Consider the following 72,089-nt stretch of genomic DNA (forward strand, 5'->3'; position numbering starts at 1 on the left):
TCGGAAAAGGGGAGGGGCACGGACCCCGTTCTTGGGTCCGTATGGAGGTCCGTGTACACTTGGGTCCTAGAAATTGCTGAGGGGACAAAGGCACGGACCCCGTGCGGGGGTCCGGGTAAGGGTCCGTGAGGCTACGGATTTTTGAACCTGCGAGGAAAAACTTACACAATACCTAGTCTCCTAATTAACGCATAATGGCACAAGATTCCACAATTCGAGACTATCCTAGGACACCATAGCAGTGAACTAAACTCATATAATTGCCCCAACGTGACGACGTTCACCCTACAACTCATACGAACCAAAATACGGACTTTGACATCAACTTGATTCCTACGACTTTTGATTCAACTAGATGACAATTGACCCGAAACGAACCTTTAGTGACCGACCCAACAACATAAGCAAGTACCTACACTCAGCAACAATCACCGGTCGAGCCCCCAACGAAGCCTGCAACATAAAACTTCAAGAAACGTATCAATACAAATTTTCTGAAAATCGCAGTTTGAGCAGTCACACGAAAAATATCATAACTCTCTCATTTTTCGTCCAAAAATCTTGTACTATATATCAAATCGAAGGTAACGAAAAGTTCTACGTTTTTGCCGTTGAAAGTTTTCCCAAAATATGAACAGAAAATTCGCAGTATTTGAAAAGACAGCAAAAACGAGTTTTAGATCTAAAAATTTGCCCTCGAAATTGATCCGATCTATAACCCGCCCAAACTACTAACATGATACATAACTTTTACGCATAAAAATCAACGCAACGCATAATATGACTTGATCGACACAGCAAGAACAGAATATACGTGCCTTATGATATCAAACGTTACCGAAACGGCGTCACCGAAGCGGAGATAGAGAGAGGCTTGATCCGGGACGAACGTGGCACCGTTTTCTTGCAATAAAATCAACGAATCTATGCTGGGAATTACAAGGAAGGGAGCGGCTGCTATGCTTATTGAAGAACCCTAGTTTTGCTTTCAAATAAAATAAAAAATAAAAAGAGTGGTGTAGTGTGTGTTTTACGTTTTCTAGTGTGTGCAGAATGTGTGTGTGCGTGTGTTAGATAATTAGGGGGAGTAAAATTTGCTAATTAATAATTAACAATGCTAATCAAGATGCTAATTAAAAATGTTGACTCAAATAACAATTTAATTAAAATACTATCCTTACTCATCTTTAATAAAACTCTTTAATTAAAATAAAGCACACACCATACTAGACTTTAAAAGTTCTAAAATCATAAACTCACAAAATAATTAAATTTAGGATTCAAAATACTAACATCTCATAAAATACTAAATTTTAAAAGTTTTAAACTCTTAAAATTACTAAATAATGATTTAGGCTCAAAAGTGCTAAAACTCACTAAATTATTTAAAATACCCCCAAACTCAACTTAAAATAAAATACCGTCTCTAAAATTGCCAAAAATCGTCACCGGGTCTTTTCCTCAATCCCGCCTCGAATGATCGCCTGAAATATGAAACTCGAAAGACGTTTTAACGTGCATTACATAAACGTAATTAAATTAAAAAAATAATGCATTTAAATAATTATGCATGACTAAACTCCTTTTAAAATAAGTTAAATGCTTTAATAATTTAAATAGATGCATGGGTTATACGTGTACTGAAATCGGGTTCTACAGTTCCTCCCCCACTTATATAAATTTCGTCCTCGAAATTGAGTCTTACCGAACAACTCCGGGTAGCGAAGCCTCATATCTGTCTCTGACTCCCAAGTGGCCTCTTCAACTGATTGGTTTAACCACCGAACTTTGACTAGCTTAGTCACTTTGTTCCGGAGTCGGCGCTCCTCTCTGTCGAGGATTTGAGTCGGTCTCTCCTCATAAGACAAATCTGGAGCAAGCTGCAAAGGCTCATAACTCAGAATGTGCGAAGGATTAGCCAGATATTTCCTTAGCATCGAGACGTGGAACACATTGTGTACCCCGGCCAGATTCGGCGGAAGGGCTACACGATAGGCTAATGTCCCAACTCTGTCAAGAATCTCGAATGGTCCAATAAACCTCGGACTCAACTTGCCTCTTTTCCCAAATCTCATAACACCCTTCATGGGTGCTATCTTGACGAAAACGTGATCCCCAACGGCAAACTCGAGATCTCTCCTCCTCTTATCGGCGTAGCTCTTCTGACGGCTTTGGGCGGTCTTCATTCTTTCACGAATCTTGACCACCACCTCTGCAGTCTGCTGAACTATCTCTGGCCCTAGATCCGTTCTCTCACCCACTTCATCCCAATGAACTGGCGATCTGCACTTCCGACCATACAACGCTTCATAGGGAGCCATACCAATAGATGCTTGGAAGCTATTGTTGTATGTGAACTCCACTAGGGGTAGTCTAGACTCCCAAGTTCCTTGAAAATCAATCATACAGGCTCTCAGTAAATCCTCCAGAATCTGGATCACTCGCTCAGACTGGCCATCTGTCTGCGGGTGAAAGGCCGTACTAAACAGTAACTTCGTCCCCATAGCTGCATGTAAGCTCTTCCAGAAGGACGATGTAAACCTTGGGTCTCTGTCGGACACAATCGAAACTGGGAAACCATGCAAACGGACTATCTCCTTAATATAAAGCTCTGCATACTGCGTTATGGAGAAAGTCGTCTTCACTGGCAGAAAATGCGCTGACTTAGTGAGTCGGTCCACGATAACCCAAATAGAATTAGACCCTCTGACTGATTTAGGTAACCCAACGACGAAATCCATAGTGATGTTCTCCCATTTCCACTCTGGGATAGGGAGTGGCTTAAGCAAACCTGCTGGCCTCTGATGCTCTGCCTTCACCTGCTGACAAGTGAGGCACTCTGATACAAATCTGCGGATGTCTCTCTTCATCCCTGGCCACCAATACAAAATCTGCAGGTCTTTGTACATCTTGGTACCTCCTGGGTGAATAGAATACGGAGATGCATGTGCCTCTGTCAGAATATCCTGTCTGATCAAATCAACACTAGGCACCCACATTCTGTCTCTGTATCTCACGATACCATCTGACACTGTGTACAAAACACTGCCCTTAGCTTCGTCCTTCAGTCTCCATTTCTGTAGTTGCTCATCTGTAGACTGTCCTGCTCGGATGCGGTTTAGTAAGTCAGATTTGACTGTCAGACTAGACAGTCTAGGAGCTCTGCCCTTATGATAAATCTCTAGACCAAACCTCTGAATCTCAGACTGAAGCGGTCTCTGAACTGACAGTTTTGCTATGACTGCCACTTTTCTGCTCAAAGCGTCTGCCACGACGTTAGCTTTTCCCGGATGGTAGCTAATCTCGCAATCATAGTCTTTCACAAGTTCTAACCACCGTCTCTGTCTCATATTCAGCTCTTTCTGCGTGAAGAAATATTTGAGACTTTTGTGATCGGTGAAAATCTGACACTTCTCGCCGTATAAGTAATGTCTCCAAATCTTCAATGCAAAGACAACGGCGGCTAATTCCAAATCGTGAGTCGGGTAGTTCTTCTCATGCACCTTTAACTGTCTGGAAGCATAAGCTATAACTCGACCCTGCTGCATCAACACTGCTCCTAAACCGAGTTTAGATACATCGGTGTATAACACATAGTCCCCTTGTCCTGATGGCATGGCTAACACCGGTGCTGAAATGAGAGCTTGCTTCAAGGTGTCGAAGCTCTTCTGACATTCATCACTCCACACAAATTTAGCATTTTTCTTGGTTAGTGAAGTGAGTGGCACTGCTATAGACGAAAATCCCCGAATAAACTTACGGTAATAACCTGCTAAACCCAAAAAGCTGCGGATCTCTGATGCATTCTTTGGCTCTACCCAATCCTTGACAGCTGCCACTTTGGCTGGATCCACTTCAATCCCTCTACTAGACACTATATGCCCCAAAAACGCGACTTTCTGCAACCAGAACTCGCACTTGCTGAATTTTTCATACAGCTTACGGCTCTGCAAAGTTCGCAAAACTGTCCTCAAATGCTGGTCGTGCTCCTCATGGTTCTTCGAGTATATGAGAATATCGTCAATGAACACTATGACGAACTGATCGAGGAACGGCTGAAATACTCGGTTCATGAGGTCCATGAAAATAGCTGGAGCATTGGTCAATCCAAACGGCATCACTAAGAACTCGTAATGCCCGTATCTGGTCCTGAAAGCTGTCTTATGCACATCTGCATCCTTTACTCTCAGTTAGTGATACCCTGATCGAAGATCGATTTTGGAGAACACGATAGCTCCCTGCAACTGATCGAACAAATCTTCGATTCTAGGCAACGGGTACTTATTCTTGATCGTTACCTTGTTCAACTCACGGTAATCGATGCACAGTCTCATTCTCCCATCCTTCTTTTTCACAAAGAGTACTGGTGCGCCCCACGGTGAGAAGCTCGGGCGGATAAACTCCTTGTCTAAGAGTTCTTGAATCTGCTGTTTGAGTTCTAGCATCTCTGCTGGAGCTAATCTGTACGGTGCCTTAGAGATGGGCACTGTACCTGACATGAGATCAATGGCAAACTCCACCTCTCTATCTGGTGGAAGGCCTGTGACGTCGTCTGGGAAGACGTCTGGAAATTCATTGACTACTGGCACTTCTGAAATAGAAGGAGTGGGCACGTCAGGCGCTGCTATAACACTGGCCAAGAAAGCCTGACATCCCTTTAAAATTAATTTCCTCGCCTGCATGCACGAAATCATACGAGGAAAACTTTTCCATCTAGCTGGCTCGAATAAAAACTGCTCCATACCGAGCGGTCTGACCAATACCGACCTCTTCTGAAAATCGATTAGAACTCAGTTCTTAGTCAGCCAGTCCATGCCCAAAATGATATCGAACTCTGGCATCGGCAATACGATCAAATCTGCATACACTAGGTGGCCCTGCAGTTCTAGATCGATATCCCTGATCACGCTAGTAGCTAACAACTCTTCCCCTGATGGGACTGTCACTGAGAAGTTCAAGTCTAGACCGATGGACTTGATGTCCAGGTGATTAGCAAAGGTCTCTGATATAAAGGAGTGAGTGGCTCCTGAATCTATCAGTGCAGTTGTAGCTAATCTCTTTATGAAAATGTTCCCAGTCAGTAGAGTAGTGTCCGGATCCGCTTCTTGAGCGTGCATGGCGAATACTCGGCCTTGGGTTGGCTGCTTCCACTGCGGGCATTCCTTAAGCATGTGGTCGGTGGCACCACACTTGAAGCACTTGCCTGATCCATACAAGCATGGTCCGGGATGCTGGCGGTTACACTTCTGACAAACAGGGAAATTGCCGAGCTTCTGCGGCGCCCCCTGCTGATGGATAGGACCCTTGCCCTTAGGTGGTCTTTGGTATGGTTTCTTCCCAGGCTGCCCCTGGTAAGATTTCTTAAATGGTGGCCGCTGCTGATACTGTTGCTGCTGTTGCGGTGCCTGAAAGGGCCTCTTGCCCAGCCGATCCTTCTCAATCTCCCTCATGTCCTGTTCTGCCTCTAATGCCCTCGCAACTGCGACCTCATAGGTCATAGGCCCTACCACCTTCACGTCACGGCGCAAGATCGGCCGCATCCCAAGGAGAAAGTGTCTCACCTTGGCCTGAGCATCATTGGCGATCAAGGGCATAAATTGGCAACCCTTCTCAAACTTCTGCACATAATCAGCTACGCTGCTATCTCCCTGTCGTAGCGTCATGAACTCTCCAATCAGCTTCGTACGCACTTCCTCAGTGAAGTACTTGGAGTAAAACACCTCCTTGAACCCATTCCACGTGAGAGTCTGTAGGTTAACTATCACTGATGCGCTCTCCCACCAAACTCTTGCACTCCCATGAAGTAGAAAGATGGCGCACCTCACTCGATCAGTATCCTGCAACTCCATAAAATCGAAAATTACCTCGATGGATTTAACCCACCCCTCCGCTATCAATGGGTCCGTCGTCCCTGAGAATTTATCTGGGTGCATTCTGCTGAACCTCTCGTAGACAACCTCAGCTCTGGGTCTCACCCCGGTATCAGCCACTGTTTGGTTACCCATAAACTGGGCAAAGAACTGTGTCATTCCAGCCATCATCTGGGCCTGCATGTCGGGTGGTGGAGGTGGTGGAGGATTGGCCCTCTCCTCGACTCGAGGCTCTCTGTCCTCCTCCCTATCTTCCCGATTAATCTCACGTCTAGGGGGCATGCTGTTCCAATAATTACCCAACACGTAAACCCAACATGCATGATTATGATACCAATATCAAAATATGCACATAATTTGAACTTGAAACATATACATGTTGAAATCATGACTTAATGCATAGTACATAGCATAACTCAAAACTTTAAAACTTACAGACTTGAGGTGTGACTTCGAGAGCTTCTTGCGACTGGCAGTAGGCGTAACCCTTTACAAGAACCTGGCTCTGATACCAACTGTAACGTACCGTACTTAACTACTTGGAATTTGCGGAAAAATTAAAAATTTTATTCAAATAAAACATCCGTACGGTCGTCACCCAACATACATAAAATATCTTTCAAATAATCCATCACCAAATAAAAGTTTGCTAAATGAACGCTGTCTCAAAACGTCTCACATTCAAATCAAAACATCAGAGTATTTTAAAAGTTTGCATAAACATAAACTTGCGGTCCTCGGGTTTAGCCTGCCGCTCAGCCCAAGCCTGCCCCTTGGTCGCCACCTCCTGTCTCCTGCTCATCGTACTCACCTGCATCGATCAAGTCTAGTGAGTCTAAAGACTCAATACGTATAAACTGGAAGTAACGAGTACTACATAATAAAAATCGCATGCTTCTTTAAAATAGGACATACATAACTTTAAATTGACTTGCATAAACTTCAACTTGAAATAAACTTGAACTTGAACATACATACTACGACGTGCCCTGAACATAAACTTTTCTTAAACATGCTTTCATACTTCAACATACTTAACTGCATAATTTTACGTGGAGGATGTTTCAAAGCAAGTGACCCTTAACATGATAACCGCCTGATCAGACTCACCACAGTACTGGGCTGACAGGGACGTATCCACTGCCGCATACATAAGATCCCTGTTCATAATTTAACAGGCCAGTTGATCCACATTCATAATTTAACGCTTCACAACCACGATCTAACCCGTTCATAATTTAACGGGCGGATTGGTCCCCGTTCATAATTTAACGCTTTCCAATCCTAACATAATTTGGTCACAAGACATTTAGCATACCTCAAAACTTAAAATACTTTCTTGCACGTCAACATACTTACTTGGCGTTGAGGGATTCGTTGGACTTCGACTGGGCCGTTGCTGCGACGTACTAACATGAAACTGCATACTTAACTTGCATAACTTAGACGTAAAAAAAATCATACTTACCCCTATGTTCAATCAACACTTGGGACGTTCTAAAATTTCCCATGACTCGATCATGAAAACATCATAATAAACCTTAGCCTAAAACCTCAACCCAATTCCTAAGTGAATGAAAGAATGTATCCCAAAAATAGGAGGACACGGACCCCGTGCCTGGGTCCTGGCTTGGGTCCGTGTAGATACTGTATGGGGTGTGTGTAGAAAAGCAAGGGCACGGACCCCGTCTAAAGGTCTGGGTCAGGGTCCGTGTAGATACTGTGAAAGGAGTACTCGGAAAAGGGGAGGGGCACGGACCCCGTTCTTGGGTCCGTATGGAGGTCCGTGTACACTCGGGTCCTAGACATTGCTGAGGGGACAAAGGCACGGACCCCGTGCGGGGGTCCGGGTAAGGGTCCGTGTGGCTACGGATTTTTGAACCTGCGAGGAAAAACTTACACAATACCTAGTCTCCTAATTAACGCATAATGGCACAAGATTCCACAATTCGAGACTATCCTAGGACACCATAGCAGTGAACTAAACTCATATAATTGCCCCAACGTGACGACGTTCACCCTACAACTCATACGAACCAAAATACGGACTTTGACATCAACTTGATTCCTACGACTTTTGATTCAACTAGATGACCATTGACCCGAAACGAACCTTTAGTGACCGACCCAACAACATAAGCAAGTACCTACACTCAGCAACAATCACCGGTCGAGCCCCCAACGAAGCCTGCAACATAAAACTTCAAGAAACGTATCAATACAAATTTTCTGAAAATCGCAGTTTGAGCAGTCACACGAAAAATATCATAACTCTCTCATTTTTCGTCCAAAAATCTTGTACTATATATCAAATCGAAGGTAACGAAAAGTTCTACGTTTTTGCCGTGGAAAGTTTTCCCAAAATATGAACAGAAAATTCGCAGTATTTGAAAAGACAGCAAAAACGAGTTTTAGATCTAAAAATTTGCCCTCGAAATTGATCCGATCTATAACCCGCCCAAACTACTAACATGATACATAACTTTTACGCATAAAAATCAACGCAACGCATAATATGACTTGATCGACACAGCAAGAACAGAATATACGTGCCTTATGATATCAAACGTTACCGAAACGGCGTCACCGAAGCGGAGATAGAGAGAGGCTTGATCCGGGACGAACGTGGCACCGTTTTCTTGAAATAAAATCAACGAATCTATGCTGGGAATTACAAGGAAGGGGGCGGCTGCTATGCTTATTGAAGAACCCTAGTTTTGCTTTCAAATAAAATAAAAAATGAAAAGAGTGGTGTAGTGTGTGTTTTACGTTTTCTAGTGTGTGCAGAATCTGTGTGTGCGTGTGTTAGATAATTAGGGGGAGTAAAATTTGCTAATTAATAATTAACAATGCTAATCAAGATGCTAATTAAAAATGTTGACTCAAATAACAATTTAATTAAAATACTATCCTTACTCATCTTTAATAAAACTCTTTAATTAAAATAAAGCACACACCATACTAGACTTTAAAAGTTCTAAAATCATAAACTCACAAAATAATTAAATTTTGGATTCAAAATACTAACATCTCATAAAATACTAAATTTTAAAAGTTTTAAACTCTTAAAATTACTAAATAATGATTTAGGCTCAAAAGTGCTAAAACTCACTAAATTATTTAAAATACCCCCAAACTCAACTTAAAATAAAATACCGTCTCTAAAATTGCCAAAAATCGTCACCGGGTCTTTTCCTCAATCCCGCCTCGAATGATCGCCTGAAATATGAAACTCGAAAGACGTTTTAACGTGCATTACATAAACGTAATTAAATTAAAAAAATAATGCATTTAAATAATTATGCATGACTAAACTCCTTTTAAAATAAGTTAAATGCTTTAATAATTTAAATAGATGCATGAGTTATACGTGTACTGAAATCGGGTTCTACACGATTTTCACGTTACGCTCTATGATATGATATTTTTATGTTACGCCAGATTTTACGATATATTTACTTGTTAATAATGATATATGCATGCTGAGTCTTTAGACTCACCAGACTTGATTGTTGTAGGTACTGATGAAGTCGGGACCGAGAGCGGGGACTAGTGAGCTAGCTTGGGTCGGCAGTAGTAGGAACCTGAGAACCTCATTTTTCAATTTATTTATCATTTTTATGCAAACTCATTTTTATCACGACGAATTATTTTAAATTGTTGTTTTGAAACATATATTTACTTCCGCCGCTATTTTAACATTTGCACTTTTATTCCGCTGTTACTTTAAACATGGACCCTTTTTATCAGTATACTTTATAAATGAGGCATTTTATTTATTTAAAGAGAAAATTTTAAATTATTCCGCAAAATTTCAAGTACGAAATACAGGCCTCTACACATATCCTTCATGATTCTGAACAAGAATCGACTACAGTCTACCTTAAAGTCAGAGGTGATAGCTACCATCACTTGTACCCTTTCCTTGGTTAGCTTAACAAACGTACCGGCTTTGACCAAAAGTGCCTTTGCCACAATATCGGCAAGCACTTGATATTCCATCTTGAGAAGCTTCTTGAAGCAAGAAAGAGAGAGTTCCTCTCCAGAAGCTTAGAATGACGAGGGCAGTAGACATATCTTCCTTAGAAATACTAGAAAAGTCAGAGATACCTGAGCATGGGAGAAAGAAAGTCGATCCCAATAGTGCAACATCAATGAAGATGGATGCACCTCGCTGGGAATAAATGATTTTCCCTTCCTCGATGGTTGCTTTGGCGTAGAAACCCAAGAGAGTAGTCTTTTATACGATAGCATGTGCTTCCAAAAACCTTCGGAGACCAGATTTTTCAATTTCTTTGAACATCTTAACAATATTCTCGTCTTTGATGGTCAGAACCGATGCAAAGTTGACTTGATCAGCATTTAGAGTGTAAGCTCTATCCATTTCTGCAAACAAAAATAATTCAGAGTAGATTTTGTAGTAGATGATTGCGAGAGAAAGCAGTAGCTAGTAAGAAAAAGTATGAAATCGTAAAAGGTGAAATGAGATCGAAAAGGTGGTTAATATTCAAAATGTACAGCCGTCATAGAAACATAAGACACATGTCAGTATGTCTGCGATTGAGTTTTTGAAAAGTTAAACAGAGAGTGTCAGGTACATAAATTTTTTTAAAAAAATACTAAAATAGGTGGCCTGTCCAAGCGGTTACTAAAGAAATTCAGAAGAGGATTTGTCGTCTTATGATAATATTTACTGGAAGTCATAAAGTACTGAAATATATTCAGCACCTTGATAAAAACCAGTAGACAGGTTGTTTTATCGAAAAGACAAACCTCCTTCTGCTTCAGATAAAGCACGGAAATATTAGTCAGAATAAAATATTGTTCCCCCTAAATTAATGCAACTAATAAATGCGAAGATAGATCTGAGGGAAAGACAGGGGACTCTTGATATTCGCGTAGGATGTGAACAGTTTAGGCGTCTCTTTAGCTTCCCCGAGGCTCTATATAAATACATGTAAGCTCACTAACTAAGTCATTTACAGAAATAAAAAATCAAAACAAATGGATGATGCGAATATTCTCTCGTAGTCTTCTCCAGAGTCTGATTCAGCAGGTGAGTTTCAGAGGCAACTTCCAGTTTCTCGTAAGATGATGTCTGAAGACATCCTTTATCAAGATATGAAGACTTGGAATAAATTCCTTGACCTGTAATCTGAAGAACCAGTTAGATTGTTCTTTTTTATATAAGAAGCTGTAGAATCATCCCTTTCAGCAACCACGATCATGTGAAAGAGGAGGGTGATTCCATAGCATAGAAGGACTAAGCTACGGAATCATCCTTTCACAAACCATGACCATGCAAAGCGAAGGGGGTGATTCCAGCAGATCTTAGTTAGATTCCTGCTGAAGTTCTCAGTACTGCTGAAATAAAAAATTGTAATAGTTTAGATAATGTAATGCATCTGATTTTATGAATAAAATATCTCATTTTGTCATATCTCTTGTTTGTCTACTGCTTTTACTTACTGCAAAAAAAAAATAGAAGATAGTAAACAGTAATTAAGATAAATCAATTAAATCGAGAACATTACAAAAATAAGAAAACTTATTCTCAAGCAAAGACTTAGTAAAGATATCTGCTGCTTGCTGATCAGTAGGGACATATTCCAGACGAATTTCTTTCTTCTGCACATGATCTCTAATAAAATGATGTCTGATGTCAATGTGCTCCGTTCTGGAATGAAGTACTGGATTATGCATGATTTCTATAGCACTGGTATTGTCACAGAATATAGGTGATTTAGAGGCTTGAACTCCATAGTCTTTAAGTTGTTGTTGCATCCACAATATTTGAGAGCAGCAGCTTCCAGCAGTAGGGTATTCTACTTCTGAAGTAGACGTAGCTATGGAAGTCTACTTTTTACTGAACCAGGAGATCAACCTACCACCAAGAAATTGACAAAAACCACTTGTGACTTTTCTATCCAGTTTGCAACCTGCATAGTCAGCATCTGAATATTCAATAAGATTGAAAGAAGAATCATTGGGATACCGTATGCCGACATTTTGAGTGCCCTTTAGGTATTTCAGAATACGTTTAACATCAATATAATGTGATTTCTTAGGGTTAGATTGAAATCTTGCACAAATACAAACATCAAACATAATATCAGGTCTACCGGCAGTAAGATATAACAATGAACCAATTAGACCACGATACTGAGTTACCTCTACTGAAATTCCATTTTCATCCTTATCAAGTTTAGTAGATGAGCTCATTGGAGTGGAAGCAGCAGAGAATGTGTCTATACCAAATTTTTTTAGTAGTTCCTTAGTGTACTTAGCTTGATTTATGAAGATTCCAGTATCAAGTTGCTTGATCTGCAGTCCTAAGAAGAATGTTAATTCTCCCATCATGCTAATTTCGAATTGTTCCTGCATCAATTTTAAAAAAATTGCACACAATTTGGGGTTACTTGACCCAAAAATAATGTTATCAACATAAATTTGTACCAACAGAATGTGCTTATTCTTTACTAAAGTGAACAAAGTCTTGTCTATTGTTCCGATTGTAAAGTAATGATTGACAAGAAATTGTGAGAGCGTGTCATACCAAGCTCAAGGTGCTTATTTTAAACCATATAGGGCTAGACATGATGCGGTAAGAAATGATCAATAAAACCTAGAGGTTATTCAACATAGACCTCTTCGTGCAGTAGACCATTTAGGAAGGCGCTTTTCACGTCCATCTGATAAACTTTGAAGTTCTTGAAATGTAATGCCCGAGATTTATTTGCTGTTAATCTGCGATTATTGATTTATGAATTGATATGATTATGAAGGACCATTTCGAGACACGAATTGAGATTCCATGTGATATCGTATGTGCGAGGACAGAACACCTCGCGCATATGCACGACACCGATGTGCGCATATGCGCAAGGCAGGCAGAGAACCTCGCGCATATGCACGAGGTGTGCGGGAACACAAGTGCCGAGACAGTAGGTCTCGCGCATATGCGTGGAGATGGTGCGCGCATATACACGAGCTGCTGTGATGGTTATGCACCGAGACAGAATGTCTCGCGCATATGCGCCGAGGAGGGTCGCGCATATGCACGAGACGTGCTGCACAAAGATGAAGCCACATGTACCTTACCATGCATACTTAATATGCAATTCCTTCATTCTTTCATAAGTCAGCAGAAAGAAGAACCAAGTAATGGAAATCCTTATGCCTTTGCACTTTTTAGAATTTGATTCACGCAAAATATAGCCGTCTGATTTTTGATCCGAGCATAATTCTGTGTTCCTCTCGTCAAGAACTTCAAGGGGAGGTAACTTTTATTGATTTCTAGCATGGTTCGAAATTCATGTGTTGAAGAAATCATGATTTGATCTATATATGGTGTTCTTGAGATATTAGACATCGTATAATTGCAACCGGATTGAAGAACATATACCGTATTGAATTGTTATGATTTTTCAGATTTGATTTGATTGAGATTATACAGATTTGGTATCAGATTGTGTTTGTTGATTGAGTATGAGTTATTGGGATGTGTATATACTGATTTTGTATTACCGGTATTTCAAGATTGCGATGTTATGCCGTCGAAACAGAATTAGATTGAGTTTAATTATATCTGGTATTGATTGGGATATATGTTGATATTGTATTCCTCGAATATGTTATGCAAGATTGGTATTGAAGATTTCCAAGATAGAACAGAGCCTAAACCCCGACGAAAGAAAGGTAAATATCAATGTTAACCAGGAGATACAACTCGAGTTAGATTCGATTTGAGTTTCCCTAAACCACATACTTGTTTGTTATTGTTTTAATACCTTTGTAATATTTGAATGAATATGCTTATTCTATTGATGTATAGAAAAGCAGATAATATAAGATAGATATCGAGAACGTGTCATAGGCGGATGTGCCTAGTCTATGGCGGAGGTGCCAAGACATTGGATGTTCGGTTTATATCGATGTTGCTTAGAAGTAGATCGACTTCTATTGCTGAGATTCGATATAGTATGCCAACGTCCAGGAACCGGGATCCCTAGACTAGAATAGATCATAGTCGAGTCAGAGATTATGAGTTATCAAGTTTGATTTACAGTTTGATATTGTTTCATGTTTTCAGATTTGCTACATGTCACTGATAACTGTTGTTTGCTTTTGTATATGTTTATATGATTGCATGTATACATTTTTTATACTGGGAATATTATTCTCACTGGAGTTATCCGGCTGTTGTTGGTTTGTATGTGTGCATGAAAACAGGTGGGATAGGATCAGGGTCAAGACGAGGATGAGAGACCAAAATTAGCATGGAGGTCCGGACCCAGAAGTAGAATAGGATTCAGCACTTGATGTATAGTGATTGAACCCTAGTTTGACATTAACGTATTTTGTATGAGACTTGTACTGTTACTTATGATGTTTATATCAGATTGATTCTATTATGTTCCGCACTTGTATTAAAAAAAATTAGACCCAGTTTATTTAATTGATCTAATTATTCCCAAAGATGATTAAGAAATGAATTAGCGTCCGGGTCCCCACATGAAAGCAGCAAAGACTAAGAATATTCTGATAGCTTCAAGCCTTGCTACTGGTGCATATGTTTTTCATCATAGTCTATTCCTTCTTTTTATTTGAACCCTTGAGCCACTAGTCTTGCTTTATTTCTAACAACAGTGCCTTCTTCATTTACCTTGTTTCTAAATACCCACCGGGTTCCAATAACAGCTTGATGAGATGGTCTAGGTACAAGAAACCAAACTTCATTTCTTTTAAATTGATTCAGCTCTTCTTGCATAGCTTCAATCCAACTGGGATCCAGAAGAGCTTCTTCAATCTTCTTTGGTTCATCTTGAGAGATAAAAGCTTGATCGCCCATGTGCGAGTGCTGCAAAAGAAATGAGTGCCAAGTAGAAGACCTCGCACTAGGGTGGTCAAACTTTACCGCCCCAGCGCGAGAGGCTGAAGGAAAAAGAATAGGAGACCTCGCACTAACTTGATCGTCCCAGCGCGAGAGGCTGCAGAAGACACTAGTAGTACAGTAGATCGCTCGCTGGGGCGGGGAAACTTGGCCGCCCTAGCGCGAACCAAAATAGGAAATTTTCCTATTTGGATTTTATTCAATTTGGAAGGTAGATGGCTAAAGGAAAAAAACATATGCACGAAAATCAGATATCATTCAGCAGCCACCACAAGCCTTGGAGAGGATTTTTTTCTCTTGGAGTTGAAGATTCGAAGATTTCCGAGCATCGTTCTTTGCGCTTTTCGTCAAATCTAGTATTTCTAATTTAGTTTTTATCTTTTAAACGTTGTTGTCTTTATTTCTACCATGAATTCTAGTAGCTAAACTTAACAATATTTGTTGGGATTTAAGGGGATCCTACCCCGAACTCTGATTTAGTTAATTCATATTTCAATTGTTGGTTTATTCATAATTGTGTTACTGTTTTCAATTTCATTATTAAAGAATAGCTAACTTTAATAATAATCTTATATTGCGAGTGAGTTCGAGAGAATATCTTGTGATAGGAACGAGTAGCATAGTTCGTGGATCTACTATTTACATAGATATGAAATTGGATACGCGCCGATAGTCATAGTTCATTCGGACGAAAACTAGGGGATTTCATATATTTATATGCGATTCACTCTTGATAAATAATTAAAGACATTTAATTACTTCACTGAGTAGAATTAGTTTGACATAGCTCGAGAGAGTTTGTTCAATTGAATAAGAAATCCCGTCGGAAGCGTAAATCACTATCGAACGAATTGATAAATTAATGAGGGGTAGGTGAACTGAAATTCCCAAAAAATTCATTTCTAAATCACTATCGAACGAATTGATAAATTAATGAGGGGTAGGTGAACTGAAATTCCCAACAAATTCATTTCTCATTGAATTTTAATCAACCATTCTAGATATTATATCTCATTATTTAATACCCGAACCTTTTATTTGCATGTTTATTTGAGCATAGTAGTATTAAACTACCATTCCAATTCCGTTGCTAAAGATTTGATAACTAGAAATAATAATTGTCAAATACAGTCTTCAGTTGAACGATACTCGTACTCGCGTACATTATACTATAACTTGACATCGTGGACTTGCGATTAATTTTTGAGCATACAAAACCCTATTCTTATTAAGGATTCGACAGTGCAAGTTTTGCTCGATCAAATTTTTGGCGCCGTTGCCAGGGACTGTTAATTCACAATTTTTTTTAGTTATTTTCTTTAGCATTGCTTTATTTTTCTTGAGCTAACACTCCAAATTCTATCCCAGATATCTTTTCCAGTGTATGCCAAAGTCACTTAACGTGGAGTATGAGCAATTTGACCAGGAAATTGAAAGAACTTTCCTTAGAAGACGACATCAGCAGAGACTGAAGGAACTAATGGAGAGGCACAAGCACGAGCATGAGAAGGAACACCATGAAGAAAGACATGTTGAGATCCCACGCCGCATCAGATGCTAGAGTATGCCCAGCCTTCTTTGGATGCTGCACGCCCCAGCATCGTGAGGCCTATTGTGCGGGTAAAACACTTGAAATCAAGCCAGCCATAATCCAAATGATTCAGAATACAGTCCAGTTTGGAGGATCTATAGTAGATGACCCAAACACGCACATCGCAGATTTCCTTGAAATCTGCGATAGTTTTAAGTTTAATGGAGTTTGTGATGATTCTGTTATGTTGCGTCTATTTCCTTTCTCTTTACGTGATAAAGCTAAAGCATGGTTAAATTTTTTGCTTATAGGTTCGATCATCACATGGGAGGACATGGCGAAAGTGTTTCTCATTAAATACTTTCCTCCATCTAAGACCATGAAGCTGCGGGCAGACATCATCACGTTTGCTCAATTCGAGTCGGAATCTTTATATGAGGCATGAGAGCATTTCAAATATCTATTACGAAGATGCCCTCATCACGATCTGCCACTTGGGTTAGTCGTTCAAACCTTTTACTATGCTTGCTTACTCCTAATCGTACTATGATAGAAGCTGCTGCGTGTGGAAATCTCTTGAGAAAAACTGCTGAGGAAGGATACGAGTTATTGGAGGAGATGGCTGCTAGCAACTATCATCCTCAATTTGAAAGGAAAAACCAGCGAAGAAGTGCAGGAGTTCATCAGGTAACTGACCTTTCCGCTATTACTGCACAACTTGATGTCTTGAACAGGAAATTGGACGGTTTGAATATGGGTGGCACGGCTATGCGTCTTCAAGAGATAATTTGTAAAAAATATGGAGGAGAACACTATGTTAAGGACTTTCAAGACAGTGGTCCTTTTTATGTTCCAGAAAGGGCAACAGTGAATCAAGTGGGAATCCAAAACCATCCAAGGAATGATCCGTATTTGAATACATACAATCCTGGATTGAGGCAACACCCCAAATTCTCATGGGGTGTCCAAAACAGCCAGAATCGACCACATGGAGGACAACCATATGGAAAACAACAAATGTACAGATCTGACCCTCCTAGAGAAGAAAAGTCCAATTTGGAGCAAATGATGTCTAAGTTATCTCATCTACCGAAACTAGATTCCAAAATCAAGATGCGTCGATAAAGAGGCTTGAGAATCAGATTGGACAGTTAGCTAAGATGATAGCAAGTAGAGAGCCGGGCACCTTGCCAAATAACACAGAGACCAACCCAAAAGAGCAAGTGAAGGCCATCGAGTTAAAGAGTGGAAAAATTTTATAGTCTAGAGGGACAGAAAAAAATCAAGCACTAGATGAACAGACTGAGTTATCAAAATTAATTCTTCTAACTCTACACCAGCACCCACTGCACAAGCTAAAATTTTTATCCCTCCACCTTTTCCTGCAACATTAAAAAGGGCGAAATTAGATGCGCAATTCGGTAAGTTTTTAGAAGTATTCAAGAAATTGCACATCAATATTCTCTTTGCTGATGCTCTGATGCAAATTCCAAGCTATGCTAAATTTTTGAAGGACATCTTAGCAAACAAGAGAAAATTGGAGGATCACATGACAGTGAATCTAACTGAAAATTGCTCTACTTTTGTACAAAACAAGATTCCACTGAAACTTAAGGATCCAGAGAGTTTTTCTGTTCCTTGCGTGATTGGTGATATTCTTTTTCATAAAGCTTTGTGTGATCTTGGTGCGAGTATAAATCTTATGCCTTTGTCTGTATTCAAGAATCTCGGATTAGGAGAACCAAATCAAACAAGGATGTCCTTGCAACTAGCAGACATATCTGTCAAATACATGCGAGGAGTCGTAGAGGACGTCCTGGTGAAGGTGTACTAATTCATATTTCTTGTAGATATGTAGTACTTGACATGGAAGAAGACATGAAGATGCCCTTAATTCTGGGGAGACCATTCCTTGCGACTGGCAAGGCCCTGATTGATGTTAAAGAAGGGAATTTGAGATTAAGAGTGGGTGAGGAAGAAATTAATTTTGACGTGTTTAATGCTCTTAAGCGCACACTGTACACGAATGACTGTTTTAGAATTGATGCGGTGGATTCTCTTGTGTGTGATTTTGTGCAGGACTCTATGAAAGACCCATGGGAAGCCACCCTCACAACGGAATTGAAGGAGGATGACTTGGATGAAGAGAAAGCTGCACACTTTAATGCCAACAACCCATGGAAAAAGCAAATGAGGATGAGACTGGAGGATTTGGGAGAGCGAAAAGATTTGACCCCTCCAAAGTCAAGCATCGAGAAACCACCGATGGTTGAGCTCAAGACACTGCCTGCGCACCTAAAGTAAGTATAACTGGATGGGATTAACACGTTGTCATTATTTTTGCAGCTTTGACAGATGCCATGGAGGGAAAGTTGTTGCAAGTTCTCAAAGCGCACAAAAAGGCATTTGCTTGGACGGTGGCAGACATCAAGGGAATAAGTCCATCAATCTGCATGCACAAAATCTTGATGGAAGAAAAGTACTCACCCCTCGTGCAACCTCAAAGACGACTAAATCCAAAGATGCAAGAGGTAGTGAAGAACGAAACTATTAAGCTTCTCGATGCAGGTATTATCTATCCTATTTCAAATAGTGCATGGGTAGGTCCTGTTTAATATGTGCCTAAGAAAGATGGGATTACGGTGATCACTAATGAAAAGAATGAACTTATTCCCATGAGGACTGTTACGGGGTGGAGAGTATGTATTGACTATAGGAAGTTGAATGATGCCACCCGTAAGGACCAGTTTCCCCTTCCCTGTATTGATCAGATTTTGGAGAGAGTAGCGGAGCGTGAGTTTTACTGTTTTCTAAATGGGTATTCGGGGTATAATCAAATCACTGTTGCTCCTGAGGAGCAAGAGAAAACCAATTTCACTTGTCCTTATGGAGCATTTTGTTTTCGTCGTATGCCTTTTTGTCTTTGTAATGCCCCTGCTACATTTCAGCGCTACATGATTGATATTTTTCATGATATGATTGAAACTTTTCTTGAAATATTTATGAATGAATTTTCTATCTTTGGTGCAACGTTTGATGAATGTTTGCAGAATCTGAGCTCCGTGTTGAGAAGGTGCGAAGAGACAAACCTGGTGCTTAACTGGGAGAAGTGCCACTTCATGGTACAAGAGGGAATTATCCTATGGCACAAGATTTCGGAACAACGGATTGAGGTAAACAAAGCCAAAGTAGAATTCATCAAGAACCTACCACCACCAGCTTCGATAAAGGGAGTTAGAAGTTTTCTAGGCCACGCCGGTTTTTATCGGCGTTTTATCAAAGATTTTTCTAGAATTGCCAAACCTCTATCTTTTATACTTATGAAAGATGTGCTTTTTGAGTTTAATTCTGACTGTCTGCAGGCATACAAGGAGTTGAAGGAGCGGTTGGTGACGGCTCTTATATTGGTGGCACCTGATTGGGATCTACCCTTCAAGGTCATGTGCGATGCCAGCAATACTGCGTTTGGATATGTCCTTGGACAAAGGCAGAACAAGGTATTTCACACTATCTACTATACAAGTAAGACTCTATATGAAGCGCAATTAAATTATGCAACCACTGAAAAGAGTTGCTCGCAGTAGTATTTGCACTTGACAAATTCCATTCATACCTTGTTCTGTCAAAGGTAATTGTGTTTACTGATCATTCCTCCCTTAAATATTTACTTGCCAAGAAAGATGCAAAGCCATGCCTACTTCGGTGGATTTTACTGTTACAAGAATTTGATTTAGAAATCAAAGATAAGAAGGGTTTTGAGAATGTGATGGCAGATAACTTATCTAGATTAGAATTTATTCTTAATGACTGTGTCGATCATGCTATTAACGATTTTTTTCCTGATGAGCATCTATTTGAGGTGAAACACTGTCCTTGGTATGTAAATTTCGCTAACTTTCTTGTCACAGGCACACCACCACCAAATCTATCGTTTCACAAAAGAAAAAAATTCTTCTCTGACGTGAAATATTATTTTTGGGAAGAACCTTTTTTGTTTAAGATTTGTACAGATTCCATGATAAGAAGGTGTGTTGCAGAGGAGGAGTTTGGTAAAATTCTCAACCATTGCCATGACCGTGAGGTAGGTGGTCATTTTGGACCAACAAGGACGACATCTAAGGTACTCGAATGTGGCTTCTATTGGCCAACTCTATTTAAAGATGATCATTCTTATGCTTACCTATGATAAATGCCAGCGGACAGGTAACATCTCTAACCGTCATGAAATGCCATTAAATAATATTCTTGAGTGTGAGGTTTTTGATGTGTGAGGAATAGACTTCATAGAAGCGTTCCTCAATTCGTTCACGAAAAAAATATATTTTGGTGGCAGTTGACTATGTGTTTAAGTGGGTAGAGGCAGAATCATATGCCACTAATGATGCTCAAGTGGTCCTGAAATTTTGAAAGAAAAATATTTTTAACAGGTTTGGGACACCACGAGCAATCATCAGTGATGGTGGCACCCATTTTTGCAACAAACTCTTTGAAAAACTTTTGAGCAAATACTGTGTCACACATAAGAGCTCTACCCCCTATCACCCCCAGACGAGTGGTCAAGTGGAAGTGTCAAACCGAGAGATCAAGCGGATTTCGGAAAAGGATTTCAGAACAAGTGGTAGGTGTCAGTTAGAAAGACTGGTCAGTGAGGTTAGATGATGCTCTTTGGACATATAGGACTGCTTTCAAAACACATATAGGCACTCCACCATATAGGTTATTGTTTGGTAAAGCATTTCATCTACCCGTAGAGTTAGAGCATCGGGCATATTGGGCAACAAAAGCACTAAACTTTAACTTTATTGATGCAGGTGAACGACGTCTGCTTCAATTGGATCAGTTGGAGGAATTCTAGAATCTAGCATATGATCTCGCACTGTCATACAAGGAAAAGACAAAGAGGGCTCATGACAGGCGAATCATCGAAAGGGAAATCAAGGAAAACGACAATGTCCTACTCTACATCCCCCGGTTGCGACTGTTTCCCAGAAAATTGAATTCACGATGTCTGGCCATTCGTGATTTCTAAAGTTTACCTATCAGGAGCCGTGGAATTTCAAGATGGAAAGGATGAGACATTTACGGTCAATGCCCAACGATGAAGCACTACAGGGGTGGCACAATTGAGCCACAGCTTGGAATCACCCGGTTCCAAGACAATCCAAATTAAAACTGGCTGACAGTCAAGCTCTCGACTATAAATGGAGAACTACATCTCTCCCCCTTATCTTGCACTTAATTTGATTTTTTTATTTTATTATTAAAAAATCACTGCAAAAACCCGAGGTGATTGCGCTAGGGCGGTATTACTCTACCGCCCCAGCGAGACTCCTTGGCGCGATGGGGACAGTGGGCATCGCGCTAGGGCGTAAAACTTGACCTCCCCAGCACGACCCCTTTGATTTTCACCAGAACGCAGCACGCTAGGGTGGCCAAAATTTACCGCCCCAGCGCGCCGCGTTATAAAACCGTCCCCTTCCCTTTCTCTTCTCACTCTGCGCGCCCCTAATTTTTTCCCCCCGTTGAAATCTCTGCAAATTTCGCCCCTCACGTTCAATCTTCCCCTCTCGATTTGCAAGAACTCGAGTTCCTACACTCCCACAACACTCAAGCCGCTGATGACTCCGTTCTTCCTTCAATTTCTGCAAGAGGTAGTGGATTAGCCTTGGTATCTCTCCACACCCACATGCATACATGTCTTCGAAGAAATCTAAGGTAACACAAGCCTCTTCTTCCTCTTTGTCTGGTACTAGAGGTAAATTTGTCAATGAGGAAGCCCGAAATAGATATGAGCATGCTAAAATTAATAGTATTCCTATTCCGGAGCGAGGATTTGATTTATCCTCTAGATCATTAGATTTGTTGCATGCTATCGAGGAATGGGGATGAGAATCTTTTTGTGTTCCGCCTAAGGCTGTGGTGATTCCACTTGTGCGTGAATTTTACGCCAATGCCGCCGAGCGAACTGATGGAGTGGCTATGGTACGGGGTAAGTTGGTCTCCTTTGAGTCAACCACACTAAATGCATTGTTGGTTACCCCTGTGGTTGATGAGTCTGATTTAGAGGCGTTAATCGCCAATCCGAATTTTGAGTTCATTATGCAAACCATATGTTACCCGTGGGCTAGGTGGAAGACTCCAAGTTGCTTTCTGGAAAAATATTTATTGTTTAGGCCTGCGGTGTGGTCGTTCCTCTCAAAAAGATTGATGCCGATGTCACATACCAGTGACATTCAGAAAGACCGCGCAATCCTGGTCTACACACTGATGGAGGGCATTCCCATTAATGTGGGCTGACTGATCTTTTCTCAGATATAGCAGTTCATACAAAGCTCGAGCATCGCCCTATTCTTTCCTACCATTATTACCGAGCTGTGTTTGAGCCGGGGTAGTTGTCAATGTGGAGGAAGAATGGTTACAACCAATGAAGCCCATTGACGACTCGTGGATGAAGACGAAGAGAGGCAAGCGTGCTATCGACTTCTCAAAATTACCCGAGGAGGAGGCAGCCTCCAACCACCCACCACTACCCCCACAGCCCCGCCGACGGTCCATTATTGATAAGTTTGACGAGTTGTGTGGATTTGCGGTCCATCAAGATCAGTATAACACTGTCAACAGTGCACACATGGAATCGATGGAGTCTCTAGTACGCGGGATGGCACCGCACATGGGCCTTGACACCACCACTTACCCACCACCACCGGCATTCCCGCCTCCATTCCCTTTCCAGTATGCTTATCCACAGGCCGAAGATTTGGAGCTTTGCGTGGTGCCACCCGAGGACGAGGACGATGAGCTGTGATCAGGGGAGTTCAAAGTTTCCCATTCTTTTATTTTATTTTATTTTCTACTGCATTCTATATTTGGTGCTTATTGTTGTTTCCTTCCGTCATCTATTTTGCATTTGTGCCCATGTTCTGCATTCATATGTTCGTTTATGTGTTTCAGCTTTTTTTTCTTTTGTGCCATGGGGACATGGCACACTCTTAGTATGAGGGGGTCATTTAGTTTGTGTCTTGCATGTGTATCAGTTGATGGTGAAACAAGTGAGTTTGTAGCCAATAATAATTTTAGGTTAGATGAACTGCATGTTGCTTAGTCTTATCACTCATTATGAATACCCCGGCGAATGGTGAATTTGTATATGCACACATCGTGGGTTTTGGTAGTAATGTAAATGACAGTTGAGTTTAAAAATCTTTGAGGAAACTAGAAAAACATGAGATGCGAGTCGAACTTGAATGAATTTCTGTTAACAGTCGTGACTAACCAGTGGCATACACTCGAGTAGAAAACTTTAATCCCCCTGGAATAATCTTCGCCCAATCATGCATCGAACCTCAAAAGTCCCCCCTGAGCCAGATAAATGAACATACCCTCTATTCAAAGCCCAGGGAGTATACATGAAAAATTATGCACTTGATAAAAAAGAATTAGAATGTGAAGAAAAAAAAAGGGGATGTAAGGTGTGGTGGAGCCAAAAAAGAATGAAATCCTATCCCGAGGCTAAAAAGATGGAGATGTGAGGCATTGAGGAATGTCAGCTAAAAATGCTGACAAATGCATAATGAAAATGATCAGTGTACTCCCCATCTTTTTGAACCGGTTGAAACATTTATGGATATTGACTCCCTAATTCTTGTTGGACAACTATGAAATTCTGCCACTTTGTGTTTACTGATTGGTCACGAATAGAAACAGAATTCAGGATAGAGAAACTTGTGTTGATTTGGTGACTTGCATGATTTGCGAATGAAACTATCTGAAGCACGAGCTGGTGAAACCCACATAGCACACACACACGAGCACATTTTCTAGTCAAATCAAAATACTATAAGATGCTTCAAAAAAAGGGTGTTAATAGATGTTGTGAGTTAACTAATTGAATGTAGTTCAAAATCCCGCTGAGGCAATGGGATGTCAGTTTGCTGTTCGCCATCAATTTAGTTGTTTTTAGTACTTTCTATAAAGGCCTAAAAATCCTTACTTTGAAAATTTGCGGGAAATTTAAAATTTTTCTTTTAAAATAAATGGAGTGCTTCATTCATACCAAAAACTGATAAAATGTTTAACGTTCAAAATAGCAGCGGAAGAAATTATTACTTGCCAAAATAACAAGTTAAAGTATTCAACAACTGATAAAATATTTGAGCATCAAAAATAAAATGGCAAGTGCTGAAACTGAGGTCCTCGAGGGCCACTACTGTCGACCCAAGCTAGCTCACTGGTCCCCGCCCTCGATCCCGACATCATCAGTACCTACAACAATCAAGTCTAGTGAGTCTAAAGACTCAACAGGCATATATCGTAAATAACAAGTAGATAATATAGTAAAATTTGCACGGGATAAAAATAGCATGTCATGAGGCATACGTGAAAATAACTTGTCATGAGCAATTACAATACGTGCATAACTGAACTGAAAAATCATAGTAAAAATGTTTGCTCCTTGGAGCCCTGTACTGAAATAGCTTGTAAAAATTTTCTGGTGAGATTATGGTCTTCGCAAGTAGTCCCTGAACTGAACTGAACTGAACTGAGCTGACCGATACTGGGGACCGGACCGGTAACTGGTGACCGGATTTACGTCTGATCAGACTACTGCCACAGTATACTGGGTGAAAAAACTGAACTGACCGGTAACTGGTGACCGGACCGGTAACTGGGGACCGGATTTAATCATGATAGTAAAGTGACCACAAGCAATATCGCATAAATCTCAAAATGAATATTTTTGCATGTAATATAATTAATTCTCACAATTAAATATCCTGTAATAATTTTACTGATGCATTGGATCGCTCCCAGGCTCGCTGCAACCTGCATATGTCATGAAAAATATTCAATAGCTTTTACTTGACCAAACTATGCAATTAAATCCAAAAACTGAGACAAATGCGCCTAATGACTTCGTATTTAATCATGACTCCGAACCAACCCGAACCAACAATGAAACATCATATAGTCATGATTAAAATACTCTTAAAATGATGAATTAATGCTCCAAAAATAGTTAGGGCCGAAATCTAGGTGGATGGAGGCCAAAACATGAAACGCTCTTTCGAGAGTCAATTTGGCACATCGCACCGTAAATTATCGTACGACCTCAAAAATGAACCGAATTACGAACGGTTGAAAAAATGACCTTCTTAACTCAATGAGGCACTTTCCAGTCTAAGGCCATAGGCTAAAAGCCAACCGAGAACCCAAACGAGCCACTGAACCGTCACAGCAAGTTGCTGTCCAAAAATACAGCAACTGTGCTTCGGTTTCTTTGCGTCGTTTGCGAGGCTAATGGCCATTGGAGCTTGAACCACCGACCAAAACCTCTTACCAACGTCCCAAGGAATGGTTTGAACCATGGCTAAGGGCCCTAGGCCAGCCACAATCTGAACCACACCAGAAACAAGACCACACTCCTAGCCAAGAACGTAATCTGCGCGCTTGGGGATTTTTGCTTCGTTTGCTGTCATGGACCTTTCCAGTGGCCATTTGGTTGACCATGGCACGATCTAGACATCTTGGGGTATGGTATGAACCGTGGCTAAGGGCCATAGGCCAAACAAGATCCACACCAATCCACCAAAGTTCGAAACCCATATGTTGTACCAAAGAAGGGCCGAAGTGGGGAAGAGGCTGTTCTTGTTGTTTTATTTGAAAACCGATCCACCATGGACCGAGCCACCAAAAGGGTGACTTAGTCACATCTTAGAAATGCTAGGGAAGTGATCTAACCATGGTTATATGCCTTGTGGCAGCTTAGATCAGATCCATCCCCTTGACAGCACACAACAGATTTTTCGAAAACTAAAAGGGCCAAGATTGAAGAGTTGCTGTCAAATTCAAATTCTATCTTGCATGGGGCTTGTTTGAATGGACCAACATGGTCTTGACACACCCTAGTATGTGTCTAGATGTAGCCTAGTGAGCTTGGAGTCGAGCCATCCACCTGAAACATCAAAACAAGAGAACCTGTGAAGAGCATCATGAAAATCGAAAATTCTGCATTCTTATTTTCTGAAAAATTCTTGATGTATTTCGATTTTTGCTAAATAAAACATGATCATGTAATGAAAATAAATGGTATTAAGAGTTGATTGAAGAGTCAAGGAAGAATATATGCATGTCTGGTTTCGTTTTGAAAGAAAACGAAAGAACGAGACGATCCGGCGCGCAGGAGGTGGAGCGCTTTCTATTCTACCTTGCTTGTTCTCGATTTTCTCCTCTATTCCTAGCTATGGTACTCACGTTTTTTTCTCTCAAATTCTCTCTTAATTTCGAAGTAATGGAGGGGGGAAATGGTGGTTAAGAGAGTGAGGAGAATGGGTGCAAAATATAGGGAAAAATCAAGACCAAGTCTCCACCTTTTTGAATTTTGAATTCTTGCTGCTATCAAATATTGGTGGGGGGAAATATTAGAGGTGCATAGCCGAAATTCTCATGATAACTAGACTAGGATATTGCTTACTAATAAATTAATTAAGCTTGATTAGTAATTAAAAAGGTTATCATGCTAAAAATGACAAAGAATGGGTCAAAGGTGAGTTGGCAAGGAATGTTCTAGCACCAAAGGGGTGGCCGAAAATCATCCTTAAAAATAAAGGGAAATGTTGATTATTAACTAAATTTATAACCCTTAAAATCCTCATCTATCCTTTAATTAATTTAGTGACTTAACCCCTTAATTAAGGAACTTAAATAAATTTATTTTCTACTCACCTCAATTAACTAGAATAATTTTTTAAACTTCCTTTTTAACTTAAATGAACTTACTTGCTAGCTAAAATAAATTCTGGATATATTTTCTGAATCTTAAATTTTATCTCTAAACTCCAACTCCAGTCCGGAATCACTGAAATAACTGAAATAATAAAATTTAAACTACTGAAATAAAATAATTAACTTAAGGAAAATCATTTAAATACTCATGAAATAAAATCATTTAAAATACTAGAACTATGCATGGCTTCTACGTAGTCTAAGTTACGGGTTCTACACTTTCACTTTGTGGTTTGGTTCACGTTTTGGTTGTGGTCTGTAACCTATTTTGCTTGAAGGCAAGCAAAAGATTAGTATGAGGGGGTTGATAGAGGTAATTTTTACGTGTTTTAATATATTGCGTGAGTCGTAGTTTGCAACGATCTGGGTTATTTGGGGTTTACATTATGTCTATTTCTTCTTATTTTATTGCATTTGATCATTGCTCACTTAAGTATGTAATGTGCGGAAAAATAGAGAAAAATCAATTGGAAGAGAAGCTGGGGACAGAAGATGTCGCCCAGCGCGAGTGCCGCAAAAGAAATGAGTGCCAAGCAGAAGACCTCGCACTAGGGCGGTCAAACTTTACCGCCCCAACTCGAGAGGCTGAAGGAAAATAACAGGATACCTAGCGCTAGGGCGGTCAAACTGTGCGAGAGGCTGCGAAAGACACCGGTAGTACAGTAGATCGTGCGCTGAGGCTGGGAAACTTGACCACCCTGGCGCGAACCAAAATGGGAAAGTTTCTTATTTGGATTTTATTCAATTTTGAAGGTGGATGGCTAAAGGAAAAAACCTATGCACGAAAATCAGACATCATTCAGCAGCCACCACAAGCCTTGGAGAGGATTTTTGCACTTGGAGTTGAAGATTCGAAGATTTCCGGGCATCGTTCTTCGCGCTTTTCGTCAAATCTAGTATTTATAATTTAGTTTTTATCTTTTAAACGTTGTTGTCTTTATTTCTACCATGAATTCTAGTAGCTAAACTGAACAATATTTGTTGAGATTTAAGGGGATCCTACCCCAAACTCTGATTTAGTTAATTAATATTTTAATTGTTGGTTTATTCTTGATTGTGTTAATGTTTTCATTATCATTATTAAAGAATAGCTAACTTTAATAATAATCTTATATTACGAGTGAATTCGAGAGAATAGCTTGTGATAGGAACGAGTAGCGTAGTTCGTGGATTTACAATTTACATAGACATATGAAATTGGATACGCACTGATAGTCATAGTTCATTGTGACGAAAACTAGGGGATTTCATAGATCAATATGCTATTCACTCTTGATAAATATTTAAAAACATTCAATTATTTCACTGAGTAGAATTAGTTTGACATAGCTCGAGAGAGTGTGTTCAATTGAATAGGAAATCTTGTCGTAAGAGTAAATCACTGTCGAACAAATTGATAAATTAACGAGGGGTTGGTGAACTGAAATTCCCAACAAATTCATTTCTCATTAAATTTTAATCAACCATTCTAGATACTATATCTCATTATTTAATACCCGAACCTTTTTATTTGAATGTTTATTTGAGTATAGTAGTAATAAACAATATATCAAATTCTGTTGCTAAAGATTTGATAAACAGAAATAATAATTGAAAAATACAGTTTTCAGTGGAACGATACTCGTACTCGCGTACATTATACTATAACTTGACATCGTGCATTTGCGATTAATTTTTGAGCATAAAATACCATATTCTTATTAAGTGTTGGAAACTAAATTTCAGTGATTTGACAAACTAAGCTTCGAAACATTTGAATAACTGATCAAAGGCAACGAAGAAACGAGCTAACTGATCAAAGAATTACAACTTTTAGTTGCCACTAGCTGAAGATTAATACATACCAGCTATAAATTATACACGTCATCAGCTGAAGCAAAAATATAACTGACTGATCAGTTGAGAACTGATCATTTGAAACAAATCAGTTATGAGTTTTCCAGCAAAGTATCTTTCAGCTGGTCCCTCAGCTGTACACGTCATCAGTTGAGAACGACAACCGACAAATAGTACAACAGACTGCAACTAGTAGTGGGACGCCATATTTCAGAGATTGCAGTGTACGAATGTCAGAGAATATCGACGTGGCAAACAATGGATATAAAGTTTCAAATGATATTTAATATTACCGTTGAGATGGAAGCCTATAAATAGGTGAAGAGATCAGCTGAGAAGAACAACACGCGAACTACTATTCTATTCAAGCTTGTTGTTACTCTGCTAAAATCACAGCTCGCATTTAGATATCAAAACTCACTCTTATCAGATTTATCAGTAGCATTCAAGGCTACCTTTACGAGCTTTCTAGCACCTTGAAATCTTTGTTAGATTTATTTAGTTGTGTTGTATTCAGTCACGCACTGTAAAAGCATTTGTGAACTAAGAGTTTCAATTTGGCAATGTTAAGACCAAACTGAAGTGGGTCAGTACAACGTTTGTATTTGATCAAAGTCTTTTAGTGAATATCCTATCTTTTTGATAGAAGGGGTGTCGTCTTAGGAGTTATTCTATTCTCCGAACATCCAGAAACAGATTGTGTGTTCTTCATTTCAATTATTCTATCTTTCAGTCAGTTTATTTCTGCAACTGTTTTTCAGTTAAACTAATTGTTATCGACCAACGAGATACCGAGTGTCAGTTTGTAACAAAACTGAACCCATTATTCGAAAAGAATTCATAATCAGTGAGTGTTTATTCAACTCCCCTTCTAAACACTTATCACCTTTGTAACCAATCCTTTCAAGTGGTATCAGAGCGGTTGTATCTTGTCTAAGAATATTTCTATTCAAACTATTGATCATGTCTTCCTTCAACAAGATCCCAATGTTTTCCAGAGAGGACTTCGATGATTGGAAAATCAAGATGCAGGCTCACTTAGATGCACAAGACGATGATATGTGGTACCTCATCACTGACGGACCAATGAAGATTCTGAAAGCCAACACAGCAGTTGCAATCACAGATGGGGCACCTCATAGAATTGAAAAACCCAGAGACGAGTGGACTGCTGAGGACAAACGCAAAGCAAATCTGGACAATGTAGCAAAAGACATACTGTACAAAACACTGGACAAAGTAACGTTCAATAAAATCAAAATGTGTAAGACAGCCAAAGAGATTTGGGAGAAGCTGATTCAGCTTTGCGAATGGAATGAACAAACCAAAGAAAATAAAATCTCTGTTGTCGTTCAGAATTTTGACAATATCAAAATGAGAGCTGGAGAAACAATGTATGAATATGATGAAAGAACCAGCTGCATCATCAATGAATTAAATGCACTTGGAAAAGTGTATACCAACAAAGAAGTTGCCTTAAAAGTGATCAGAGGTCTTCTCAAGGAGTGGGTCGTAAAGACCATGGAAAAGAGGGAATCCAAGGATCTGAACAAGGTTGAGCTTCATGATCTATTTGTTGATCTGAAGGCATATGAGTTTGAGCTGCAAAATCGAGAAAGAGAACCCTCTACTCCAGCAGTCACAACTGCCTTAGCTGCTGTTAGAACAGAACCAACTGGTTTTGTCGAGAAAGTTGCTGATCAACTAAGAAATGATGCCATGCCAGTGTTCATCAAAAAATTCGGAAGATTTATGAGGAAAAATCAAGGGGACTTCAAGAATCACTATTAGAGAAACAATTACAAAGAGGAATCAAATTCTTGCTACACCTGTGGCAAACCCGGTCACTTCATTGCTGATTGTACTAAACCCAAGAAGGACAGTCAAGGCTCAACTGAAAGAAAGAAGAAGTCATATGAGCACAAGAGGAGACCCAAGGATGATAAGAAGTCCTTCTGGAAGAAGCATGAGGTGCTCTTAGCTGAAGAGAGCAAATCAAAATGGGCAGAAACTGACAGCGAAGAGTCAGAGCCAGAAACCTCATGCAGTTCCAGTGATGGTGAAGAGGAAGTGAAGTGTCTGATGGCTGGTGACACAGAAATGGAGTCAAGCAGTCAACATGTATTTGACTTTAGCTCAACTGATTTCACTACAGAAGAACTCATTTCAACTATTCATGACATGGTTAGTGAGTATCATAAGCTTGCCTTAAAATTTGAAAAGGTTAGAGCAAAGCAAAATAATCCCATAGACAATAAAATTACAACTGATGCATCAGTTGATGTGTTGAGTCTAAAAGAGGAAATTGCTGAGCTCAATGCTGAAAGAAGCTGGAATCAATCAATGATTCAAAAGTTGATGCTTGAAAATTCAAAGCAAACTGAGCTTATTCAGGCTTTGAACAAATCATTTGTTGCATTAACTGATATACAGAACTGGTTTAGGGTTCAGTAACCAATATGAAATGTCTTCCAATGATACTCGACCGAAACTGAATTTGGATAAAGGGAAATACATTCACTTTGTCAAATCAGTTGCAGCACAAGAACAAACTGAGCCAAGTAAACTGATGGAACAGTCTACTGAAAGTACGAACAAGGCTAAAAGATATGGTATTGATTATAGCCCAAAAGTTTTAAGAGACTCACGGAGTCAGTCTTCAAAAAGAATCAGCAGGAATTATTCTAATGGCTACTCCAATTATTTTAACAACAAGCCGGTTCAGAAAAGATATCGGCCGAACAATGAGTTGAACAGAGCCAAATCACATGTTGTCTCACCTGCACAGCACACACCAAGACACACAGATCGAGAAAGATCATCTGGAATACGGCAACTGGACATTCAGTTAGACTGATCCAAGTCTGGATTCCTAAAAGACTAATCAATTTTGGACCCAAATAGAAAAGGGTACTGTTGGAAACCAAATTTTGGAGTTTGACAAACTGAAGAAACTAACTGAATTATGAGACAACTGAATATGCTAAAGACGCAACTGATTACTTAACAACTGAAACCAGCTGAACTAATAAAGAAAACTGATCAGTTGGAAACCGATCATTTAATACACTCAGCTTATGAACTGATCTCAACTGAATGTTTCTCGGGAAATAACAACCGACAAAAATACATAGTAGACAGCAACTGAATATGGAAAGCCGCACCTCAATCATTACAAGATAGAACAACGTATTTCGGCTGTTGCAATTAAGACTCCGTATTACAATCAATGAAGAGAACATTGCCCAAGGAATGATGAAGTGGCAATCAACGGATATTAGAATTCAAATGCATATCAAAGTTACCGTTGAAAGAAAAGTATATAAATATGACTGAAGAACAGCAGAAAAACAACAGACGATCACTCAATCTTAAACTTGTTGTTACTCTGTCAAAATCTTAACTCATTCTCATTTGAATTACTCGTAGCAATCAAGGCTACAATCTGAGCTTATTAGCACTCTCTAAAAGTTGTTAGATTCAATTGTGCTAATATCAGTTACGCACTGAGAATATTGTGTAGAACTAAGAGTTTCAGTTTTGGCAGTAGTAAGTCCAAACTGAAGTGGGTCTGTACAAGTGTTGTACTCGATCAAAGTCTTTTAGTGAATATCATATCCTTGTGATAGAAGGGGTGACGTAGGAGTAATTAAATTCTCCGAACATCCAGAAACAACTCTTGCATATTTCTTTCAGTTTCGTATTCTATCTTTCAGTCAGTTAATTTTCGCAACTACTCTAGTTTAACTGATTGTTATTGACCAACAAGATTCCGAGATTCAGTTTGTCACCAAACTGAACTCAAATATTATTAAAGAACAATTTTAATTGTAAGTGTTTATTCAACCCCCCTTCTAAACACTCTTGTTACGACGACCGATCCTATCAAGTGGTATCAGAGCGGTTGAATCTTGTTCTTGAATACTTCTGATCTATAAATCTGCTAGCATGACTTCATTCAATAAAATTCCTATGTTCTCAAGAGAAGATTTCGATGACTGGAAAATCATAATGCAGACTCACTTAGCTGCACAAGATGATGACATGTGGTATGTCATAACAGACGGACCCATGAAGATTCTAAAAGCAAACACAGCAATTGTCATAACTGAAGGGGCACCACAGAGAATTCAAAAGCCCAGAGAAGAGTGGACAACTGAGGACAAAAGAAAAGCCAATCTTGACAATGTGTCCAAAGATACTCTATACAAAACACTGGACAAAGCAACCTTCAACAAAATAAAGATGTACAAAACAGCAAAAAAAATTTGGGAAAAGTTGATTCAGTTATATGAAGGAAATGACCAAACAAAAGAAATAAACTCTCTGTTGCTAGTCAAAAGTTTGACAATATCAGAATGAAAGTTGGAGAATCAATGAATGAGTATGATGAAAGGGTGAGCAGTATTGTCAATGAATTAAATGCACTTGGAAAAGGGTACACTAACAAAGAGGTTGCACTAAAAGTGATGATAGGCCTTCCAAAGGAATGGGATGTCAAAACTATGGCTATGAGAGAGTCTAAAGACTTGAACCAGATCGAACTTCATGATCTATTTGGTGATTTAAAAGCTTATGAATTTGAAATGCAGAACAGAGAAGGAGAATCATCTACTCCTACAGCTACAACTGCTCTAGCAGCTGTCAGAACTGAACCAACTGGTTCAACGGAGAAATCTGTTGATCAGTTAAGCAATGATGCTATGTCATTATTCATCAAAAAGTTTGGGAGGTTCATGAGAAAGAACCAAGGAAACTTTCAGAAGCAATACCAGAGAAATAATTCCAAAGAAGAAACAAATGCTTGCTACAATTGTGGCAAAATAGGTCATTACATTGCTGACTGTCCTAAACCTAAAAAGGACAGTCAAGGATCAACTGACAGAAGAAAGAAATCACATGACCATAAGAGAAGACCCAGAGATGATAAGAAAACCTACAGAAAGAAACATGAGGTTCTATTAGCTGAAGAGAACAAATCCAAATGGGCAGAAACTGATAGTGACGAAGCAGAATCAGAAAGCCCATATAGCTCAAGTGATGAAGAAGAAGTCAAATGTCTAATGGCCAATGATACTGAATCAGAATCTACAAGTCAACAGGTATTTGATTTTAGTTTAACTTACATTACACGAGAAGAACTCATTTTAACATTGCATAAAATGGTAAATGAGTACCAGAATCTTGCATCATCATTTGAGGAAATGAAGTCAAAGCAAAATGATCCCATGGACAATAAAATCAAAACTGTTGAATCAGTTGATGAGTTGAGTCTAAAAAGGGAGATTGCTGAGCTAAGAGAAGAAAGAAACAAATATAAGTCATTAATTCAAAATTTAATGCTTAAAAACTCAGAACAATCTAAGCTCATTAAATCTTGGAATAAGTCATCAGCTGCATTGAATGAAATGCAAAATTCACAAAAATCAGTTTTTGATAAATCTGGATTAGGACTCAATACTAAAGGTGAAACATTTCCAAGAGAAACTCAACCCGAACAGAACATGGACAAAGAGAAATACATTAAATTTGTCAAATCAACAGTAGAACAAGAAAAATTTAAGCCTAGCAAACTGAATGAACAACCTATTGAGAATAGGTATAAGGCTAGAAGACATGGAGTTGGTTACAGTCCAAAAATTTCTACTGACTCAAAAAGTCATTTATCAAAAAGATTTAGCAAGAACTATTCAAATTATTATAACTGCAAACCAGTCCAGAAAAGATACAGACTAACCAATCAGTTGAACCAAGCTAAAATGTATATTGTGTCATCTGTACATCGCACACCTAACACACAGAATCCGAGAAAAATAATTTGGAACACGGCTACTGGAAAGTCAGTTAGACTAATCCAAGTATGAGTTCCAAAGGGACTAATAAGTTTTGGACCCAAATAGATATGGTACCAAATCATATTATGTGTGTGCTTGCAGGTAACAGGTACAGATAAAAATTCGATAGGGTATTTGGACATCGGTTGCTCACGACATATGACAGGAGATGCAAGTATGCTATCTCAACTGACCAAATATAGTGGTCCAAACATCAGTTTCGGAGATAATTCCAAAGGTAAAACCGTGGGTAACGGTAAGCTTATCCATGGTAACTTTATTATTAAATATGTTTTATTAGTAGAGAATCTGAAGTATAACTTGATTAACATCAGTCAGTTATGCGACAATGGATTCTCGGTACAATTTGATAAAAATTCATGCTCAGTTAAAACATCAACTGATGAAATCATACTAACTGGCAAACATTGCCTATCTGAGTAAACATGAACTTGTAACTGGTTTGCCCAAAATAAATTTTTCAAAAGAAAAACTTTGCTCAGCATGTCAGTATGGAAAACAAGTACGATCTTCTTTCAAAAACAAGGGCTGTAAATCTTCATCCCGATGCTTAGAACTATTGCACATGGATCTCTTCGGTCCAATACCAGTCATGAGCTTAGGGGGAATGAAATACACCTTGGTGGTCGTAGATGATTTTTCAAGATTTACTTGGGTTATTTTTCTCAAATCCAAAGACCATACGGCTGCACAACTGATTAAACTCTTCAAAAGACTTTTAAATGAAAAATCAGTTGGGATTGATCGAATCAGATCTGATCGAGGAACTGAATTCATCAATCAAACACTTTCAAGCTTTCTAGAAAATGCTGGAATCAAGCATGAGCTCTCAGCAGCAAGAACTCCTCAGCAAAACGGTGTAGCTGAGAGAAGAAATCGGACCCTTAAAGAAGCTGCTAGAACAATGCTTGCTGATTCTGGTATTTCTCAAAGATTTTGGGCAGAGGCAGTAAACACTGCGTGTTATACTCAGAACAGATCAATGATTAATAAGAATCATATGAAAACACCATATGAGATCTGGCATGGAAGAAAAAATATAATCACTTATTTCAAAATATTCGGCTGTAGATGTTTTATTCATGATAATGGTAAAAATTACTTAAAAGCATTTGATGCCAAATCTGCAGAAGGAATATTCCTTGGATATTCATCAGTTAGTATAGCTTATAGAGCCTTTAATAAGAAAACTTTAAATGTTGAAGAATCTGCGCATGTTGATTTTGATGAAACTGTACTAACTGATAAGCCAACTGATCAAGTTGAGCTAGCTGATCGATTTACAGATATCAGTTTGGAAGATGATGACAAAGATGAAAGTCATAACAATCAAAACATCTTTCAAACACCAGAACCAGAGATATTGGATCAATTAAATGAGCAGGAAGTCAATACTGACAATCAGTTATTAAAGCAAACTGATAACATTCAAATACCAGCTGACGAGGCATCAACTGAAGCTGAAAACTGCATTCAGTTACAACCTGAAGAAGTTGTTGATGCAACAAATGCAGAGTACAGATGGAGAAAATCACATCCACCACAACTGGTAATAGGAAATCCATCTGATCCAGTAAGAACTCACAATTAAATTTTAAATTTATTTATTCATTCAGCCTTTGTCTCACAACTGGAACTAAAGAAAACTGATGAAGCTCTTGCTGATCCTAACTGGGTAAATGCTATGCAAGAAGAACTGAATCAGTTTACTCACAATAACGTCTGGAACTTAGTTCCAAGACCAACTTCAAAAACCATTATAGGTACAAAATGGGTGTACATGAATAAACTAAACGAGGACGGTTCAGTTATACGCAACAAAGCAAGACTAGTAGCACAAGGAGGCAAGAAGAAGGAATTGACTACGATGAGACGTATGCTCCAGTTGCAAGATTGGAAGCAATCAGAATATTTCTTGCTTATGCATCTCACAAAAACTTCAAAGTTTACCAGATGGATGTGAAGAGTGCATTCCTAAACGGTCAGTTACAAGAAGAAGTATATGTCGAACAACCTCCAGGTTTTGTAAACCACAAACTACCTGATCATGTATACTATTTGAACAAAGCATTATATGGTCTTAAACAAGCTCCCAGGGCTTGGTACGAAACTCTTTCAAAATTCCTAACTGATCATGACTTTTCAGTCGGATCAGTTTATAAGACCTTGTTCAAATTTACTAAAAATAATCATATTCTATTAGTTCAAATTTATGTTGATGATATAATTTTTGGGTCAACTAACCCCAAATTGTGCGAAATGTTTGCTAAGTTAATGCAGGATAAGTTTGAAATGAGCATGATGGGTGAACTGACATTCTTTCTTGGACTGCAAGTGAAGCAACTGGAAACTGGTATATTCATTAGTCAAACAAAATATACAAAGGAGTTGCTAAAGAAATTTGGTATGGAATCATGTTCAGCTGCAACTACTCCCATGAGCTCATCGGTTAAACTAGACACTGTCGAAGGGAGAATATCAGTGGAGGCGACATTATATAGAGGGTTAATAGGTTCATTGTTGTACCTAACAGCTAGTCGTCCTGATATTGTTTTTGTTGTCTGTATGTGTGCCAGATTTCAAGCAAATCCTAAGCAATCACATTTCTCAGCTGCTAAAAGAATTATGAGATATCTTAAGGACACGCAAAATGTTGGGCTATGGTATTCCAAAGACTCCACTTTCAATTTAGTTGGATACTCAGATGCAGATTATGCAGGATGTAAGCTTGATCGCAAAAGTACAAGTGGATCTTGTCAGTTTTTAGGAGACAGACTGATCTCTTGGTTCAGCAAAAAGCAATCATCCATAGCTACCTCAACAACAGAAGCAGAATATCTTGCTGCTGGTAGCTGTTGTGCACAACTGATCTGGATTCAGCAAAAACTGAAGGATTATGGAGTAACGTCAACTGAATCACCCATATTTTGTGATAATACCAGCACAATTGCCATCACTTACAATCCAGTTCTTCACTCAAGGACCAAGCATATAGATGTCAGGCATCACTTCATCAGGGATCATGCTTTAAAGAAGAATATTCGACTGGAATACATCTCAACTGAACAGCAAGCAGCTGATATCTTCACAAAACCATTACCCGAGGCTAAGTTTTCTCACTTTAGAAATATTCTTGGGTTAATTGATCTATCATAAATCTATTATTAATACTGTCTTGTTTATAAAATCATCTCTCACAAACTGACTACTTTCTGTCAACTGATGTCAGTTACCATATGTCTGTTTGTTATAAATCTTCTGTTAACATTAATTTGATTGCAGAAAAATAAAATAAGATAGCACTAAGTCAATCAAATTTTACATTTAAATAAAAAGGATGCCAAGTTACACGACTCAGTTCAGATCCAACAAAATTCTTCCACTCATTCAACCAATGAACAGGCGACATTAAATGGTGAAGAAGTTGAAAAGACTAAAGCCAACTGAAACGTCATCGCAATTACCCAGGCTTTTTCTTCACCAGTTATTTATTATCAGTTGATACTAGTTTGACAATTATTATATTTTTACCCTCAAATGATATTAGTGTATCTTTTATTAATTATTAATTATTAATTGTTAACTGATTTCAGTCAGAAGTCAATTAATATCAGTTTATCTGATCAGTTAGTAAATCAACACTTTATTTGCAGGAAAAAGAAAAACAGAGTTAAAACCAGATAAATATCTCATTACTTATAAATATTGGTCTGGATTACATCATCATACTTCTCCTCCACAACAATTATCCAAAATTCCAACCAAACATATAGAGAAGAAGGAGCAGTCATGAGAAAGCTGTGAGAATGAGCTATGCGCCTCAGGATCTTCAATTCCTTGCGGAGCATCAGCTGATGCATGTGACCGTCCTTGAAGACGTCCACCCACACAGCAATATTCAAGTGCTTTCGCACTTGCTTCAGTTCTGCCACCAACTCAGGAGTAGTGGCCTCCCCAGAATTGTACAAGAGCTCAAGCTCCTGCAATCGCTCCCAGTAATGCAGACTTTTGTAGAAGACTTCATCTTCTATGTCGGCCTTCCTGGCCTCCAGAGAGAAAGGAGAAAGACTTGAGTCACTCGTATCAGACATGTTTCTTATCTTGAATATTTTGGATGATATGTCTGAAACTGACTGAGCCGCTTCTATTTATAGCCAAGAATTTATGGAAGCTGAAGGGCCGCGATCATTTATCATATAATAATTTTTTTCTATTTTATGCACCAATTTAAGGGGAATATTAATTTTAAAAGGTTAACTTAGAAGACAATTGTTTGTAACTTCTCAACTGAAATGAATCAGTTTCCCAACTGATCGTTCAGTAGGATTGTTTACAAATCTTCTCACGTACGTTAACTAATTAAAATTTATTATATTCCAAATCAATTGACGTGACTGCAGATTGACGACGTGGCTTATTTTAAAACCGCTAACCTTTATATACACGATTACAGCACACGTACACTTATTTTTATTTCAAAATTTTTCATGGACTGACACGTGTCCAGAATTTGAACAGTCACGTACAAATGTACTAAACCCGCTTCAATTCAGTTCTTCTCCTTCACGCATACAATCAGTTCTAAGAGCATACCAGTTTCCGAAGCTTATTTTCTACGAATTTCAGATCATCTTACCTTCCGAAATGGCTAATCAGATCCCTGCTCACATGATGAATGCCATGGCAATCGATTTTGACTCAGTTTTATCAATTCAAGAAGCTGATATCAAAAATGTCTTTCTGAAGATTGAATCTGCTGGGCTCAGAATGTTTTTGGGAAAATCTTCACAAGAAATATACTCGAAGGAAGTGAATTAATTCTATCTAAAAGGGTATGTTACTCGTGAAGAAAATATCTCTGTCACTATCAATGATCAGTTGCTGATTTTATCTGAAGAAAACTTTGGAGAAATATTTTCCTTGCCGACTGATGGATATGTCAATTTCTCTGAAGTTAAAACATCCGATATTGAGGAAAGCCAATAACTGATATTGAGGAAATGCAATCCTCATTATCTGCTGATGGGAGGAAAATCAAAGTCTCCGACCCAAAGAAATAACTGAAACCAGAAATTCAGTTATTGGCTGATATTGTAGCAAAGGGAATTTTAGCTAAAGCTGGCTCATATGCAGCTCTCACTCTTGAAAAATTATAGGTGATGACAATCATCATGGGTGAGAATAAAGTCAACTGGAGGTACATTATTTTCAGCATTCTAAAGAATATGCTTAAATCAACAAAACAGTCCATGGGGTTTGCTATTCCAATCAGTTACATTCTGAAACTCAAAGGACTGGTAGCTAACAATGCCAAAAAATCTTCAAAATTTAAGATATTCACAGCCAAGAATATCTTGCCACCAAAGACCAAGTTGGATCCATCGCCTAAACAATTCTAAAAAGTCAAGAAGGAGATTGGGATGCAGCAAACTGCTCCTAGATCAGTCAAGAAAGCCAAGACGCTGGCCCAACTGAAGGCTACAAAGCGAAAACTGATTCTCAGTGAATCAGACTCTGAGAAAACTCTCTCTCCCAAACTTATCAAGAAACCGAGGACACAAAGAAACAAACCAATACCAGCAGTGGAACCAACCATTACTGAGAAAATGTCTCAGTCAGCTGCTGAAAAGCCGATTCAGGCTCTCCCATTGCATGTCATCCCTCCTGATGATTCAGTTCCAACTGAAAAGATACCCACTAGAGTAAAAGCTCCCTTCACTCGTGTAAATCAACCCACTATTTTATCTCAGTCTAGACAAAAAGGCGTCACATTGAAGGAACCAGTGGAGTCTACAAAATCTGGCTTACAAATTCCTCATATTCTAACCACGGAGAAGGGAAAAGGCAAGCTTGAGGAGGAGCCAAGGCCATCTCATGCCATTCAAACTCATATCGATCTAATTTGGGAAGAGGTAAATACATTTGCCACATCAAAACTCACATCTTTTGACCGTTGGAAAAGCTTCAGGACCGAAGTTTTTGCCAAGAAACTAAAGCACAAATCCCAACTGAAGACGTTTATTAAACTGGAAAAGATAGTTTTGAGGGTAGTGAAAGCTGCTACCATTATTCAAGCACTGGAAAGGAGACAATATTTCTTTGATCAAATACGGGCTATTCAACTGACTAAGATGGTTAGAAAGTTGAAAGGAAACTACAACCCCACAGGACCAACTGCATATCAAGATAGAGCTGTATTCACTCAACTGGATGCAGATCTTAGTGGCCTACAGAGGGAAATAAGGTTTTGGGAAGAAGATCAAGAACTTGTTCTTCCAGAAAAATCTTCAGGAACAGAGGAATAAAAACCCTCATCGTCTCAGAAGAATGAATCTTCTGAAGAACTCATTGCTGACAAATGAGTCAGGAGGTTCCACAAACAACAGCCGAGGATCAACATCTGTATTCTAAGGCCGAACTGACTTTCGCCAATATCGATGAAATCATTCAGTCAGTTGTTCAGGAAACTCAAACCGAAGCACAAAATTTTGAATCAGTTGATCCTCTGACTGAACAAACAGAACAAGAAGTTCTGAGTACATCTGATGATCTAGTTCAAATTTTTATCGTTGAAGAACATGTTCAAACTTTTGTTGCTGAAGAACATGTTCAATTCTCTGATAATGCAGAACAAGCTCAATTTTTGGTTACTCCAGAAACAGTTCAGCCAGTAACATCTGAAACTGAAGAGCAAACTGAAATGCTCACTCAGAACCCAGAGGAACCACTCACTGAATCCGTGGAAGAACAATTGACAAATGTTGAAAACCTTCAAACTGAATAACCACCCCAAGTTTCAGCCGTTGATCAAACAGAAGAACAAGCCCATGATTCTCCAATAGCAGTTACCACAGATAACCCTGTTATTCTAGAACAAAGTGTTTATGATGCTCAGAATCAACCTTCTTCCTCTCAAAGGTCAAGAAGAGACAGTTGATCGCACTATGATAATTTTTACTCCACCAGAACAAGTGCCACATCAGGAAGATATAGGAGCCATATCTCCTGAAATATCAAATTCAGAAGCATTGTTCGATAAAATCAACACCATCAAGACAAATATGAATCAAATAATGGATGCCATAAAATCCATTCAGTCAACTCAATTCTATCATTCTGTGAAGCTCAATGGATCCGAAAACTTTGTTTTTGCAAAGATGAAGAATATTCAAGAAGTTGTGACTGAACTCTCAGTTGCCATAGAACACAAGAAGAACAAAGCTAAAACTGCTGCTCTTTTCGTTACTCAAGATGTGATCAATCAACGAGTTGAACGATTAGAAACATCTGTTGCAAACAAAATAGACTCACTGCAAACCTCAGTTCTTACTGCCATCTCCAGTATCTCAGCTGATGTCGGCATCTTATCTACTGAAGTTCGACAATTATCTATTCACATGGCTCGGTTTGACAAAAAGGGGGAAGATAGTCAGAAGAAACATTGAAGAGCAATTAGCAGTCTAGCAGTTTGTTTTGAGACAGTTTTTGTTAAGAAGCAGTCTATAAGAGTTCAATCCCTCAGCTACTATATGCTTAGTTTTTTCAAACACCAAAAAAGGGGAAATTGTTGGAAACCAAATTTCGGAGTTTGACAAACTGAAGAAACAAACTGAACTATGAGACAATTGAATATGCTAAAGACGCAACTGATTACTCAACAACTGAAACCCGCTGAACTAATAAAGAAAACTGATAAGTTGGAAACCGATCAGTTAATACACTCAGCTTATGAACTGATCTCAACTGAATGTTTCTCGGGAAATAACAACCGACAAAAAGACATAGTAGACAGTAACTGAATATGGAAAGCCGCACCTCAATCATAACAGCACAGAACAACGTATTTCGACTGTTGCAATTAAGACGCCGTATTACAATCAATGAAGAGAACATTGCCCAAGGAATGATGAAGTGGCAATCAACGGATACTAGAATTCAAATGCATATCAAAGTTACCGTTGAAAGAAAAGTATATAAATATGACTGAAGAACAGCAGAAAAACAACAGACGATCACTCAATCTTAAACTTGCTGTTACTCTGTCAAAATCTTAGCTCATTCTCATTTGAATTACTCGTAGCAATCAAGGCTACAATCTGAGCTTATTAGCACTCTTTTAAAGTTGTTAGATTCAATTGTGCTAATATCAGTTACGCATTGAGAATATTGTGTAGAACTAAGAGTTTCAGTTTTGGCAGTAGTAAGTCCAAACTGAAGTGGTTCTGTACAAGTGTTGTACTCGATCAAAGTCTTTTAGTGAATATCCTATCCTTGTGATAGAATGGGTGACGTAGGAGTAATTAAATTCTCCGAACATCCAGAAACAACTCTTGCATATTTCTTTCAATTTCGTATTCTGTCTTTCAGTCAGTTAATTTCCGCAACTACTCTAGTTTAACTGATTGTTATTGACCAACAAGATTCCGAGATTCAGTTTGTCACCAAACTGAACTCAAATATTATTAAAGAACAATTTTAATTGTAAGTGTTTATTCAACCCCTTTCTAAACACTCTTGTTACGACAACCGATCCTATCAGGTACCAATGTTATATTTTTTGTGTGATTGTAGGTAACAGGTACAAGCAAGGAATCTATCTGGTACTTGGATAGTGGATGCTCACGACATATGACAGGAGATGCAAACTTGCTATGTCAACTGATCAAGTTCACTGGTCCAAACATCAGTTTTGGAGATAATTCCAACGGTAAAACTGTGGGTAAGGGTAAGCTTATCCATGGTAACTTTATCATTAATGATATTTTATTAGTTGAGAATTTCAAGTATAATCTTATTAGCATTAGTCAGTTATGCGAAAATGGATTCTTAGTCCAGTTTGACAAACATCCTTGTTCAGTCAAAGATGCAACTGATGAGGTCATACTAACTGGCAAACGGTGTGGAAACACTTACAAAGTCAGTTGGAATGATTAACATTATGCACCAATATGTTTTATTACTTCAAAATCTTCTAAAAACTGGTTGTGGTATAGGAGATTAAACCACCTGAACTTCAAATCTATTGCATATCTGAGTAATCACGATCTTGTCACTGGTTTGCCCAAAATGGATTTTACCAAAGATAAAAATTTGTTCAGCATGTCAGTTTGGTAAACAAGTTAAATATTCTTTTAAGAACAAGGGCAGTAAATCTTCTTCCGGATGCTTAGGGCTGTTACATATGGATCTATTTGGTCCAATACCAGTCATGAGCTTAGGGGAATGAAATACACCTTGGTGGTTATAGATAATTTTTCAAGATTACATGTGTTGTTTTTCTCAAATCAAAAGACCAAACTACTGCTCAACTGATCAAGCTTTTCAAAAGGATATTAAATGAGAAATCAGTTGGAATTGATAGAATCAGATCCGATCGAGTAACTGAATTCATCAATCAAATTCTTTCGAATTTTTTAGAAAATGCTGGAATTAAGCATGAGCTCTCAGCATCTAGAACTCTTCAGCAAAATGGTGTAGCTGAGAGGAGAATAGGACCCTTAAAGAAGCTGCTAGAACAATACTTGATGATTCTGGTATTTCTCAAAGGTTTTGGGCAGAGACAGTAAACACTGCGTGTTATACTCAGAATAGATCGATGATTAATAAAAATCATTTGAAAACACTTTATGAGATCTGGCATGGACTAAAAAATGTGGTTTCATACTTCAAAATATTCGGCTGCAGATCTTTTATTCTTGACAATGACAAAACTCATTTAGAAGCCTTTGATGCTAAATCTGCAGAGGGAATATTTGTGTGATATTCGTCAGTTAGCAAAGCTTATAGAGTCTTTAACAAGAGCACTCTAAATGTACAGCAGCTTTGGGTCACAGTTTTGGTGGTGGTTTGAGTTCTTGGTTGGCTTTTAGCCCATGTCTTTGGACTGGACACTACCTTAATGAGTTAGGAAAGTCATGTTTCTGGCCATTCGTTATTTGGTCGAGTTTAGAGGTCGTACGAGAACTTACGGTGAAAGGTGCCAAAATGACTCTCGAAAGAGTGTTTTATGTTTTAAAATTCCATTCACCTATTTTCGTGTTTTACAGTCCTTGTGCATATTTTTCGGTATGTTTGGGGTATTTTTAATCATGGTTAAATGTCGGTTTAATGTTGGTTCGGGTTGGTATGATACCATGATTAAAAATCAAGTGGTTGGTCCTAATAGTCTCGTTTTTTGTTCTATTGTTAAGTGTTTGTCAAGTTAAGATTTATTGCATGTTTCACATATTAGAATTAAGTCGCAGCAAGCCTGGGAACGATTCAATTCATCCGGTAAAAATAAGGTTATAATGATATTACGTGCATAAAAATATAAAACGTTTATTTTTTATATATATGCTATATATCTTGTGGCCACCTTATGCTTACGGGTTTGGAAGTCGGTAGGCGCAACCGAGGACCTCTCCACCCGGTGACTTACGACCAGTTTATGATTATGTATGGGTACGGACATCCAGTCCAAGTGCTGTGATTGATCTCTACCGCCCAATATACTGTGGTTTAGTCTGATCAGGCGCTCACGTTATGTTATGGGTCACTTGCTTAGAAACATTATCTCTACCAGAAATATTATGATATGTTATGACAGAGCTCTATTGAGCAAAGCTTTTACGTATGATTTTCAGATATGCACGTAGTTATAATTATTCATGATACGATTTTCACCGTACGCTTTACGATACTTTATTTTTACGTTGCATGCGATTTTATGGTATATTTACTTGTTATTCACGATATATACATGTTGAGTCTTTAGACTCACTAGACTTGATTGTTGTAGGTATTGATGAGGTCGAGACCGCGGGCGGAGACCAGTGAGAGATCTTGGGACAGCAGTAGTAAACCCGAGGACCTCATGATTTAATTTATGCACTTTTTATCATTCAAACTCGATTTTAACATGTTGGATAATTTTTAAATTGTTGTTTTAAATACAATGTTGACTTACGCTGTTATTTTAAAGTTAAAATTATTTACATGTTTATTTTATAAATTGAGCAAGTTATTTATTTATTTAGAAAAATTTTAATAATTCCGCAAAATTATGAATACGAAATACAGGCCGTTACAAACATGGTACTCACATCGCAGATATTAATCTCAAACTCGAATGGCCTATATCCTTCTTATAACTTATTTTATTCATATAAGATCGTAATCTACGAGTTATCCTAAAATAATATAAATTACTTAAACCTTAAGATATTGTTTCCCAACTTCCTTTTAGACAAGGTAACCCAAAATTATACATATTTAAAGTTAACTCTTAGCATTCTTTAAGAACCCAAATTAATGTTTACACATTTAACTATTGCCCAAAATCAACTTCCATATTGGAATATCCAAAACTTATTATAACTCTTATCTCAGATTTTCACATACTAGTTTTTTTTCTTCCCATAAATAATTTATTGTCCTCAAATCAAATATTTCACCTTAAATCAGAAGCTTAAGTCAACTTAGCTCAGATAAGTACAATCCCAACAATATAGGTCAATATTAATTGTTTCCTTAAAAAAATTCCATAAAAATCCGATAAGTTCTACAAGAAACGCGTTGAACGAGATTTTTCGAGATATTTTTCAAAAATGGAAAGTATAGAGATAAACATATGGTTTGAAAGAATTCGTCGAGAGGGTTTCAGAACAGTTGACAGAACCGAATTCGGAGTTTCCTACAAAATAAATCGAAGGACGTATGCTGGCGGGTTGACTCGCTGACTCGCCGGGTTGACTCGCCGGAGTATGGTCGGAGCAAAGGCTTATGACGGCGAAGGGGTCAGGATCACAGAACCGATGGTGGCACGGTCAGAATCGGTCGGAAAACTACCTAATTTGGCGGGGAACTCGCGAAACTCGATTAACTCAATGCAATTGGGCGTTTCCGATTGGGTGATCCGAACTCAAAATTGATTGTTGGTAAAAGTTACCCATGGATCATAGATTGGTTGGATATAAGGAATTGAAAATCGGAGTAGGATTGGTAGGGTAATTAGACAAAATAATTTTCGGGTTAGGGTTCATACGCCAAATTCGTAGATCTGAAATTCCCGTTGCATCCGAACGCAAAATATGAAATTGTTTGAGGGCTTTTTTTTGTCTCATCGATACGGTTCTAGATCTGGTCTCCGATAAAAGAAACACTACCGGAAGCGGCCGGAATCGACGAAAAACGCGGCGGCGCGCATAGGGGCTGTTTGGACGAATTTTTTTTTTTCGAAATTTGATTTTTTTTTTTTGAAACTCGATTGTTCCCACTCGGATTATGAACCTGGCGGCTCTGATACCACTAAAATTTCACGCCCCGAAACTCGGGATTTGACACCGGCGTCGTTTAACAATCACACAATTGAAACAACCAGCCTCGTAGCATAGTATAAACCGAAATACCAGTTTATTAATCATAATCTCAAAAACCAAAGTCTTTACAACTGAAATAACTAATGAAATAAATGCGGAAACGTTTTTACATAAAACTTGAGTACCAATATTCAGAAACCTCTTTACTAGCAACTCTCGAGATTAAAACAATTCACCAGCCCCAAAATTGTTCAGATTCTTCTTCTTCAACCTGTTTTTCGGATTTATCTGGGGAAGATTGTAGGGGGTGAGTAATTTTGGGAAGTACTCAGCAAGTGGGGGATATTGAAAACAACACAAATATTTTATAACAATTTCGAATCATAACATAGCATGCTTTTCATAATCGTAACATCATATTCATAACATAATAACACTGCTATTTTTCACCTTTCATGGTTTACTGATATCAGTCCCTAAGTTTTAATCCTCTAAGGAGACGAGGCCATAAAACAGTTCTATCCCACTGTTAAGGGCCATATGTTGGAATTTCACCCATTTTCAGGGAATTCTCACAATGCCAACGTAAAAACATACCAACTTTCGTAAAAACGTATAGACAAAACGACGGTGCTCGACCGCATTTTTAAACCAAAAACCGAAAATTTAATATGCATAATACCGAAATTTAAAACAGACCACTTACCTTAAATTCTTGAAAAAAACGAGAAAAACTAGAGTTCTTGCACTATAATTTCGAAATTCCTACTTCTCTGGCTGGACAGCGGCAGCGCTTCGCTGTACTCGAAAATTCTTATGGGGACTAGGGGGAGATTCTCGAAATTTTGAGGGAATTTGGGTGTAATTTTCGAGTCTATAGGTCCTCCTATTTATAGGATTTGGCTGCTATCGGGATCGAGTGATATCGCGTTTGAATCTGAATCAAATCTTTATCGAGAATCGTGATCTATCTGTGATATAAATTCGAACTCTAAATCTTTTATCTCTCAATTTTTGAAATTCTCAAATATATACACTGTAAATTTCGAATTCTAGGGATTTTATTATCCTTTGCCTGATTTTTATCCCGATATCTCCATATCAACTCAAATCTTAGGCATTTATCTGCGAAATTTCAAATAATAATATACACGATATTATTATTCACTCAATCTTGGTAAAATCTTACAAATCTCACATCCTCGAATGAGATAAATCATGGTATCCAAAATATACTATCGTGATAAAACTTAAATGATAAAACTTAAAATTCTTGGATTTTACATCCCTCCCTCTTTATGGGAAGTTTCGTTCTCGAAACTTGGGTTGGCTTGGTCTCCGAAGAGGTACGGGTATTGGTCCCTCATCCTTTCTTCTAGCTCCTACGTGGCTTCTCTTTCCGTGTGGTTAGACCATTGTACCTTGACGTAGGGAATGATACGTCGCCTTAGTACTTGGTCCTTGGTGTCCACAATTCTGATGGGAACTTCTCCGTACTTCAGCTCTTCTCCCAAGTTACTTTCGATCATGAGCGGTTCTGCTTCCAACACGTGGCTTGGGTGCGAGATGTATTTCCGTAGTTGGGACACGTGGAAAACGTTGTGAATTCTAGACATGTTTGGTGGCAGGGCCAATCTGTATGCTAAAGTGCCCACTTTTTCCAAAATCTCAAAGGGTCCCACATAACGAGGGTTCAGCTTCCCGGCTTTACTGAATCGAACCACTCCTTTCATAGACGAGACTTTTACGTAGGCCTTCTCGCCGATATTGAATTCCACTGGCCTTCTTTTCAGATCTGCCCAACTATTTTGTCGATCTTGAGCTGCGTTGAGTTTCTCGTGGACTACTGTAACCTTGCGTATTGTTATCTGTACGAGTTCGGGTCCTACTATTGCTTTTTCTCCCACTTCATCCCAATATAAGGGTGATCGGAATTTTCTCCCATACAGGGCTTCGTATGGAGCCATCCCAATACTGCTGTGATAGCTGTTATTATACGCAAACTCGATCAATGGTAGATGATTGCTCCAATTGCTACTGAATTCTAGAGCGCAGGCTCGCAGCATGTCTTCCAGGGTTTGAATTGTTCTCTCGGTTTGGCCATCGGTTTGTGGGTGATAGGACGTACTAAGAGTCACTTTAGTTCCCATGGCCCCCTGAAAGCTCTTCCAAAAACGTGAGACGAATCTTGGGTCTCTGTCAGACAGGATGCTCACTGGTACTCCATGAAGTCGTACAATATTATCCATATACAGTGTAGCCAACTTGTCCAGATTATAGTTCATACGGACGGGTAGGAAGTGTGCAGATTTTGTAAGGCTATCTAAAATTACCCATATTCCGTCTTGACCTTGCCTCGACTTTGTTAACCCCACCAGAAAGTCCATGGAGATGTGTTACCACTTCCACTCAGGTATCTCCAACGGTTGCAATAATCCTCCAGGACGTTGGTGCTCTGCTTTGACCTGTTGACACACTTGGCATTTAGAGACAAATTCTGCCACGTCTCTTTTCATTCCATTCCACCAAAAATTGCTTTTAAGATCTCTGTACATCTTCGTACTCCCTGGATGGACTAAAAACTTGGATTTGTGTGCTTCTGACAGTATTTCTTGGCGAAGGTTATCGCATTCCGGTACACACAGTCGCCCTTTCATCCACAGGACGCCTTTGTCATCAGTTTGTATATCTTGAGACTTCCCGCTTTCGACTTGTCCCCTAAGTTTCTTTAGCTCAGGGACTCGATCCTGGTTTAAACTGCCTTGATGCGTAGGCTATTACTCTTCCCTCTTGCATGAGTACGCATCCCAAACCTTCCTTAGATGCGTCGTTGTAGATGGTGAATTCCTTATCTTCAGTGGGTAAGATTAGTACTGGCGTGGATGCGAGCTTTTCTTTTAACGTCTGAAAACTTTTCTCGCAACCTTCGTCCAGACGAACTTGGAATTCTTCTGAATGAATTTAGTCAGTGGTATGGCGATTGAGGAAAAACCTTCGACAAACTTTCTGTAATAACCTGGCAGTCCAAGAAAGCTCCTGATGTCTGTGGCGTTCTTAGGTTTTGGCCATTCTGTAATTGCCTCGACTTTCTTGGGATCCACTGATACTCCTGCTTCAGAGATTACGTCTCCTAAAAAGGATACACTATTTAACCAAAACTCACATTTCTTAAACTTAGCGTAGAGTTCCTTCTCTCTCAAGGTCTGAAGTGCAATGCGGAGATGCTCTTCGTGATCATGTTCGTTGGAAGAATAGACGAGGATGTCGTCAATAAATACTACTATGAAATGATCCAAGAATGGATTGAAAACTCTGTTCATTAGGCCCATGAAGGCTGCAGGCGCGTTGGTCAGTCCAAAAGGCATCACTATGAACTCATAATGCCCATATCTTGTCCGAAATGCTGTTTTGAGAATATCTTCAGCCCTGACCTTCCATTGGTAGTAGCATCTTCTCAGGTCAAGCTTGGAAAATGTTGTAACTTCTTTAAGTTGATCGAAAAGAATCGTCTATCATTGGAAGAAGATATTTATTCTCGATTGTGATCTTATTGAGTTCTCTATAATCTATACACAATCTCATACTTATGTCTTCCTTATTCACAATTAGTACTGGAGTTCCTTATGGAGACGTACCCAGTTGAAATTGCTTCTTGTCTAGCAATTCTTGGAGTTGTTCTTTTGGCTCTTGGAGTTCAGTTGGCGTCATTCGGTAATGTGCTTTCGAAATTGGTGCTGCACCAGGGACCAGATTAATTTCGAACTCAACTTCGCGGTCCGGGACTATCCCTGGGAGTTCTTCTAGAAAAAAGTTTGGAAATTCTCGCATTATTAGGGTATCTTCCAGCTTGAGCTCAATTTCTTCCTACACTTCGTTCACCATTGCTAGGTAAACTTTTTTTTTTCCTGATTTAATGGCTTTCCAAGTCTGGGAAGCAGAAAGAATGTATTTCTGTCTCTTGGCATTGCCATGATACCTTATTTCTTCTTGGTTCGCGTTTCGGAGTTTGAAATTTTTATTTTTTTTTTTACTCCGGCAATCTGCTATTGCACTGCTCTTAGATAACCAATCCATCCATATGATGACGTCGAAATCTTACCAAATTGCTTTGAATCAAGTCGACATTGAATATATACGAATAGATGATGATTTTATTCTATCTTGAAATTATCACGATTACTATCTCAAAACTAAAAACCCATATAAAATCTTGGAACTTAATTCAATATCAATCTATACCCTATTGATTTAAATCCCAAAAATTATAACTCAGTCGTCAGAAAATAAAATCTTATTCAACCTTGTATAAATGAAATTAATCATCAATTAATGCTTTTGTTAAATCTTACTTGCACTAAACCTTACTTTCCTCAATATCCAGCAATAATCTCATAACTTATTTTATTCATATAAGATCGTAATCTACGAGTTATCCCAAAATAATATAAATTACTTAAACCTTAAGATATTGTTTCCCAACTTCCTTTTAGACAAGGTAACCCAAAATTATACATATTTAAATTTAACGCTTAGCATTCTTTAAGAACCCAAATTAATGTTTACACATTTAACTATTGCCCAAAATCAACTTCCATATAGGAATATCCAAAACTTATTATAACTCTTATCTCAGATTTTCACATACTAGTTTTTTTTTCTTCCCATAAATAATTTATTGTCCCCAAATCAAATATTTCACCTTAAATCAGAAGCTTAAGTCAATTTATCTCAGATAAGTACAATCCCAACAATATAGGTCAATATTAATTGTTTCCTTAATAAAATTCCATAAAAATCCGATAAGTACTACAAGAAATGCGTTGAACGAGATTTTTTCCAAAAATGGAAAGTCTAGAGATAAACATATGGATTGAAAGAATTCGTCGAAAGGGTTTCAGAACAGTTGACAGAACCGAATTCGGAGTTTCCTACAAAATAAATCGAAGGACGTATGCTGGCGGGTTGACTCGCTGACTCGCCGGGTTGACTCGCCGGAGTATGGTCGGAGCAAAGGCTTATGACGGCGAAGGGGTCAGGATCACAGAACCGATGGTGGCACAGGCCAGAATCGGTCGGAAAACTACCTAATTTGGCGGGGAACTCGCGCAACTCGATTAAATCAATGCAATTGGGCGTTTCCGATTGGGTGATCGGAACTCAAAATTGATTGTTGGTAAAAGTTACCCATGGATCATAGATTGGTTGGATATAAGGAATTGAAAATCGGAGTAGGATTGGTAGGGTAATTAGACAAAATAATTTTCGGGTTAGGGTTCATACGCCAAATTCGTAGATCTGAAATTCCCGTTGCATCCGAACGCGAAATATGAAGTCTCATCGATACGGTTCTAGATATGGTCTCCGGTAAAAGAAACACTACCAGAAGCGGCCAGAATCGACGAAAAACGCGGCGGCGCGCGTAGGGGCTGTTTGGCTGAATTTTTTTTTTCGAAATTTGATTTTTTTTTTAAACTCGAATTTTCCCACTCGGATTATGAACCTGGCGGCTCTGATACCACTAAAATCTCACGCCCCGAAACTCGGGATTTGACACCGGCGTCGTTTAACAATCACACAATTGAAACAACTAGCCTCGTAGCATAGTATAAACCGAAATACCAGTTTATTATTCATAATCTCAAAAACCAAAGTCTTTACAACTGAAATAACTAATGAAATAAATGCGGAAACGTTTTTACATAAAACTTGAGTACCAAAATTCAGAAACCTCTTTACTAGAAACTCTCGAGATTAAAACAATTCACCAGCCCCAAAATTGTTCAGATTCTTCTTCTTCAACCTGTTCTTCGGATTTATCTGGGGAAGATTGTAGGGGGTGAGTAATTTTGGGAAGTACTCAGCAAGTGGGGGATATTGAAAACAACACAAATATTTTATAACAATTTCGAATCATAACATAGCATGCTTTTCATAATCGTAACATCATATTCATAACATAATAACACTGCGATTTTTCACCTTTCATGGTTTACTGATATCAGTCCCTAAGTTTTAATCCTCTAAGGAGACTAGGCCATAAAACAGTTCTATCCCACTGTTAAGGGCCATATGTTGGAATTCCACCCATTTTCAGGGAATTCTCACAATGCCAACGTAAAAACATACCAACTTTCGTAAAAACGTATAGACAAAACGACGGTGCTCGACCGCATTTTTAAACCAAAAACCGAAAATTTAATATGCATAATACCGAAATTTAAAACAGTCCACTGACCTTAAATTCTTGAAGAAAACGAGAAAAACTAGAGTTCTTACACTGGAATTTTGAAATTCCTACTTCTCTGGTTGGATGGCGGTAGCGCTTCGCTGTACTCGAAAATTCCTAAGGGGACTAGGGGGAGATTCTCGAAATTTTGAGGGAATTTGGGTGCGATTTTCGAGTCTATAGGTCCTTCTATTTATAGGGGTTGGCTGCTATCGGGATCGAGTGATATCGCGTTTGAATCTGAATCAAATCTTTATCGAGAATCGTGATCTATCCGTGATATAAATTCGAACTCTAAATCTTTTATCTCTCAATTTTTGAAATTCTCAAATATATACACTGTAAATTTCGAATTCTAGGGATTTTATTATCCTTTGCCTGATTTTTATCCCGGTATCTCCATATCAACTCAAATCTTAGGCATTTATCTGGGAAATTTCAAATAATAATATACACGATATTATTATTCACTCAATCTTGGTAAAATCTTACAAATCTCACATCCTCAAATGAGATAAATCTTGGTATCCAAAATATACTATCGTGATAAAACTTAAATGATAAAACTTAAAATTCTTGGATTTTACAGCGGCGGCTGAATCGACTAGGAACTGTTTAGAATATACATTATTCCAAATATGAGTTTCATGATACTCATCATATGAGCATCTCATATTCTTTCTACTATTTGTATATTCAAGGACTTTATCTATGCAACTAGCATGGGTATACAGATAAAGATGTGCCAAAATATTAATTTCAAATATTATTAAAATAAATATTGTTTATACATAGAGTTTCACGATGAACCATCGGCCAGCAGTTGGCTCGACGGACACCTACTATAACGATAACTATGTCAACTAATTGTGAAATTTATCTAAGTTGGTTAGTGTACTCCCATTTTCTATCGGGACTCGTCAAGCTTGTATCGTTTTATTTTTTTTGTTCGTCAAATAGAGCTCAAATTTATGATAATTGTACTGTAACATTATTTTTAAATTGGGCTTCTCTCTTAATCGGTTAGTTGTCTACTGAACCGGACTTTATTTTTAGCCAATTGATTCTCAACACCATAGCTAAGCTTTTCTCCTATCCAATTTCTCTTCTCTACTACAGTATGGTGTATTTCTGTTATATTGATTACTGATTAATCTCTTGTCCCAAAAGAATTATTTTTCTTGTAATATTATAGATGTATTGTTTCAAAAAATGAGAAAATTCTCATTTCTAGCTACTTTATGAATAGTGATCATATCACTCAATCCTTTAAGTTAGGAATGAAAACGAAAATGAGAATAAGAACTAGATCGAAGAGAGTCACAATTTTGGGAAGAAATATATATATGATGATGTGGATTTGTTACTGATGTTAATCGAATAATTATGTTACTACTTTATTTAATAATATGTTTTTTCCTTTCTGAATCAAAATTTGGGAATGTAAAGATAACATTCTCAAATGTAATGGCTATGCTCCTCCTGGTGTTTTACTCCTCCATCTCATAAATTGACATATGTCTTTTTTTAAAAAAAAAAACATCATAACAAACTTTAAAAATTACAAGAAATTTACTAGAAAAAAAAAATTTCTAACTCATCATTAATTTTATGAGTTATAACCATCCAAAAAAATGACCATAGTTTCTTTCAAATTTTATAATTTGTTTAATAAAATTCAGAATTTTAAAATCAGATATTTTAATTTAATAGTGATAATATATTTGTATTCATTAATACAACACAAAAATGCAAATTTATTTAATTTCAATTCTATTTAATTTTTTTGAGCGAAAATTTATGTAAGTTTTTTTGTTTATATATGTTTTACTTTCATTTTTAAAACAAAATTTAATTTACTTAAAACATTCTTATTTGGAAAAACTAATTTTTGGGTCCATCAAAAAATAATTAATTATGTGCGATCCAAAACTACTCTAACTCCATCCAAAAAAAAAAAAAAAACTATCACTCTTAAAATATTGTTATTATTTTTAAACTTATCCTCTTATTTTAAAGGAGTAAAAATTAATATTAATTTTTAAAATTATTTAAAACAATTCATAATTTTATTTTATTTCTTTAAAATATATTTTTTTTTGTAATAATTGTTTTCATTTTAGTTTAGATAATTAAAAAAAAAATATATGAAGAATTTTTTGGAATATTTAAATTCTAGCGTTTAGATTTTGAAAATTTTAAATTAATATATATAATCATATTAATAGTAAAGAATGATTAAAAAAATATGATTAGAAGTAAGAGTGAATAATAAAATTAGATTCTTAAAAAAACAAAATAAAAAAATGAGGAGAAAATGAGAAACAAATATAAAAAAAAAAAAGAAAAATATAACAAAATAAAACACGTGTCCATTGTCAAGGGAAGGGGGAGTAATGCTCCAAGAAGAGCATAGACTCACCCCATATCTTGGACTCGGGGCATGACAAATTATCTATCATATATATATATGGACGAAAATTAATTCCAAAATTAGATATAAAGAGAAGAATTTACTTGACTCTAGATCGATGATTTATTGGCTCCAGTGATTGAACGGATGTCAGAACCATATATATGCATGGAATGAATATCTCATTCGTTTCGTGGATATATATATATATATATATATATATTATGTATGCTCTCTTACTCATCATATAAATAAATTATTTGAAGTATTGCATGAATAATGATGCATTCAAGATTTTTATGTAAGACTATTTTATTTAAATCCATAAAATAATTTAATTATGGTCAACATATTTCATTAAGATAAATATGAGTGATGTCTCATATTTAATGGAATGAAAATCAAGAATATTATGCATATTAATATGATAAATGCATTGACAATTATTTACTCTATTACGAATTATCATCAAAATTCGCCAAATATCTTTTTTCTTTACAATGGTTAGAGAAAATCTATAAATAATGTCGTTTGAGGTCCTTGAGCGCACACACCAAAAGTTATACAACACTACCAATTGTGAGGTTTAGAGTACTTAGAAAACTCTCAAATAATTAGAAGAAATTCAAAGAGCTGTTCAAGACGTTCTTCATACTCAATGGCTAGAGGTGACATTCGATCTATTTTTTCCGAGTTCAATATCATGTTATTAAGTTTAAACATGAATAAATTATTATATTTAATATCAGAGCAAGTTTTTACCTTTTCCTTGATATGATTAAACATAAAGTTTTTTTGAAAAATCCAAAATTTTTATCTTTTGAGTAATTTTCGAAAATCAACAGATTTGGACAAGAATTCCTAGCCTTCTTGTTGTTTTGTTTTGTTTTTATTTTTAAAGTGGCCGTCATACGGAACTTAACTCCGGCGATTGAGGATATCTACCGAAAGCCATGATGGGGTGACCAATCCAAGCCACTAACCGGAGATACAAGTTGGAGTTACGGCCAGAAAATCGAGCCCCCAGCCTGCGCGATTTTGAGGTCGGTTTTTGGCCGATTTTCTACCAATCTCCTACCATTCAGGGAGAGGCTGTTGAAGAGACATGGTTGCCAGATGTCCTCATCACGATGGAACTAACACCTGACCTTTCATCGTTGTCGATTGGCCGGAATTTTGAAGAATCCAATCGTTGCTCCTGTGTGATCTTAAGAACAATTCTTCATTTTCAGGCCAACAACACAGTATCAAGGGAGCGGCGAGTGGTCGGAAGAGGTTAACCATCCATGGACGATGGTCGACGGCCTGTGATTTCGCTGGAGAAAGTGGCGGGGATGAGATCAAAAATTGGGCTTGGGCTTGGGCTTGGGCTAGGGTTAGGGTTTGAATTCAAAAACTGGGTTGAAAAAATTTGGGGATTTTTCAAAATTATGGACTATTTGGCCGGTACAATATTTTAAATTTTCATTTTTTGAATTTTTTTATCTTTGAAATATTATCTTACCAAAATCACGGATATTTTCCGTGTTTAAATTATTTGGTTAAGTTATGTCAAACAATGTGATTTATTTCTTTAACTGTCATGCAATTAAAAAATATGTTAAATCTTTATGCAAATGGGGAACTTGTTCATATTATATTATATTTGGATACATAATTTTATGAACAAATTAAGTTAAAATTTTGACTTATAAAGCTCCATAATATGGATGATTAAGTGATAATAATTAAGAAATATATATGAAAACATAATCCGAGTGAGTTCTTCACAGACATGTTTAAATTGCCTTGACTTGCCAATGATCACCCTAAAAACGTTGCTTTGTCTAAGAGTTGTGTATTTAAAAGGGCCATTGTCTTAACCGTTTTTTATAGAAATTTAGCAATTGTTAATTATGTTATTCAATAATCATCATCATATAATAAAGAATTCAATGAAACCAAAAATTGTCTAGTGAATCGTGAAATTTTAAATAATAGAAGTTTTGGCACAACATCCTTGATTATGCAAAATTATACATTAAGTGGATTTGGGTCTCTTTATGGACAAAATTGCGATTAACTATGATAATATAATAAATTTTACCCATTGAATTTTATTATATTTATGAGATTAATTAGGAAAAAATTTCAATTATGTATTTTTTTTTAATTTACCCACACGATATAAGGAAAACTATTTTAATAGTTTTATTATAAAGTTGCATAAAATCTAATTGAATTAAAACTTTAGCACATGTGCAAGTTTTATATCATTAGTTTTTTTAGTACATTATTTACATTGGGTAAAATACGAAATGTTCCGCAAAACCATTTTAGTAATAAATATGTTTATAAATTTTTTGCAGTAAAACATGTTAACTTATCTGATATAAGTTGTGATCTCCCAACTAAACGGGGATAATTTCAAAGTCTGTAAAGAAAGAGTTCTCCTTCAATTAGGGTTGATTTTATGAAAGTGGGAGCGATCTAATCGTTTCTGTGTTATGTTCGTAAATATTAAGATCTTTGTTGGTATTCGTAGTTCGATTGAGGTGCATGGAAAGCTCAAGGACCTACATAAGGTAATTGATGAACAATTGGCAACTTCAGACAAGGCCATTGCCAACACCCTAATAATGGTTCATTTTATTAAGGCTCGCAAGTGTGAAAGGTGTGCGAGAGCACATCATGAAGATGAGGGAGGGCCTCGATTGAAAACACTTGAAGTGAAAATATCATATAACTTTCTTGTGCACTTCATTCTAAGAACGCTTCCAAAACAATATGGACCCTTCAAAATTTCTTACAATACACATGAGGATAAGTGGTCAACCAAAGAATTGATAACCATGTGTGTTCAAAATGAAAGAAGGTTGTTGATAGAGAAGAGTGACAATGTTTTTCTAACTGCACAAGGAAAGTCTGAGAAGCAAGCCAAAGTCAATGGAATGGGAAAGGAAGAATTCCACCTCAACCTGACATCAAGAAAAAATCCAAGCGTTTTTTTCATAAAAAGACGGGACAGATGAAGAAAGATTGCACAAAATTGATAATTGGCTTGAGAAGAAATGTATTCATATTTCATTTGTTTGTTATTAATCTAATATGTTTAATACAATTTACAACATGAGGTTGACTGACTCTGGTTCTACAATCCACGTCACAAATACGTTGCAGGGTATGCAAAGTCTAAGGAAGCCAATAGAAAGTGAGCAGAACATCTATTCGAGAAACAAGATACGTTCACTTTTGGAGGCTATAGGGACTTGCAATTTAGTATTGCATAGTGGTTTTATTTTTGTTTTGGAAAAAACATTTTATGTTCCAAGTTTTTTTAGAAATTTAATTTAAATTTCAAGTCTTGTACCAATTGAAACTTATTTCAATTTTTGAATAATTCTATGAATTTATTTTATATATCAAATCTTGATGGGAATGATACACTGATTGATGGACTTTTTTAAATTTGTTTGTAAAATGATAGCAAAACCGCTATGTATATTCAACCATGTATTAAAATATATGTTATAAATGAAGATTCCTCTTTATTGTGACATTAGAGATTGACACATATCTCTATTGAGAGGAGTAAGAAATTGGTAAATTATATAGTACTTAATACTTTAGATTTTACTAATTTTGATACTTATGAGACTGCATTAAGGATAAACAGAACAACAAATCCAAATAGGGTGCCAAGAAGAGTAGAAAATTGTTAGAGATCATACATATAGATATATGTTGTCTAAACATGGACATGAAAAGTTCGAAATATTTCATTACTTTCATTGATGATTACTCACGATACATGTATATGTAATTATTTCATAATAAGCACGAAGCGTTTGATGCCTTTAAATTTTTTAAGGCTGATGTAAGGTCAAAAAATAAAACGACGTAATCCAACTACATGTGAATCTAGGGAAAATGGATAATAGTTAATTAAATGATTTCAATGGCTTAAAATAATTATGTTTGATATGTTTATATGGTTATGAAATATTTTTCTACTTGAATGCATAAAACTGTATTTGTGATGTACCGTACTTTTAAACTATTTAAAATTTACGAAAAAATAAAAATTTTCTTAAATACAAAATAAACTTTCAAATTTGCATTAAAATAACTTGCTCGTCTAAAAACATTTGCAATAAAAAAAAACCACAACCAAGTTTGCCAAAAGTAATAATCGTTTAAAGATCATAAACCACTTCATGAAAATCAAAATATTTGAAACAACATGCATAAAAGTATTCATAAAAACATGGATGGTCCTCGGGTTTAGCCTTCTGCGCAGTCGAAGCCAGCTCATTAGTCCCCACCTCCCGTGTAGTATCCCGATGCCTAATTTGAGTTAATTATTGGATTAATTATATTTCGGTGGGATCGAAAGGACCGAACCGGGTTCGGATCGTCCGAAGTGGATCGGATCGTCCGAAGACAGGTGGCTGGACACGTGGAAGCCATGCAGAGTTCGGATCGTCCGAAGTGGATCGGATCGTCCGAAGACAGGTGGCTGGACACGTGGAAGACATGCAATGTTCGGATCGTCCGAAGTGGGTTCGGATCGTCCGAAGTGTTCCGGATCGGAGCGTCCGAAATGGATCGGATCGTCCGATCGTTGTCTATAAATAGAGGCGCGAGGCTTCACTTTTAACTCGCCAATTCCGAGTGTTCCAGAGCGTTTTAGTCGTTTCTGAGAGGTTTCTAGTCTTTTTCCGAGGTCCAGGCACTAGCGGGGAGCTACTGGTTTTGTAGCGGAGCTGTGCTCTAGTTGGGAGCTAGCGGCATCAGTGGGCTGACTACGGACGCAGGCTTGAGTCTAGGGCTGATTGCTAGGATCTTCTGGTTTGAGGTACGAAAGTACTATCCGAGATAGCAGGATTGAGTATGCTTTACTATGTGTTGCATGTTTATATGTTGCATTATTATCTGTCATATGATGCATGGTTTATTATGCGGCATTTGCATAATCATATTGGGCCTGATTATCTTTGAGATAGCCTGTTGAGAGGGTGCTCAGCCCTCGTTTGTTGTGGATGGTTGGACCCCGTTGGCCGACGGTGGTCAGGTCACCGGTATATCCACAGGTTTATTTTGGTATGGGAGCCACCTCCTGGTGCGACGGCGCAGAGTGCTACATACCTTGACGTCATTTACCTGAGCAGTATTTCGTTATACCCAGATCCTGGTATTCAGTACATTTTGCATACATGCATGTCATAGTCTTGTATACTCATGCTTTCGGTGCTGAGCGTTTTATGCTCACGTCCTTGGTTTATCTCTGTTTTGGACACCCTATTCGATGGGGCAGGTCTCAGGTTGGACGGTTCAGGAGGGAGTGGACAGGGAGCTGGCAGAGGTTGACCTGTAGTCGTTGGTATTTGTTTTTGGATTTTAGTTCGATCTGGTTGTTTAAGTATTTTTACTTACAGATATTCGATTGGGTTGTATTACTGTTTTTCCGCTGTTTACCTGATTCAGTTTTTAGTGTTAATTTTGCATGCTTAAGTTCTGATTAGTAGGTGATTCTGGAACGGGTCACTACATCCCGTCTCCTCTACCTCTCGTCTCCTCAAAGTCATTCTCACCTGTATCGATCAAGTCTAGTAAGTCTAAAGACTCAATATGATATGAATCTTTGTACGAATAAATAGCAAACACGATTAAAATAAATCGCCCCCTCTATTCAATTACGATAATAAGATTCGTGTGTTTTTTCCCGATCTTTTGAATCAAGTATGGTTGTGTTATTCACCTCTAAACTATAAAAGTTTAGCAACAAATAAACACGAGAATAACAATCGAAATTTGATACGAACCTTCGAAGAACGACGCCTACGACAATCCGCACAAGCACGATCGACAAACGCCACAAAGTTATAAACTTTGATAAGTTTGATTTGATTTAACAAAGCTAAAGCCTTGAAAAGTTGAGAGAAAAATCTCACAAATTTGATAAAACTCAAAATATTATGTGTATTGTGTGTAGCATTTCGTCCAACATAGTCTAGATATCAAAAGATACCATGAAATCTAGTTTCCTAACAAGATAAAACTCTAAAAAAGGTAATTTTGTCGCGCAGAAAACACTAGGCACGGACCCCGTGCAGACCTCCGTGTCTGGGTCCGTGTACATACTGTAACTCATCTTCAGTCGGGATCAAGGGACACGGACCCCGTGCTCACCTCCGTGTACGGGTCCGTGTAGGCACTGTATTCGCCAAATACATATGGCACGGACCCCGTGCCTGGGTCCGTCTGTAAGTCCGTGGAGATACTGGATTAGCTCATCTCATGAAGTACAGGACACGGACCCCGTGTGCAGGTCCGTCCAGACTCGGTCAGCTCCATCAATGCTTGAATGACATTCCCTTGGCCTCCAAACGTACTCCCATGCATCACGACTTCTTCAGGCTTGCTCATGATTCCTTGTAGTGCCTCCTTGAATCTCTTTAGTCGACCCCTCGTGATTGGTCCCTCTGGCAACTGCAAAGGATCTCATGCTTTCCTTGGGACGTCCATGTTTGCATCATCCTCCCCTTCTTGAAAAGGATTTGTCCTCAAATCTTGCTCGTCACCAACATCAAACAACGACAAGTCACTAACATTAAAAGTAGAGCTAACATTATACTCACCTGGCAAGTCGAGTTTGTATGCATTGTCATTGATCCTCTCAAGAACTTGGAATGGTCCATCGCCCCTAGGCAATAGCTTTGAGCGTCGCTTCTCCGAAAACCTCTCCTTCCTCAAGTGTAGCCACACCCAATCGCCCTTCTCAAATACCACCTTCTTTTTCCCTTTGTTGGCTTGCTTGGCATATTGCTCATTCTTCTGCTCAATATTAGCTTTTACCTTTTCATGCAACCCCCTAACAAATTCAGCCTTCTTTTCGCCGTCCAAGTTTAACCTTTCACTCACAGGTAAAGACATCAAATCCAACGGAGTCAAAGGATTAAAACCGTATACAATTTCAAATGGCGAATAGCTAGTAGTAGAATGCACACAACGATTGTAAGCAAATTCAACAAATGGCAAGCAATTCTCCCAATTCTTTAAGTTCCTTTTAAGAATAACACGTAAAATGGTTCCTAACGTCCTATTAACTACTTCAGTTTGACCATCAGTTTGAGGATGACAGGTCGTAGAAAACAGTAATTTAGTACCAAGTTTAGCCCATAGTGTCTTCCAAAAATAACTTAAGAATTTAACATCACGGTCCGACACAATGGTCCTAGGCATGCCATGCAGCCTAACGACTTCTCTAAAGAATAGGTCCGCAATGTTAGATGCATCATCAGTCTTGTGACAAGCAATAAAGTGTGCCATTTTAGAAAACCTATCAACAACAACAAATATAGAGTCCCTCCCCTTCTTTGTCCTAGGTAACCCCAAAACAAAGTCCATAGAGATATCAACCCAAAGTTCACTAGGGACGGGAAGCGGTGTATATAATCCATGTGGTAGTGTCCTAGACTTAGCTTGTCTACAAGTTACGCACCTCTCACAAATACGCTCAACATCACGTTTCATGTGTGGCCAATAAAAATGTTCATGCAATGCACTTAAAGTTTTAGCCACCCCAAAGTGTCCCATCAAGCCACCCCCATGTGCTTCCCTAACAAGTAACTCACGAATTGATGACTTAGGAATGCACAATCTATCCTCTCTAAACAAGAAACCCTTATGCAAATAGAATTTATCATGTGGACCATGCATACAAGTTTCAAACACTTCTTTAAAATCATCATCTAGCATATACAATTCTTTAACAAGCTCAAACCCCAAGATTTTAGATTCCAAAGTAGAGAAAAGCACATACCTCCGTGATAGTGCGTCGGCCACTATGTTTTCCTTACCTTGTTTGTACTTGATGATGTAGGGGAACGTCTCTATGAACGCCACCCACTTGGCATGCCGCTTGTTCAGCTTTTGTTGACCCTTAAGGTGCTTTAGAGATTCATGGTCCGTATGGATCACAAATTCCTTAGGCCTCAAGTAGTGCTGCCACGTCTCAAGAGTCCTCACAAGTGCATAGAACTCTTTGTCATACGTGGGATAGTTCAGCGTTGCCCCATTGAGCTTCTCACTAAAGTACGCCACCGGCCTTCCTCCTTGCATCAACACGCCACCAATACCTACACCTGAAGCATCACATTCAATTTCAAAGGTGTTAGCAAAATCAGGTAAAACAAGTAAAGGAGCATTAATCAACTTTTGCTTAATAAGGTTAAAGGACTTCTCTTGCTCCTCGCCCCAATAGAATGGAACGTTTTTCTTGATTACCGCCATCATCGGTGCCGCCAATGTGCTAAAATCCTTGACAAACCTCCTATAGAAGCTTGCAAGACCATGAAAACTTCGAACTTGACCAACATTAGTAGGCGTTGGCCAATCTCGAATAGCACTTACCTTGTCTTCATCAACTTGTATACCCTGTGAACTTACCACAAAACCAAGGAAGACAAGTTTGCTAGTACAAAAATCACATTTCTTCAAGTTAACATACAAATTTTCAGCCCTTAATGTGATTAGCACAAGTTTCAAGTGGTTAACATGCTCTTCTAAGTTTTTGCTATACACTAGGATATCATCAAAATAGACCACAACAAATTTTTCTATGTGTGCACGCAAAACATGATTCATCAACCTCATAAAAGTGCTAGGTGCATTAGTTAAGCCAAAAGGCATAACCATCCACTCATACAACCCATATTTAGTTTTAAAAGCAGTTTTCCACTCATCAACTTCTCTCATCCTAATTTGGTGATACCCACTCCTCAAATCAATTTTACTAAAAATGCAAGACTCATGCAATTCATCTAACATATCATCTAGTCTAGGTATGAGATGCATATACTTAATGGTTATGTTATTGATTGCCCTACAATCCACACACATACGCCATGAGCCATCTTTCTTAGGGACTAGTAAAACGGGCACCGCACAAGGTGACATGGACTCACGCACAAACCCCTTATCTAATAGCTCACTTACCTGCCGTTGCAGCTCCTTCGTCTCCTCCGGATTGCTCCTATAAGCTGGACGGTTTGGCAAGGCACTCCCGGGCACCAAATCAATTTGGTGCTCAATCCCCCTCAATGGTGGCAAGCCTTGAGGTAGCTCCTCCGGAAATACATCGTCAAATTCCTGTAATAGTGAAACAATAATGCTCGGAAGGGATCCGGCTATATCACTTGTGTTAAGGAGAATCTCCTTGTAAAGAATTAACACAAGTGGTTCATGTGTGTACAATAATTGTTTCAACTCACCTTTTTGGGTCATATATAATTTCTTTTTGGCCTCTTTCCTCTCCTTTTCTTTTCCCTCATTTTCTTTCCTCTCTTTTTTTTGTTTTTGTGGCTATCTCACTCTTTTGATCACTCTTTTTTTCAGTCACTTCATTTTTGTTTTCAAAGGCCATCTCACTTTTTATTTCACTCTTTCTTTCGGCCTCATCTCTTTTTTTCTTTTTCAAGTGGTCCTCCAATACTTGCTTTGGGGACAAAGGAAGCAACACAATGGATTCTTTCTTTAAAACAAATGAATAACGATTTTTGAACCCATCATGAGTAACATGTCTATCAAATTGCCAAGGTCTACCCAACAAGATATGGCAAGCATGCATTGGCACCATATCACACAAAACCTCATCCACATACTTCCCAATAGAAAAAGACACTAGAACTTGCCTATTTACTTTCACCTCAGCACAATCATTCAACCATTGAAGCCTATATGGTTGAGGATGTTTTATTGTAGGCAATCCCAATTTTTCCACCATTTCAACACTAGCCACATTGGTGCAACTCCCCCCATCTATGATTACATTGCAAACCCTACCATTCACAAAACATCTAGTGTGGAACAAATTCTCCCTTTGGTTAGCCTCCTCATTCTTGACTTGGGCACTCATGATTCGCCTAGTCACTAGCGCTTCTCCTACAACCGCTCCATATCCCTCATCGGGATCCTCCAATGCAGGCATATCATCATCACTACCCTCGCCATCTCCCTCACTTTGAGACTCATACTCACCATAATCATTCAAGATCATCACCCGCTTATTAGGACAATCACTAGAAATATGACCCATCCCTTGACACCTAAAACATCTAACATCTCTAGAGCGATTAGAAGGAGTTTCAGATTTACCTTGGACTCCTTGCTTAGGCGCCTCTTGTTTGGTCTCAAATTTGGGCTTGGCCACCACCTTGTTCTCCTCACGCTTCCCCACATTTGATCTCCAAGAAGATGATGCACCTCCGGTTTGATTGGTGCGCCCAACTCCTCGCCTCTTGAGTTGTTGCTCCACCTTTATGGCCATTTGCACCATCTCGTCTAGATCTAAGTAGTGCCGAAGCTCCACTTGATCTTGGATCTCCCTGTTCAAACCACAAAGAAAACGTGCCATTGTTGCTTCATTATCTTCCTCAATATTGGCCCTAATCATGACTACTTCCATCTCCTTATAGTAGTCCTCAACACTCTTCAACCCTTGCCTCAAAGTTTGTAACCTCTTAAACATCTCCCTATAATAGTGGTTAGGCACAAACCTCTTCCTCATTACCCTCTTCATCTCATCCCAAGACTCAATGGGTCTCTCATTATACCTCCTTCTAGTGGTCACTAATTGATCCCATCAAATGAGAGCATAGTCTAAGAATTCAACCACCACCAACCTCACCTTCTTTTGTTCGGAGTAGTGGTGACATTCAAACACGAACTCTACCCTCTTTTCCCACTCTAGGTATGCCTCCGGGTCAGATTTCCCATGGAACGATGGAATTTTCATCTTAATGCTACCCATGTGACCATCTTCCCTAGTCTCCTCATATCTACCCTGCATGGCTTCCCTTCTTCCTCTACCAAATCCTCTACCTCTTCCATTCCTACCCCAATTCTCATTTTGACTCTCATCGCCTCCTCCCAGATCATACTCCTCATCATCTCTACCCAAATCCCTAGGCTTAGGTTTACCCCCACTAACACTAACCTCAAGTTTATCCAACCTCTCATGCAACGACTCCATTTGGGTCGTCATCACCCTACTAAAATCCCCAAACAACGCATCTATTTGTGTCTTAGACAACCCCGAATTCGAACTACCTCCTACCTCCTTCTCCATTTAATTTCAAATTTGTACCTGCAAGAAAAGGTTAGTAGAAAAAAATAATCCTCACCCAAATGCTCACGGTCACTCCAAAGAAATTCACTCGTCTTTTCTCACAATTTTGTTTGCTCACACAAATACTCACTAGTCACTCCAAAGAAATTCACTCGTCTCTCCTCTCTTATTTTTTGCTCACAACAAATACTCACTAGTCACTCCAAAGAAATAATACTCACACTCAAGTAATATCACTCAAATTTGAGAGTTCTTTTAAGAGCTTCAAGCTTTGTGTTTTGAGTAAATCAAACAATCAAGTTTCAACTTGTGAACAATTGCAACCGACTCACTTGGACTGTTTAGACACGAAATTCGAATAATATATAATAATGTTTTTTTTTTACTGTGAGAGACAATTGAATATGACTCTCTAAAGGAAATAGAACAAGATATCAAAAAGAAATAATGGTGAATTTTCGGAATTTTTGTACTTTTTTTTTTGGCTCGAGTACTACTCGAAAATCGCAAAAAAAAAAAAAAAAGACACCAACAAATTTCGAGAATCACAGATTCACGAAATTTTTTTTTACGAAGAACGATAAAACAAACAGATCTGAAAGCGGAATTAAAGGATATCACAGATCTGAAATTTAATAACAGATACTTACTTGAATTCAATAAACCTAAAGCTCTGATACCAAATGATATGAATCTTTGTACGAATAAATAGCAAACACGATTAAAATAAATCGCACCCTCTATTCAATTACGATAATAAGATTCGTGTGTTTTTTCCCGATCTTTTGAATCAAGTATGGTTGTGTTATTCACCTCTAAACTATAAAAGTTTAGCAACAAATAAACACGAGAATAACAATCGAAATTTGATACGAACCTTCGAAGAAAGACGCCTACGACAATCCGCACAAGCACGATCGACAAACGCCACAAAGTTATAAACTTTGATAAGTTTGATTTTATTTAACAAAGCTAAAGCCTTGAAAAGTTGAGAGAAAAATCTCACAAATTTGATAAAACTCAAAATATTATGTGTATTGTGTGTAGCATTTCGTCCAACATAGTCTAGATATCAAAAGATATCATGAAATCTAGTTTCCTAACAAGATAAAACTCTAAAAAAGGTAATTTTGTCGCGCAGAAAACACTAGGCACGGACCCCGTGCAGACCTCCGTGTTTGGGTCCGTGTACATACTGTAACTCATCTTCAGTTGGGATCAAGGGACACGGACCCCGTGCTCACCTCCGTGTACGGGTCCGTGTAGGCACTGTATTCGCCAAATACATATGGCACGGACCCCGTGCCTGGGTCCGTCTGTAGGTCCGTGGAGATACTGGATTTGCTCATCTCATGAAGTACAGGACACGGACCCCGTGTGCAGGTCCGTCCAGACTCGGTCAGCTCCATCAATGCTTGAATGACATTCCGTTGGCCTCCAAACGTACTCCCATGCATCACGACTTCTTCAGGCTTGCTCATGATTCCTTGTAGTGCCTCCTTGAATCTCTTTAGTCGACCCCTCGTGATTGGTCCCTCTGGCAACTGCAAAAGATCCCATGCTTTCCTTGGGACGTCCATGTTTGCATCACAATATGTATAAACTGGAGATAACAAGTACTACATAATAAAACCACATGCATCTTTAAAGTAGGGCTTACATATTTGAAACTTGAACGTAATAGCATAAACATACTTTAAACTTGAACGTAGTAGTATAAACGTAGACGTGCCATCATCATAAGACTTTTCTTAAACATACTTGCATCATACATACTTGAGCATACATAACATCATTTTGCATAGAGATATGTTTCAAAGAAAGTGACTCATACATAAATGTGCTTGATCAAACTAAACCACAGTACTGGGCTAACAAGGAAAATCCACTACCACATACATGAGATCCCCGGTCATGATTTACCAGGTGGATTGGTCCCTGGTCAATCTTTACCGCTTTCCAATTCTGATCTAAACTCTATTTTGCTTTACCGAGGTGGAGAGGTTCTCGGCCACGTTCACCGACTTCCAAATCCGTTCATAATTTGATCACAAGACATTTAGTATACCTCAATAACATAAAAATATTTTCTTTTGCACGTCGAACATACTTGCTTGGCGTTGAGAGATTCGTTGGATCTCGCTTGGGGCCACTGTTGCACGTACTAACATGAGTTCAAACACTTATCTTTCATAACTTAGACGTATTAGTCATGCTCACACCCAATGACAAATTTTCTTTTGACTTGACCTTGTTTAATCATCGTACTAAATCATTAAATCAAACCTGAAACAATCCCTAAAAAAATAATTTCTTATTTCTAAAGGGGTACACGGACCCCGTGTAAGGGTCTGGGTAGATGCTGGAATTTAATATTTTGAAGGAAAAAGGGACGGACCCCGTGTAAGGGTCCGTGTAGGTGCTAGAATTGTGAACAAATGGAATTCTCTACACTTGTGACTTAATCCTACTCACTCGATCATAAAGACTGTGAACCGATTTCTCGAGACCCATCGTAGGATGCTATGGCATCAACTCAAACCCATACAAACGCCCAAACCAACTACGCATCACAAACAACTCAATCCAATCCGTGAACACGACATTTGACACCAAAACGCGTCATACAACTTCTAATGGAAACAAGTGTCTTTCGATGCGAACCTGTTAGAGTAGGTGCACGTCGAGCCAAGTGTTGGCCGAATGTTCACAATGAAACTCTATGTATAAAAAATCTTTATTTTAATAATATTTGAATTTTATTGTTTTGGCACTTCTTTATCTGTATACCCATGCTAGTTGCATAGATAAAGTCCTTGAATATACAAATAGTAGAAAGAATATGAGATGCTCATATGATGAGTATCTTGAAACTCATATTTATAATACTGTATAGTCTAAACGGTTCCTAGTCGATTCAGCCGCCACTAAGATGGATATAGGCCGCTCGAGTTCGAGACTAGTATCTGCGATGTGAGTACCATGTTTCATTGGTAGAGGACATTGTGATGTCCGAACATACAGATAGTTGCTCCTTGTAGAGAGTGCACTGAACAACCCTCCATAAAAGGACTTTCCAAGTGGTTCTCACTTATCGAGTGGAAAAGTCCTAGTTTATGGTTGTACACCATTAGTCTTTATGACCCGGGACAACGTTGAGACTCTATGTGTTAGAATTACACTTTGACTTGTTTACCGACTCTCATGGGGTCATAAGGTGGCAAGGTTGGGTGTTCTGTCGAAACACATAGGAGTCGATGCATTGTAGTCGGGGATTCACCGCTTACCTTCGGGTATGGATATCCTATATGTTCTCATGTATATGTAATTTGAAATCTCTGATCAGAGTATGGTGGTAATTAAGAAAGGGGTTTCTTATATTACACCATCGATGTAACTACGACATGACACATAGTATCGATTTATTGAAAACTCTCGATATACCAATGGTTGCCGAATCGGTCGGGATATATGAGTTGAAGGGACTGTACTGTACGCTAACCATAATTGAATGGTTCTTGCAGGCACTATCATTTGATACCTAGGGAATCATGTAAGCGATGTTGCTAGGCGTTTAACATGATTGGTTGGGTACTATCAGACTTGAGTTCTGACGTTCTTATTATCAAGGACTTGATAAGTAAAAATGGAGCAATTGGGGTATGCTCGTATAAGGATATGTTTAGTCCGAATCACATAGAGATGTGAACCCACGGATAGTTGTATCAATGAACCATTGAGGGCCACACAAGTGCTAGCTTTCTAGATCCCGTTGAGAAGTTATAATAGTTCAATGTGTTGAACGGCTTATAAATGAGTTTATAAGCGTAAAGAAAAATAGAAGTATGACTTCTATGAGAGAAATACAACTTTTAATTTATGAATGTGTTCCTAAATTAAAAGTAGGCCAAGTGAATAATGTATTTAAAATTGTGATTTTCATAAACATTATTATGGACTAAATTAAATTAATTCAAGTGTTGAATTAATTAAACACTAGTGGGCCTAGTAGATTTCAAATAATTAAATTAATTCAAGTGTTGAATTAATTTTAATTAAATAACATTTGGCCTTGTAGAGCCTAATTGGAAATAATTATTTAACTAGTGGGCTTGAGTAAAATCAAGTAAAGTCTAATTGGGCTCAAATATGTTTGAGACAATTAAAAAGTCCATGGGCCCTTTGTAAATGTTACAAGCCCACTAGGGTTTGCATGCTTGGGAGGTGAAGAGTTGTGAATACTTTTGAATAAAACATTGCATGGCATGCAATTTTTGCTTTTTGCAACACCAAGACACAACATACACTCCCATTCTATCATCTCTCTTGGCCGAAATTTGTGAGGAAATTCTCTCAAATTTTTCTCTACATTTTGTTCTTCAATTGTTGAAGAAAAATACACACTTCTCTTTGAAAAATCCTTTTGTTTTTCTAGTGCAAAACAAGAGGGGATCTTCTTAGCAAGTGGTGGGCCTAATTTTGAGCAAGCTGTGCTCAAGGAAAGCTTGTAGAAGTTCATCCTTTGAAGAGCTAAAGTATTTACACTTTAGTTGGAGCCATCATCAACCTCAAGAGGTTGATAGGTAACGATTTTCTCAACACCCTATGTATGAAAGTTGAGATTTTTGTGTATGCTACACTAGTTCTAAGGTGGCCGAAATCTTTTATGTGTTTTTCGAAAAATTTTGCTTCCGTTGTGCATTTCGGTCACCTAAATCGATCCCTTTCAAGTGGTATCATGAGCTAAGGGTACTAGTTTTTTGTAGCATATACATGATATTATATTGAGATCGATTTCTAACCGCATGAGAAATATTTTTGCAACAAAACCGAGGCTAAATTTTGGGGAAGTTTCGGGCAGCTTGTTGCTGCCCGTTTCGGGCAGCTCAGGCTGGCCGAGGGGCTGCCCGTTTCGGGCAGCAAGGGCAGCCCGAGGGGCTGCCCGAACAGCCCCTACTTTAAAATAAAAAAAATATTTTTTTGTTGCCGGAATCCGGCGTCGGAGCTCCTAAAAATAATTAAAGTGTTTTGGATTATCAAAGTGTCATGGGCCTTGAGTTTTTGGGCTATTGGATGGCTAACATATTTGCAAATTTTAAATGAGCCAAAATGTTTTTGGTGAAAAATAAGTTTTTGGGCCCTTAAGTTTAAAATTACAAAAGTTGCAAAATTTTCTCATAAAATAAATAATTGAAGTTGGACTTTAATTATTTATAGTAAATTGTGATTTACAAGAAATTTGGTTATAAATAAATTAATTGGAAAGTAAACAAA

The 72,089-nt window shown here is 38.2% G+C and overlaps 2 protein-coding genes across 2 annotated transcripts; one reads left to right on the top strand and one right to left on the bottom strand.

Moving 5' to 3' along the window:
- Positions 1-351: 351 nt before the first annotated feature.
- On the bottom strand, positions 352-6,038 carry LOC140833659 (uncharacterized). Its single transcript, XM_073197984.1, has 3 exons — positions 5,204-6,038; positions 2,262-3,103; positions 352-453 (listed from the first exon to the last, which is right to left on the bottom strand). Exons 1-3 carry the CDS (start codon positions 6,036-6,038, stop codon positions 352-354), a joined length of 1,779 nt encoding a protein of 592 aa, XP_073054085.1.
- A 10,727-nt stretch (positions 6,039-16,765) lies between these two features.
- On the top strand, positions 16,766-18,128 carry LOC140833660 (uncharacterized). The gene is made up of 3 exons (XM_073197985.1): positions 16,766-17,313; positions 17,394-17,539; positions 17,635-18,128. Exons 1-3 carry the CDS (start codon positions 16,766-16,768, stop codon positions 18,126-18,128), a joined length of 1,188 nt encoding a protein of 395 aa, XP_073054086.1.
- Positions 18,129-72,089: the final 53,961 nt, after the last annotated feature.

The sequence above is a fragment of the Primulina eburnea genome, chromosome 6 (assembly GCF_022965805.1).
Source record: "Primulina eburnea isolate SZY01 chromosome 6, ASM2296580v1, whole genome shotgun sequence".
NCBI classification, from domain to species: domain Eukaryota; kingdom Viridiplantae; phylum Streptophyta; class Magnoliopsida; order Lamiales; family Gesneriaceae; genus Primulina; species Primulina eburnea.

Excerpts from the sequence above, each read along its gene's own strand:
- LOC140833660 (XM_073197985.1), top strand. The coding sequence starts at position 16,766 with ATGCCCTCATCACGATCTGCCACTTGGGTTAGTCGTTCAAACCTTTTA. Across the intron at positions 17,314-17,393 it reads CCATATGGAAAACAACAAAT|ATTCCAAAATCAAGATGCGT; the intron begins GTACAGATCTGA and ends TACCGAAACTAG. Across the intron at positions 17,540-17,634 it reads GAAGGCCATCGAGTTAAAGA|CACCCACTGCACAAGCTAAA; the intron begins GTGGAAAAATTT and ends ACTCTACACCAG.
- LOC140833659 (XM_073197984.1), bottom strand. The coding sequence starts at position 6,038 with ATGGCTGGAATGACACAGTTCTTTGCCCAGTTTATGGGTAACCAAACA. Across the intron at positions 3,104-5,203 it reads ACCATGCTTGTATGGATCAG|GACAGTCTACAGATGAGCAA; the intron begins GCAAGTGCTTCA and ends GCATCCGAGCAG. Across the intron at positions 454-2,261 it reads CGCCAGTTCATTGGGATGAA|GCTTCGTTGGGGGCTCGACC; the intron begins GTGGGTGAGAGA and ends TTTATGTTGCAG.